General features: G+C 45.3%; 1 protein-coding gene across 2 annotated transcripts; it reads left to right on the top strand.

Moving 5' to 3' along the window:
- The first annotated feature begins 7,039 nt into the window (after window positions 1–7,039).
- On the top strand, window positions 7,040–55,298 carry ACER3 (alkaline ceramidase 3). Of its 2 annotated transcripts, none has more exons than XM_033145999.1 (11): window positions 7,040–7,306; window positions 23,399–23,509; window positions 27,165–27,217; window positions 28,079–28,131; window positions 31,102–31,183; window positions 33,751–33,786; window positions 38,679–38,737; window positions 39,811–39,912; window positions 48,549–48,653; window positions 50,408–50,453; window positions 50,576–50,736. In XM_033145999.1, exons 1-11 carry the CDS (start codon window positions 7,204–7,206, stop codon window positions 50,621–50,623), a joined length of 798 nt encoding a protein of 265 aa, XP_033001890.1. In that variant the 5' UTR covers window positions 7,040–7,203; the 3' UTR covers window positions 50,624–50,736. The 2 variants fall into 2 exon arrangements, with proteins under 2 accessions (XP_033001890.1, XP_033001889.1); XM_033145998.1 differs by lacking the exon at window positions 50,576–50,736 and adding an exon at window positions 55,141–55,298 and having other exon boundaries at window positions 7,042–7,306.
- Window positions 55,299–71,650: the final 16,352 nt, after the last annotated feature.

A 71,650-nucleotide genomic window follows, 5' to 3' on the forward strand; every position in this document is an offset into this window, starting at 1 on the left:
TTGTAAAGCTATGTGGGACATCTTTGTGAGAAGAAAATCCGGAGCAGAGTCCCTAAGGTGGTTGGATGGCGCCTTGTATGCCTCATTCTGGCAACTCCTGCAGCCAAGCTGGTGCCAAACGTATTGCTCTGCTTTCCTTTGGACCACATCAGCGAGATTGAGAGGAGGGGTCTTGTCGCCTGGGCAGCCCAGGACCTCATAGAATCCTAGAGTTGGAAGAGACCACAAGGGCCATCCAGTCCAACCCCCTGCCAAACAGGAAACACCATCAAAGCATTCCTGACAGATGGCTGTCAAGCCTCCGCTTAAAGACCTCCAAAGAAGGAGACTCCACCACACTCCTTGGTCTGTCAGGAAGTTCTTCCTAATGTTTAGGTGGAATCTTCTTTCTTGTAGTTTGAATCCATTGCCCCGTGTCCACTTCTCTGGAGCAGCAGAAAACAACCTTTCACCCTCCTCTATATGACATCCTTTGATATATTTGAACATGGCTATCATATCACCCCTTAACCTTCTCTTCTCCAGGCTAAACATACCCAGCTCCCTAAGCCGTTCCTCATAAGGCATCGTTTCCAGGCCTTGGACCATTTTGGTTGCCCTCTTCTGGACACGTTCCAGCTTGTCAGTATCCTTCTTGAACTGTGGTGCCCAGAACTGGACACAGTATTCCAGGTGAGGTCTGACCAGAGCGGAATACAGTGGTACTATTACTTCCCTTGATCTAGATGCTATACTCCTATTGATGCAGCCCAGAATTGCATTGGCTTTTTTAGCTGCTGCATCACACTGTTGACTCATGTCAAGTTTATGGTCTACCAAGACTCCTAGATCCTTTTCACATGTACTGCTCTCAAGCCAGGTGTCACCCATCCTGTATTTGTGCCTTTCATTTTTTTTGCCCAAGTGTAGTACTTTACATTTCTCCAGGCACACTGCCCAGGCTTGTGCCCCAGAGAGGTCACGTTGGTGCTGCTAATACTGCAAAAAGAATGTGAGGCGCAGCAGTTATGAGTTACCAGTCTCTGCAGCCACAGCAGGCTCTGTGATTCACCAGCAGTTTGATTTCGCCCCCGGAGACACACACATGAAGTCCGATTCCAAGGCTGCCCACTGATCCATTCAGCCCAGTCTTGTCTGTTTTGACTGTCAACAGATCTCGAGGGTCTCAGGAAGAAAAATATCTTTTTCATCCCTTGCCACCTGACCCTTTTTAACAAGAGACCAAACCTGGGATCCTCTGCTTTGCCTGAGCTCTACAACTGATCTGTGGCCTTAATAAAATCCTGGCTGCTGGCAATGGAGACCAGCCATAAGTTGCTTGACTAAAAGGCAACTTTGTATTATTAAAAAGGTCCACCAGAGGCTGTATTTCCTGCGTCAACTAAGGAAATTTAAATTGTCCCAGGAAGTGTTGATCCAATTCTACAGAGGCATCATTGAAACTGTTCTCTGTAATTCTATAACAGCTTGGAACGGTACAGCCTCCAAGAGACAAGAAAAGGCTCCAACGAGCTGTAAGAATTGCAGAAAGGGTAATTGGTGTTAGCTTGCCTTCAATAGAGACTATTTATGCTACCCGAGTTAGGAAGAGAGCAGAGAGAATTGTAGCAGATCCTTTACATCCCGGTCATCATCTGCTTGATTTACTTCCATCTGGACGTCGCTACAGGACTTCATATACAAAATCGGCCAGGCACAAGAGTAGTTTTTTCCCTTGTGCCATTAAATTGTTAAATTCATAGTTGTATAGCTTAAGGGGAGGTAAAATATGCGTGGGGTTTCTTTGCTTCTTTGTATTGTGAGAGGAACAGTATCTGTATGTTTACATCGCAATGAAGCCGAAACAAATTCCAAGTATGTTGGAAAATGTACTTGGCCAATAATAAATTATTCCTATTCCTATTCCTAAAAGCTATGGTACTGCCTGCTTTGTATTTCATCAAGAAACATCTCTGTTTCCTGTTTGAAAGACTGCCCTTTTTCAAACTAAAAAAAAAAATCACAGCCTACCTTTTCCTTTATCCAAACAGCCCTTTCCATTTCTGCAAAAGTGAAGGATAATGAGGTCTTTTATGGTACCGTATGAGAGATTTCACTCAAGAACTGTGCACTCTATTGAATTCCATGCCGGTTAACCGTTCAATAGTTCCATTTCCTCCTTTTCTTCTCACAGCGCAAGGAGATGTTGGGGTGGTTTTGTGCGTCCGTCTCCATTTCTCCTGCCAAGTCTCCTGTTGGGAAGTGAAGACAGCCTGTTTACTCATCTCTGGACAAGCGCTGCCTTTCCTTGACGGTCTGATTTGCATTGGCCCACTGCCCTCTACTGGCCTGTCCTTGAATAATAACAATACAACAACAACAACAAAAATAGAACCAGCTGGTACCTAGGAGCGTAAGGAGCTGCTTTCTATTATTTCAGAGCATTAGTACATTTAGCTCAATATTGTCAGCACGGACTGGTAGTGGCACTCCAGGGCTTCAGACAGGCTTCGCACCCACTGCCTGAAGGCACCTGGGCATGAAGTTTCCTTTAAGGGAGTTCCAAAGTTGGGACACACTGGAGAAGTCCTGGAGCTGTTGGAGGAAGTGGCACCACCACAAGAACACAGGTCGAGGTCCAGGGTCACTGAAACTTCTGTTTCAGTCAAAACAAAAACAAAACAAAAAATTCCAGTAGCACCTTAGAGACCAACTGAGTTTGTTCTTGGTATGAGCTTTCATGTGCATGCACACTGAAGAAGTGGTATCTGAACAGATACACTGAAACAGACACTGTTTCAGTGTATCTGAAGAAGTGTGCATGCACACGAAAGCTCATACCAAGAACAAACTTAGTTGGTCTCTCAAGGTGCTACTGGAAGGATTTTTTTATTTTTTATTTATTTTTGACAGGTCCAGGATGAGCAACATCGCTGCTCCACATAGTTTGACCAGAAATAAGGTGGTTTTCTATGGTATGGTCTCTTTTTCTCTTCTTCTGCCATCTCCTGTCTGGAAGGAAAAGTCCTGAAGAATGCAATACAGTAAATACCCAGCATAGCTGTTTTGGTTCCTCTAGGTGGCACCATCTTAACAATTTATAACCAGCAGCCCCATCCCTAGGGCTTAGGAGATGTAACCATTTCCATTAAAACCCATCCAAAACCATACAAGCTAACATCCCACAAGCAGAAATGTGCAAAAACTCCACAGAGAAATGACAATTAAAGCGTCCACATTTGCATTACTTTAAATGCTGGGGTAGGCAAAAGCCAGCGACGACAGAGGGGAGCGAAGCGGGAAACTCCCATAGAAATATTTGCTAGCCTTATCGGAACTGTCCTTGGCTTTCCCTCAAATTCCTCAGATGTTTCTCTCAAGTAGCACCCTACACAAACATTTCCGAAAGTTTCGCTTTCGGTGAAGGGTGCAAATAGCCAGCCTAAAGGTATCGCTCAACATTTCTGGGAAATATTACAGGTGGGTAGCCGTGTTGGTCTGCCATAGTCGAAACAAAATAGAAAATTCTTTTCAGTAGCACCTTAGAGACCAACTGAGTTTGTTCTTGGTATGAGCTTTCGTGTGCATGCACACGAAAGCTCATACCAAGAACAAACACAGTTGGTCTCTAAGGTGCTACTGAAAAGAATTTTCTATTTTATTTCTGGGAAATGCTCAAGTTTGTTTGGATGTGCGTTTGCAGCATGGAATCTAAAACTGTGCTACTCCAAAAGCTGCCAGTGCTCTTTGGTGCCCAGATTCCATGTGTGGGAAGAGGCCATTCTCAGCTGAACTGAGAAGCCACTGAAGGTCTGTTTGCCGGAACGGTAGCACTGGCTTCTTAACTTCAACCCACAAACTCGTCCTGCTCAGCGGGAGAGGACGGGACGCTAATCGACTTTATATTTATTGTTTGTTCTACGAATTGTGAAAGCAGGTGAACGTGTGGCTCTCTGGATATTGCTGGACTTTAGCTCCCACCAGCCCCACGTTGGACAAAAGATTGCTACATTGCTGAAGGTTGGGCTAGATGACCCTCGTGGTTAGAGATGTAAAATTTCCGGAAATTTTGAAGCTTGGGAAAAAACCCGTTTTTTCCCAGGTTTTTTCCAGGGGGAAATGGAAATTTTCAGAAAAATTGAAAAAAAATGCTACATTAGCACTTCTTTTTTCTTTTCCAGATTGAAAGTCATTCTGTTACTTTAGAAACATAAAATATAACTATGGATAATTTTAATGGGCATAAAATTATCACAATTAGCATATTAAAAGTATAGTGTATCCAAACAATTACCCTGTATTACAAACAGAATTTACTTTAAAAATATTTATTTGTATTTGTAACAGTTCTCCTGAACTGTTTACTAGTTTACATGGAACAACAACAAAAAAACCCCACAAAACAATTTTTAAAAATCCAGAAGTAACAATTATTCATATATCCTCTCCATAATATTTAAAAAAACATTCTCATAAAAAGAACTGAAGAAGGAAGTGGGACTAAGTTTCAATGAATGGGCATGAAATTTAATCAGAATCATTTTCTGAGTTGTAATTAAGTATATACTTTCAGGCCCTTTTTGTTGCTCTATATTTTCTTCCAGTGCTTTTGGGCCTAGTGAAGAGGAACAGAACCTTTGCATACCACACACTATGCAAAAACAAAACTGAAACCTTTTTCTTGTCTGATGACAACAGCACCTCCTAAAGGAAGAAATGTATCTTGTTCTTGCATTGGAGAGTTCAGTTTGTAACCTAGCACTTGCTTGTCCTCACAGAAATTAGAATAATCTGATATACCATGCATTTTTTTTTTAGAAATGATTTATAAAATATTTGAAACCCTTATCTTAAAATATTTTATTCATCATGTTAAAATAAAACATTCCACAATCTATTTTTTATTTTTTCAATTTTCCCAATTTTTCAGAAAAAAACAAAAAGGGCTTCAGGAAAAAAAGGGTTTTTTTCTGAATTTTTCCGGTTTTTCCTCGGCCTTCACATCTCTACTTGTGGTCTCTTCCAACTCTCCTATTCTATGATTCTATACACCTGTTCTGCATTTGTAAGAATTCAACTGTTTAGTGTGGGAACTACCGTATATTGCGGCGTATAAGACGACTGGGCGTATAAGACGACCCCCAACTTTTCCAGTTAAAATATAGAGTTTGAGATATACTCAACCACAGATTTTCCACCTGGCGTATAAGACAACCCCCGACTTTTGAGAAGATTTCCCTGGATTAAAAGGTAGTCTTATACGCCAGAATATACTGTACCTGCCTATTGAGATTAAGCCCTCCAGAGTGACTGAGGCAATCCAGTCAGATGGGCAGGGTATAAATATTATTATTATTATTATTATTATTATTAAGCAGGCGGTGCCTACTCCACACTTTCTGGTGCCTGCATCTCTTTTGCAGGCCACTTGTTGTTACTGTTTTACAACAAGCGGTGCAGAAGGAACGAACAAATGGATATGAAAGCAAGTAAATAAAATGAAACAGATTTGACGATAAAGGCATGACAAGAAATAAGCTACCCCAAGTTTGGGATAGGTAACTATTTTTTCTTATTTTTTTTTTAAAGAAGGGCAATCTGACCTTTGCTGCAAATAACAATTACTTTTATTTTAGTAGCAGGACGCCTACTAGTGGCACAGATTGCAACATCTGTGCATTTCTCCTTGGAAATGGACTGTATGGTCCATCGCTGTATCTGAAAAATTAGCCAAGAGATTACATATACTGAATAATGCAAATGATGTAGAAGATTTTGTTGAAATACGGCGTCATTTTACAAAGGACTTTACTGATAAACCTTAAGGACAGCTGCTACTGAAGTCACAGACTGGTCTTTGGCACACTTAAATAGACTGATCTATTCTGGAGCAGGGAAAGTTGGGGTGTTGTCCTTTCATTTTTCTTTTTTGTGTAATTATTGTATTATTGTATTATTATTATTATTATTATTATGTGTATACCACCCTATACCCACAGATCTAAGGGTCATTCAAGAACTACTAACAACATGCCATAGAAGAAATCTATTCTGTAGATCGTAATTGTTGTTACGTATTGGAAATCAATAAAACTATGCTTATAGAAAAAAGGCACTGCAAGTTCCAGCAGCGCCGTTTTCAAATGTTTTCCTCGCAATCCCCTACAGGCTGCAGTCTCCACCTCACCATAAGCAGGTAGGTGGCCACACAGGCCCTTGCCAGCCCCACTTCCCGAACTTTTGTTATCATTATCATTAGTTATTTCTCTAACTCCAGAGCCCCTTGTCAATTTGCAGGCGTAAACCCCCAGCTCTGCCTATTATTATTATAATCGTCACTATTATTATCATTATTAGTTCCTTCTCTGCCTCCAGAGCCCCCTCTCAATAAGCAGGCCCTCGCCCAGCCCCCCCTTCCCTCTGCTTCGCCTATTATTGTTGTTGTTGTTATTATTATTATTATTTCACTATTCTCATTCTCATTATTATAATTTCTTTCTCTGCCTCCTTAACCCCATGTCAATAAGCAAGGGGCCGGCCACATAGTCCCTCGCCTAGCCCGTCTTCCCCCTGCTCGGCCTATCATCATCATCATCATCAACAACACTATTATTATTATTATTAAAACAAAATTTAAAAAATCCTTCCAGTAGCACGGAAGGATTTTTTTATTTTTTATTTCGTTTTGACTATGGCAGACCAACACGGCTACCTACCTGTAACTATTATTATTATTATTATTATTAATTTCCTTCTGTGCCTCCAGAGCCCCCTGTCAATAAGCAGTCCCTCGCCCAGCCCCGCTTCTCCCGGCTCGGCCTCTCCTCCTCCTCCTCCTCCCCAGTCAGGAGGTCGGCGTGGCGAGGCCTCCGTGGCCATTGGCGGTGGCGGCGTAGGCGCGGAAGGCTCGGCGGAGTGCGTAGGCCTCAGCCCGTCTCCATGGCGACGCGGAGGCCGGGCCCCGCTGAGAGGAGGAGGAGGAGGAGCGGGCCTCCTTCTCCTCCTTGCGAGGCGGGCCTCTCTCGCCGCCGCCGCCGCCGCCTCTAGCTGGCGGGAGGGCGGGGCCAGCTCGGCGGACGGCCCATCCGGGGAGCGGCGGCCGCCCCTCTTTTTCTTTTTAACCCCGCCGCCTTCCTTCCCTCGAGCCCGCCGGCCGCCTCTCTCTCTCTCTCTCTCTCCCTCATCCCGCCTCGCCCGCCAACCAGGCCGGCGTCACGCAGCGCCATGGCTCCCGCCGGCGACCGCGAGGGCTACTGGGGGAAGCCCACCTCCACCCTGGACTGGTGCGAGGAGAACTACGTCGTCTCCCACTACATCGCCGAGTTCTGTGAGTCGACGCGGGTTCGGCGCGTTCAGACGTGCGCGACGGAGACGCTCCTCCGCGGCCTCCTTAACGCGCGGCGGGGTGGGGGGGGGGAGGTGATTGACGGATCCGCTTCTCTTCCCCGACATCCCCTCAAGGGTTGGGGGTCGGGGTGGGTGGGAGGCGTGATTTGGGAAGGTCGTGAGCATCGCCCCCCCCCCGTAACATAATTAGGATTATTATCATTCTGTCAACCGTAATTTTGGCCCCCGGGTCCCTAGGGACTAGAGGCGGTTTCCACATTAAAAAAAAACGGGGGGGGCGCTCTAAATGCGTAGCTGGGGCGGAAAACTATGGCTGCAAAAACCACCATACGCGGGGATTTTGTTTTAGTTTATTAAATTCTCACGCCGCCCCTCATCCGAAGGTCACACAGGGCGGTTTGCAATGTAAGAATGCAAATGTGAAATACCTAACGGGAAAAAAGAGGGAAGTAGAATTCAAACCATGTGCATGTATATTATATATGCACATATATAAAATCAGTTAAAACCGTACCAGTAATTACAATAAACCGGCAAGGCACCAGCCAATTATAATAATTTGTATGTATTTGCTGCATTTGCATCCTGCCCTTTCTCCCCCCCCCCTTCCAGGAAGTTCAAAGTGTTTCTCCTTCTCTTCATTGCAATTTGCATTGGGCAAGGCAATGATAAATAAATGAATCCCCGCAACAACCCTGCAAGGTAGGCTAGGCTGAGAGAGGGTGGCTGGCTCATGATCTCCCAGGGCTAAGGAGGGGTTTGAAGTCGCATCTCCCCCAGACCCTCTGACCTCCACACTGATTTAATAATAGGGTCACTCTGTGGCAGATAGCCGTGCATGCATTCATTTTGCATGGGGAAGTAGCAAAAAGGGCCCTTTGCAAATTATTCTTCCCCTTCCAATTAGGGTTATTATTAGGTTGGAGAGTGACTGCACAAAACACCTTGGTGCCTGATGGCTCTCCCACTGTGGGTATCATAATTATATACTTATCCCAGTGAGGTTAATGCGAGGCGCGATTATTCCTAATTGAAAAATTACAAACTGTCCTGTGATCCTTGGATGAAGGATCACAGGAATTGCCTCCCCCCCCCCCAGGACTCAAGGTGGCTTACAGATAAAATAAGAACAGCTAAAACGATAGGAAGAAACATTAAAAAACAATTGAACATTAATGGATAGCAGATACAGTACATTAAAAACCTATAGATTATTACGATAAAAGCAGCACGGCGCCAGCACTTTCATTAAAAGCAGTCAGTTCCCCAAAGTCTGTAGTAATAAGAAGGTATCTTCCACTTAGCTCACCCACACCTGGATGGAGTTTGGGGGGGGGGTGGAATAGGGATGCCTTTTTCCAGGTGTGAGGGACCTGTGGCTCTCCAGGTGTTGCTGAACTACGGTTGGCCACAGCGGCTGGGGCTGCTGGGGTTTTGGAGTCCAGCAGTGCCTGAGCACCATAAGTTCCCCACCCCAGCATTGTTGTTGTTGTTGTTCAGTCGTTCAGTCGTGTCCGACTCTTCGTGACCCCATGGACCAGAGCACGCCAGGCACGCCTATCCTTCACTGCCTCTCGCAGTTTGGCCAAACTCATGTTTGTAGCTTCGAGAACGCTGTCCAACCATCTCATCCTCTGTCGTCCCCTTCTCCTTGTGCCCTCCATCTTTCCCAACATCAGGGTCTTTTCTAGGGATTCTTCTCTTCTCATGAGGTGGCCAAAGTACTGGAGCCTCAACTTCAGGATCTGTCCTTCTAGTGAGTACTCAGGGCTGATTTCTTTGAGAATGGATAGGTTTGATCTTCTTGCAGTCCATGGGACTCTCAAGAGTCTCCCCAGCATTAGTAGCATCCTATTCAGATGTCCAAGGGGTATCTGAAGAAGTGTGCATGCACACGAAAGCTCATACCAAGAACAAACTTAGTTGGTCTCTAAGGTGCTACTGGAAGGATTTTTTTGATTTTTGATTTTATATTTTGTTTTGCATAATAGTTGCGACTGTTGGCTGCCCTGGCCTCTGGATGGATCCACTTAGGTTTTGAAGGGAATTTATGCAAAGTGTGGGATGGGAAAAAGCAAAATCGAGAAGGGAACCATACAGCCAGGACATGTTCATCAGGTTGAAGACTTGCACCCTGGGATTAAGTCGGATTAAGGAAATGCACTAACAAAGGCAGGGCTCTGGTATCGGGTACTCAGAGGTTTCCAACCTTCTTGAGTCCAAGGCTCCCTTGACCCAACTATATTCTTTCTGCAGCTCTCCTGTGGAGAAATTCCCTTTTGAGCCTCAGAAACCCAACTATGTTCTCCTCTCCCCTTTCCCTGGGGGTCCTCTAGGCAGCCACCGCCCTTGGTGTCTGAGCCCCCCCCCCAAGAGGTGCCTCCTCATGCCACCCCACAGGGGCCTGGGAAGAGGATGCCCCCAGACTCAGTGACCCGACGGAGACTGGCCAAAGGTGAACATGAGGCTAGCACCTTACTCACCTTGGGAGGCAGCAGTGGCGGCAGCAGGCACCGTGGGCTGACATGGTGGAAAGGCTCCCCTTTGGTGCTGGACACTCAGCTCCCAGGCAGGCATTGCACACAGCAAGCACAAGAAATTCCAACGTGATGCCTGCCTGCCTGCCTGGCGTCCCACTTGCCCATCCGTTCCCAACAGCAAGAGCTGGGCTCCCTCACCCACTTGCTTGCTTACCCTGAAGCTGCTTCGGCTCCTGGCAACCAGCATCCCCTGGCCAGCTTCTGCAAGAAACAACTGCACAAGACTTTGGGAGGCAGAGACGCGAGAGGGCATCAGAGGAGGGAAGGAAGGAAAGAGGGACAGAGACCAGAGTTGCCTGCGGTACTCCTGACCATCATTCAAGGCACCCCAGGGTGCCATGGCATATTGGTCAAAAACCACTGGCGTACTGAATCACACCCTGGTTGGATACTACAGCTTCTTCAAGGAGAAAGAGATGTGTTGAAAATACAGATGGCACAACTCTGATTTCATATTTAAGTACTGTAGCGTCTAACGTTTTAAGACATGCGTTTTAAGAATTGTATTCAGGGCCACATGTGGAAATTTCTTTACTGTGGAAGATAGGATTGGATGTATGGCAGCTGATTGTGTGAGCCCAAAACTGCCATTACCTGACATTGTGACATCAGATGATTGGGGAGATAAGAATCTGGAGCATTAGCCAGATTGGGATCAAGATCCTGTTCCTCATCCCTACTTTATAAGCACAATCTCCACCCATAGAGTTAACTGGCGTAGTACAAGTTTGGGGTCATGCAGTAAACCTTTTTTTTTTTTTTTTAACTTTGTCTCATGGTTGCCATTTACTGCTGTGTGTGTCTTGGTGGTAGGTGACCAGCAAAGTACTGTTTGCCCTCTGTCTCTTTATTACTAGTTTATTTTAAAATATATAACCTGCCCTTTCAGTTCACAGGGTGGCATATTATACCATAATACTGGATTGGTGAGCATTCGCTGATAGGGATCTTCCAAGAGGGAGTAGAAATTCACTGCCTCTCCTACATTAGAACTGTTTCACCATACAGGACCTCCCTTCACACATGTCCAACAAGTCATAATGCAATAAGCGTTTTGCTTATTGCAATTTACGGCACAGATGGAATTGTTTAAAACACTTAACATAGTCTCATTAATCCTCACAGCAACCCTCCAAGGTAGGCCAGCATTATAATTCCCATAGTGTGGAGGGTGGCATGTCTGTGGTCAGCTTCTGAGTTTGTGGCGTGGCTGAGGCCTCACCCCCTTACTGTACAATCCCATAGTTTTCAACTTTCCCCCTTTTTTAAGGGAAATTCCCTTATTCTGAATAGGCTATGCAATCCTGTTTGTCTACTCGGAAGTAAGCCCCATTGGGTTCTATAAGACTTATTCCTGGGTACGTTTGTACAGGATTGCTGCCATGCACTCTTGTGCTGCACCACTTTGACCCCAAAGGGGTCCATGGACAAAAATGCACTATTTGTTCTGGTCAAACAAGCAGTCAATATTTATAAGAATTATGTACTCTTCTTATAATAAGTTACTAGCTGTATTCTCATCATGACTTGTAGCCTAGTTAATGCCGGTAAAGTATCAAACCCTTTGATTGCTAAAGTGGAAGTCACAGCTGAAATCCAATGTGTGCAATATATAACTATAAATTATGTAAAAATCTTGCCTGCCTTTTCTGATTGGTTGTAGTCTAATAAGTAAATTAGTATAATGTAGCAATGGGGTTAAATGCCAGCCTTTATATAAGAAATACAGTGGTACCTCCGGTTGCGGATGGGATCCGTTCCGGAGGTCCAGCCAGATCCCGGGGTTTTCGCAACCGGAGAGACCACTTCTGCGTGCACAGTAAAGTACTTCTACGCATGCGCACACAGCAAAAAACCCGGGGAAATACTTGCGGGTTCGCCACACACATCCCAAGGTTTTTGTAAGCGGAGGGATACACTACCACTGTACTTGGACTATTTAATAAGTTGCATTTGTACCATCTTTTGAAAACAATTAGGGTCCGGGATGTAAATGAATACCAGGTGGCATTGATTAAAGTTTAGAACAGCTGAATATTGGTGCAAATCCCTAGGGAAGCTTTTGTGCAGTTTTGCCATTGTGGAAAGTACAGTAGCTTGAGCAGGATATCCATTGTGTTGCTAGACTCTTGCAGGTGAGCGGCTTCCCCCACAGTCCTGGAAACCACACCACAAGTTTTGGTCTGAATTGCCAGATCATTACTTCCACCATGCCCATTGCCCAACTATGGCCAACAGCCAAGGGAAAGCGTAGCCTGAACCAGCTGTCGCTCTTCATGAACAGTAAGGATTCTTGCATTCCCTCAGACTAGGTCATTGAGTCCCAGACTTTTTTTCCCCATGGACCGCTTGAAAATTGGTGAGAGTTTTGGCAGACCACTTGCCTCTTGTGGCAGTTGCAATGCGCTGTGCTAGATCGTTTTTGTTGATTCTTTTGTTTCTTAAATATTGTATTTTATTGTAGAATTCGTGGAATTCAAATTGCAATACAGTAGAATGCAATATAATAAAATAAGTAATAAAATACAGTTAAAAAATAAATATGAATGTGCCATCTTCAACTACCAACCCACAGACACACCGTGAAGCAATGAAACTTCAGACCACTGGGTAGGTGGGAGAGAGAGAGAAAGGCTGGAGGAGGAGATTTGCAGAACAGATGCTTGGAAAATCCAAGAAACCTTTAGTGAGGCCGCATCATCATAGCTTTAGCTAGAACCCCACACTACATACTGCAGAGGCGGCATTTGATATGGTGTGCTAGTAAAAAGAGTAGGAATGTGGTTGCTGTAACCGCAGCTGTTGCATGCTGGCACGTGCCTGAATTCAGACCCTTTGTGACTGGGGAAATTTTGACCCCTGCCCTCCGCTCTACTCGACAGAGTGTTATTGTTCTGGTGATTCTAAGCCGACATGCCAATCTGCTGGTAAAATGACAGCGTTGGGTCTTTGTGACTCAGCCACACAAGTCTGTCCTACAGTAATCTGGGTTGATGTCACTTGGTATTTACAGAGATCTGAGCAGGTACGTGTACAATAAGCGTTGAGCAATTCAAGCATCCCAAGTCTGAAGAGTTAAGTGTGTTAGAGATGTCATCAGGTGCAAGTAGAACAATTACACCCAATAATTCTTATAAGGACTCAAACGTGAAATGGTTGATCTAATAAAAATACGCATTTACGCAACCTGTCATTAAAATCAGCCTCGTTTAGAGGCCTTGAAATTGGCCAGTGTAACAGCAGTCCCTAAAAAGATACTCAGGGGGGCCAAATTGATGAAATTGGCACATCTGTTAACATCTGTCCTGGGTAGGCATTATTTAAACTTGAGATATTCAACATACAGAACAGGGTTTCTGAACCTCTCCTGAGCCACATCCGTCACTTGCCTTGCTTCACATTTTCCTCAGGTGTTTTGCCTGACTGAAACATTTTACAGGGTCAGACTAGGACCTGTGAGACCAGGGTTCAAATCTCCCACTCAGCCACCAGTAAACTTAGTGGGTGACCCTGGACCAGTCACAGTCTTCCAGTCTAACCCACCTGACAGGTTTGTTGTGAGGATAAAATGGGGAGGAGGAGAGCCAGAAATGCTACTTTGAATTCCTTAGAGGATAAGTGGGTTTAAATACAACAATAAATACTGTGATAATGTCTCTTGCTTGCCTGAGTGGAGGGAGGTGTGTGTTGAAACTTCTGATTTTTGTGTGGCTGGAATGTAGCCCACTGTACAAAGCCCATTTCTCTACCCATTTCCCCCCTTTGGCTGGCCCCATGCACCACTGGTATACGTGACCCTGCATAATATTCCCAGCCCCTGATAGAGAAGAAGAAGCCTTGCCGAGGAAGGATCAGCATGGCTTCTGCAGAGGGAAGCCTTGCCTTTCCAAGCTTTTAGGACTAATTGAGCATGTCATCAAATGTGTAGATGAAGCAATTCATTAGACATGGAATTTCAGAGCATTCTGACAGAGTCTGTCACCAAAGCCTTCTGAGTAAGCTTGTAAATCATGGGATAAAAGGACAGGCCTTTTCTTGTAAGTAATGGGTTAACCAACAGGAAGCGGAGGGTATGCATAAACAGGCAGTTTTTACAATGGAAGGAAGTAGAGAGCAAGGTTTCCCCAAGGATTACATTGAGACCATTTATTTGGTATCAAGTTGGGAATGAGTGGCAAGGTAGCAAGGTTTGGTTTCAGGATGGGGAAACTCAAGCTGACTGGACATCTCCAAAGCATCTCTCCAAACTGGGTGAATGGGACAAGCTGATAACAAACAGGGTTCAATGTAAGAGACTTCAGAAGTGATGTGCATAGCAGCAAAGAAAGCTAATTACACACACACACACACACACACACACACACACACACAGTGTGAACTGGTTGTCATTACCCAGGAAATAATTTTTTGGGGCTTCTTGTTGATAGTTCACTGCTCCACAAACAGCAACTTCAGCGAAAGGAATTGCTAAGAAAGGGGTTGAAAATAAACTGCCGGTATAATTCTGCCTCTGTGATCTAGCTGCATTTGGAATGTTTTATGTACAGTACAGTAGTTACGGTTGCCTCTTCTCGCTTAGGGTGATACAGAGCTGGAAAAGATGCAGAAAAGGGATAACCAAAGGATTTTGAACCGTGTCCTCAAGAGGAAAAGCTAAACTTAGCATTTGGGGCTTTGAGTTTAGAGGGGGGAAATGACAGATATGGGGACGTGACAGACTGCATGGTGTAGGAAAAAGTCTCTTGGGATCATCGAGTGAAATTGCTGGTTGAACAAAAGAAGATTCTTCACGCGGTGCATAATTAACTTACGGAATTGCTGCTGTGGGATGTTGTGCTAGGTGTTAGGTGCGACAGCTTTAGAAAAGGGGATTCATATAGAATGGATCCATCATTTGCCATCAGCCATGGCATTTAATTAACCTCTGGCTATTGTTGTGGGAGGGTGGAGAATTTTGCATTCATGCCCTGGTTTGCTTCTAAGATTCTCTCTCTCTCTCTCCACTGTACCTTTGGTTCCGCTTCATCTTGGAAGAAATTTCTCCCCCCCACACACACACTATTATCAGCAGGACTGCAGTTCTTTGTTTTAATTCCTCTTGCTTTCAGCAATCCACCATACGAAGCGTTAGTCAGGAAGCATTATGTTCTGTGTCCAACTGATATAGTGGGAGAACCTTGAATGGGCAAAAACTCCGTCACCCGTGCTGGAATCTGTCCAAGGTACAACGCAGGAGTCATCCACGGTTAAGATCGTGCCCTTGTGGTTTTCAGCCTGCGGCCTTTTCTGAACCCAAGGTTAGAACTCTGGGTGCTGTCAGAAGGAAGAAGTACTGTCCAGTTAGTTATTGTTTAGTATCTGGGAAGGTACACGAATATCATTCAGAATAATTCCTAAAAATAGTTCTAGCTCATGGGATCTTCAACACCATGCAAACATAGTTTACGGCCCAGTGTTAAAAACTAGCATTGCAAGAATGTTCCTAATTCTTGGGCAGTAACATCATATGTTTGAATATCAGTACTTCAGATTCCAGAGTACTAACTTCAAGGTTATGTTGCCTTTTTGCTTTCCCCCCTCCTTATTTCCTTTCCAGCTTCATTAAATTAAATTTTCAATTTTGCTACATCTATTATTTTTGTTTCATACACTCATTCACCCGTTGCTTTATTAATTACTATTCTGCTTTGATTTTTCTTCCATTCCCTGTTTAAGAAAGCAAGAAAGCCCTTGTATCATCACATCAAAGGTCCAGCTAGTCAGCTTGGAAGACCTTTGACAAGCCATGAGGGCAGTAACCCTCTCCTCCTGTTTGCCTCCCAGCAACTGGCATTTGGTGGCGTACTGCCTCTGAAACTTTGTGTGCTTTTATATTTATTTTAGATCTTTATAACCAGCAGTTCTGAGGGAGGCTTACAGGATATGAAACAAACAAGTTATACTAAACAACAGTGAAATGGATACTACAATAGCATCTGATGCAGAGTGCAGATTATCTTCTGGCAGCAAATCCAGTAAATTAAATACATATCGGGAGCACATGTGTGGAGTCTAGGCATCCCATAGCATTTCCTGCTAAAATATCAGCTTATTTGGTGTCCAATGCCATTTCCATTCATATTTTAGCAGATTAAACACTTCAGTTAGTTTCAACCAATCTGCTTTTGAAAATTCTTATCTGCAGCTAAAAGCATGGTTGCCATATCCTGATTCTGAGGGCGATATGTCAGTTCCCCTAACACAGCTATGGGTCACACAGCCACCGTAGGAGTGTCTGCCGCTCACAATTGCAAGCTTCCGTGCCTTGGGATCCTTTTGCCTCTTGTCTTCTCAGACAGGGAGCCTTAGCTGAGTGGTAGAGAACATACTCGGTATCGTGAAGGTCCCAGGTTCAATAGCTGGGGTCTCCATTTAGAAGGATCTTAGGTTTGGGAAACAACTGCCTGCCCAGGATTTTCAGTAACACACATGCAGGGGAAAGGGAACGATGGCAAGAATATGAGGGAGATTGCCATCTCCTCTCCTCTCCCCTCCCACCCCACCCAAACCACAAGAAATCAGCTGTTGGCTTACCGGTATTTTGGAGGCGTCATTGCAATGTTGTCTTTTTTTTTTAATTAAGAGGAAGCAGCACTTTCTGTTTCTCCTGCTGCTGCTTGTGGTGTTGGTTGCGATCAGGCCACCCAGTGAGGGGGTGAGTTGCTGTTAATTTCATCTTTATACCACTTTATATTTTAAAATCTCAAAGCGGTTTACAGCACGTTAAAACAGCAAAGCAAGCCGTTCAGAGTAATACAAATTCAAGCTTCAAGGAAAATATCAGATCCTTCTCTAAATGATATTTTGCTTTCCCCATATGTATTTGCCTACTTAATTTGTAGAGCTGCCTCATGGCAGAAGGACTCTGGGAAACCCGTGTGGTGTAGTGGTTAGAGTGTCGGACTAGGAACTGGAAGGTCCGGGTTCAAATACCCACTCGGTCATGAAGCTCACTGGGTGACCCTGGAGTCAGTCGCAGCCTCTTAACCTCCATCACAGGGTCGTTGTAGGAATTAACTGAGAGGTGTGTGTGTGAACCATGTACTCCTTGGAGAAAAAAGGTGGGATATGAATCCAGTAAATAAGCTCTTCTGCTGACCTGCTTAAGAAAGCTGGAGGGGTCAGCCAGAGGGAGATGTCATTCGCCAAATTGGTATTGTTAATATTCCAGAATGAGCTCCTCCTCCTCTCAGCGTCGTCATTGTTGTTGTTGTTCAGTCATTCAGTCATGTCCGACTCTTCGTGACCCCATGGACCAGAGCACGCCTATCCTTCACTGCCTCCCGCAGTTTGGCCAAACTCATGTTAGTAGCTTCGAGAACACTGTCCAACCATCTCGTCCTCTGTCATCCCCCTTCTCCTTGTGCCCTCCATCTTTCCCAACATCAGGGTCTTTTCCAGGGAGTCTTCTCTTCTCATAAGGTGGCCAAAGTACTGGAGCCTCAACTTCAGGATCTGTCCTTCTAGTGAGCACTCAGGGCCAATTTCCTTGAGAATGGATAGGTTTGATCTTCTTGCAGTCCATGGGACTCTCAAGAGTCTCCTCCAGCACCATAATTCAAAAGCATCAATTCTTCGGCGATCAGCCTTCTTGATGGTCCAGCTCTCACTTCCGTACATTACTACTGGGAAAACCATAGCTTTAACTATACGGACCTTTGTCGGCAAGGTGATGTCTTTGCTTTTTAAGATGCTGTCTAGGTTTGTCATTGCTTTTCTCCCAAGAAGCGTCGTCATTACCAGTTACCATACAGGAATACGTGCACCCCATTCCTCATTCACAAAATGTAGCGCAGATTTCCTAAGGCAGTGAGCATTTTTTCTCAGTGCCATTTAAACAATCCAGGAACCACCGCCACCATTCATAAATTCATGTGGCTGTGCAGGTTTTAAAATGGTTCTCTGCACTATTTCACTAAGGTCAAAGGTGGAAATCTTAAAATTAGAATAAGGAAAAGGGAGGAGGAAAAGGAGAAGGGAAGGTGAGACGGCGCCAGCTATGGATATGGGATACTTTTCCTGGCTTCTGGGCGCTAGTGAAGGGAACTGAAGGGAGACAGCATGTTCGAAAGAGTGTGCTCACCCAAGGAATAGTGGCACATGGGTGGCTTGGAGTAAAGAGCTGCTTGTCTTCTCTACCCACCTTAGAAATCTTAGGTGGTGAATTGGCAGCACCTGCAATGTGAGATTCCTGCCCCCAGCTGTTTGGATGGGGTAAGTCCAAAGTCTGGAAGCCGCTTATTGAACAAAATGAAATTGCATAAAGCTGTATAAATGCTTGCATGCTTTCGAACATAGCAAAAGCTTCCTTCTGAACTTTGCTGGTTGTTCCGCCAAAATATTTGGATGACTCTTTGTCTAGCCGCCAATTTCCCTGATGCATAGATGTTGGGTTGCTGCAACATATCATGTGACGTGCTTATCCCCTCTTGTGTAACAGCATCCACTTTGGGCAGGCAGTTTTAGAATGTGTTTTTATTATGTACCATGCAGGACAAGTGAGCAGCTTAGGAAGAAAGCTAGTTAATTCAAATGGCTATGGAAATCCTGATTATTATTTTTCTTGTACAGTAATAGAATGTTTGCATGGTGGTGCTTTATTTAGAACTCGGTGCATCTTTTGCAAATATGTGACAAATGATACTGCGCCACAACCGGTTATTCTTTCCATGCACCATTTAAAAATCATGTTAAGGAAGCTTAACGGTGGTTTGGTGTGATGCCTGGATCGTTGAACCATAGTGGTGGCCGAGCAATTCACCTCCAGAAGTTGTTATCCCGGAGTCCTTTGTAGGGGATTCCAAGATGCCCAGAAAGCTTTTCTGAGTTGTAGCCATTGGAGCAGTCGGCAGGCACCATGAAGGAAGGTCTCCAGCAAGACCTCCTTGCTGCTGTCATCTTGTCAAACCAGGCTGCGGAGACTCGGAGCCACTTCAGAAAAGGCCCGTTCTTGTTTTGCCACCCTCTGTATTCTCATGGAGGGGGTAGATGAGGAAGGGCCTCTGATGATTAGTGTAGAGTCCAAGAGAGGCCGTCCTTGGTGCATTGCTGTTCTGAGCTGTTATGGCTTTTTAGGGGAAAACCAGTACTTTGAATTGGGCCCGGAAACTAATGGACAGTAAGGGCAGCCAGGCCAGGTTCGGTGTAATGCAGTCAAACCTTGGTTGTCGAGCCTAATCCGTTCCGGAAGCCCGTTCGGCTACCAAAACGTTCAGCAACTGAATCACGGCTTCCAATTGGTTGCAGGAACTTCCTGCAGTCAGTGGAAGCCGTGTCGGACATTCGGCTTCCAAAAAATGTTTGAAAACCGGAACATTTACTTGTGGGGTTTTCAGTGTTCGGGAGCTGAAATGTTCCGAAACGGAGACATTCGGGATCTGAGGTTTGACTGTATTCTCAAACTGACTTGCCTCCAGTGAGCAACCTGGTGGCTGATTTGTGAATTCCTTTTAGACCCCCATGCAAGGATTTCCCCAACCCTCCTTCTGGTGCAGATTTTGTGGATATCCAGGGCACTTTAGCAAGGAGACGACCCCTTTACATGACTAGACTGCTGCTTGTGAAGTGTTGGATCTCAACCAGTATTTTTATCCACATTTAAATATATAAAAATATCAGCATCATATTTTAAATATCAGTTATCATTAGTAGCTGAAGCAGAGGTATGCTGCCTTAAAACCAAGCTAGACAAGCAAAGGTAAAAGTTCGTTGTTTGTAGCCAGGATTTCTTCAGTCTCTGGTTTAGTTGCTGAAACACTCCCTGTCTAATCTGTCAGCTTCCATTAAGCTGTGCAGAATTGGTTTGCAATACTTCTCTGCCCTTAATAGCACACGCCTGATAACATTGTTTTCAAGAGTGAGAATTCTTCCAGGAACAATGTGGCCATGCCTTGACTCTTTTTCCGGTGTTAATGGGGGAATGGCATTTTTATGAGGAGAAGCCACCTGTGGGCTATTGTCAGGTTGTGTTCTTGGGTCCGAAAGGTTCCTCTTGAGTTTTCAGAGTTTTTATGGCAGCGTGAGCCATGGCAGTCGTCAACGACTAATGGATGCAGCTAGGCTGGCAATGGAAAACTGGTACCCTCGAAAGCATTAACATGTACAGTGAGTGTCTGTGTAACAGCATCTTACAGGTGCAGGAAATGGGGGGAAGTTAATGTATCTCACGAAAGCAGTCAAAGGCAACTTCAGATGATTCAGTTTCCGGCACAAAGGTCAGTTTCCACGTAGGAAATGTGTCATTTGCAGACTTCTATGTGTGTGGCAGGGTCCTTTTCACCAAAAGTCATAGAAGTTATAGAGTTGGAAGGGACCCCAACGTACACCGATACAGGTATTTCCCGTTCTGGCAGAAAACATTCTCAAGCCATGCTTTGAACCAGGCATGGGCTGCATGTTGGCAACCGGATCGTGCTCCCCACAAGATCTGCTTTAAACCATTGGCCTTCAACTCACGTCTCAGGAGTCAGGACCAATTGGGTGTTTGCACCAACCGCAGCACTGCAATTTGGACTCGGGGAGAAAACGTGAGAAGGGTGTTCCATTATGTACAGGTGGTTCCCAGGTGTGGAAAGCTTTAGAGTGTGTCACTTGAAATGATGCTTGCAGACCATGTAGGGATAGTTCTCTGCTAAATGTTCTGTTGGACATTTAGGCAACCATTTGAAACTATTCTCCCTCTCCTTTTGAGCAGGAAAGTCTGACTGGTGCCCAGGAGCACTTTGCAGATTTCCCTGCACAGAAGGTGGAACTTATCAGCAAATCCTGCTCTTGGATATAGTCCAGTTAAATGGCCTCCCCACTTCACAAGAAAGCAGTGCATCTTTAAGAACATTTTAAAATATCTTATTTATTTATTTATTTAAATTTTTATTTATACCCTGCCCTTCCCGGTTCAGAAACCCGGGCTCAGGGCGGCTAACAACAAATTTAAAACACTTAATTGTAATACAACATAAAAGCAGCATAAAATACAGTATAAAAGCACGAATAACAATAAAATTCAAAGTTCAAAAATCAATTTGGGGGAAATCCATCCAATAAATATATAGTCACCAGGGCTAGCTGGCTAAATTAGTCTTACTTGGGCCAGCAAGGAAGCCAGGGGAGAATTAGCTGTGGGGTCCCAGAGCAGGTAATCTTCATAAAAAGGGGAGGGGGGAAGAGAAGGGAAATAAAAGATCAAGCTACCATATTTTTCGCCCCATAAGACACACCTGAACATAAGACGCACCTAGTTTTTAGAGGAGGAAAGGGGGAAAGCCCTGTTTTTTTGATGATCAGCTGAAAGTGGTGCAGCTTTTTTTTGCAAAGGGAAAAGCCCTGCTTTTTTGAGGATCAGCTGAAAGTGGTGCACCTTTTTTTTCGCAAAGGGAAAAGCCCTTTTTTGAGGATCAGCTGAAAGTGGTGCAGCTTTTTTTGCAAAGGGAAAAGCCCTGGTTTTTTAAGGAAATGTCTGTGTGTCTTATGGAGCGAATGCATGGTCCCTGGAGCCGAATTGCCTAGGGGCCAAAAGCAGATCCGGCTCTTTTTGATACAGACATGAACTTTTGAGCTCTGCACTGTACATAGTTTGCACAATAAAATTACTAAAGAGCCAGGAAATTGTAGTTTGTGATGGCGCTGAGGACTCTTTATTTGAGATACCCTTCCTGAATAATAATAATAATAATAATAATAATTTTATTTATACCCCGCCCTTCCCAGCCAGAGAACCGGGCTCAGGGCGGCTAACATCAATTAAAATCACAACAAAAACATAAAAACGATCAATTTAAAATAACAGATTAAAATACAAATTTAAAATTCAATTAAAACTGCAGGTCTCAATTTCAAAATAACCCACCAATAAAAGATGAAGCATAAATATTAAACAGAAACCAACCCAAAGGCCAGGTGGAACAGCTCCGTCTTGCAGGCCCTGCGGAAAGATGCCAAATCCCGCAGGGCCCTGGTCTCCCGTGATAGGCTGTTCCACCAAGTCGGGGCCAATATTGAGAAGGCCCTGGCCCTAGTTGAGGCCAACCTAACGTCTTTGTTGCTCGGGACCTCCAAAAGATTATCACTTGAGGACCTTAAGGTCCTACATGGGACATACCAGGAGAGGCGGTCCCTTAAACACGTCCAAGCTTTCATTGGAAAGAGAGAGAGAGAGATTATTTCTACAAAACAATTCGAAAACTATGGTGTGGCTGTGCCTTCAGTGCTCTGGTGCTCCTGAGGAATAATTGTATATGGGTTGAAATGCAAGTGTTCTCCCCGCCACCCACCCACCCTTCTGCCCCTTATTTACCCGTGCCTGCCTGAAAGGTGAACTATAGCTTCCTTTTGAACTTCTTTTCTTTGGGGCAGTTAGTTGCATGGTGCAAAAGTACCCAAGACAATGGAGCATTATGTAAGGACCCAAGGCAAGTCAAAGAAGCACGCCACTCCACCATGGAATTTTCCTTTGATTCATGCCTGTGTTGTTGGCATTTAGTAGCACATGGAGAAAGAGAGTTTCTTTCATCCAGCCAGCCAGCCTCACACTTTAGGGCTTACTTGCGGAATGTCCTTTAAGCTACTAAAATACCTTTACCTTGATTCTGCTACCTCCAGACAGTTTCATAGTGCCTTCCTCCCCTCCACCTTGAAAGAATCAGCGAGGAAACGTTTACTGCCCAGATTATACATGAAAAATGTTTATTACTACTGGGAGTGGGGAAACAAACACTTATTAAGCCACCTGAAAGTGTGCCTTGGTATTGGGCATTTTTTTTCCAGCCTTTAGCCTTGGTGATAATTCTCCTCTGGTCTGCATCTATCAGGGATTCTTTAGCTGCGATTCCTGCATTTCAAGCAGTTGGACTAGAAGGCCCTTGAGGGCCCTTTCAACTCTATGATTCTGTGGTTAAGAACACTTTAAAAAGATGTGAATTGCTGTTTGGATGTAGCTTAGAGGTCTGTGCCTTGCAAAATCTCTTTAGAGATCCTCTTTAATTTCAAGCATATCAAGGTGGCGATGGTGGAGTCTGTTACCTGACCCTAACGTCAGGTAACCTGTCTGCTGCCACTGAACATGGTTTTTAGAAATAATTCCTACCGGTAGAAGCTACTGTGAGATCTTTATCAATAAAACTGCTATCTTTTTCAAATGCCACTGACACGATTGTGAGGAGCAGCAATCTCTCCACTTATTTTAAAGGGAAAATGTTACACTACAAAGAAGAGTTCTTCTTACATATCATCTCCTTTGCTGTACCGTAGAAACTCGAGAGAGAGTTCTTAATAGCCGTTTTGAATATTTCACCAGTACCAACTTGTGTGAAAAATAAAGTTTTTTCTTTTTAAAAAGAGCAGAGAAGCTTGGGATAACCTCAGTTATTATTTTCTTCTCGGTATTGTTGGAAGTCTTTTTCTTTTCTTTCTGCTGCATAGATTTTAAATCATCTAAAGTTTGCTCATTAGTCACTGCTAATCCCTTTTCGCTTTGCTTTTTTGTTTTTCTCATGCAGGGAACACCGTTAGTAATTTGATTTTCATTCTACCTCCAATCTATGGTGCAATTCAGAGTCACAGAGATGGCCTCGAAACCCGATATATAATAGCTTATTTGTGTGTCGCAGGTAAGTGGGGCAGCTTGTACTCTATATCCTGATGGTGTGGGGAGTCAGGTGACTTTTCGAGTGACAAGTGGTGTGACAAGTTTTATCCTTGGTTTCCCCAGATTATGTCCCTATGACAAAGGGAAACCAAGATGCATTTCTTGGAGCCTGTTTGCTGTTTTTGAAATGGCCTACTGTGACCATGTCCCTGACTTTCCTCAAGCAAGAATCCCTGTAACTGTGAGGCATTGTTAAGTACCCTTCTGCTGGGAACAGCTTGAAAAGAGTCTTTGGCATTGAATCACTTGTTAAGAAACACAAGTGGATAGAAAACCACACCTTGAATAGTTGCTGCTGCTGAAGGAGAATCCCTGAGAGCGTTCGCACAATTAAGTCCAAGTGAGGGTATGCACAGGTGTTGAATGTCGACTCCTCTCTAGAGAAACAAACTAGGAAACTGCAAAATTAAAAATAATAAAATTCCTTCCAGTAGCACCTTAGAGACCAACTAAGTTTGTTCTTGGTATGCGCTTTCGTAAGGTGCTACTTGAAGGAATTTTTTAATTTTGTTTTGACTATGGCAGACCAACACGGCTACCTACCTGTAATAGGAAACTGCAATTAACCATGGCTTCCCATTCTATAGGAACCGGAACTATGATTAGTGGCTTTCAAACAAGCCAGGATTTAAAGTTTGTTTCAAGGATCAGAGAAGCTTTTTTTTAAAAAAAAATCCATAAGAGATGGCAGTGGTACTTCTGGATGCGAACGGGATCCGTTCCGAAGTCCCGTTCGCATCCTGAGCGCCGCGTCTGCGCATGCTCGCAACGCGAGTCAGTGCTTCTGCACATGCGCATGACGTCATTTGATGCGTCTGCACATGTGCAAACCGCCAAACCCGGAAGTAACCCATTCCGGTACTTCTGGGTTTGGTGGGTTCATAACCCGTGACAAACGCAACACGCAGCGTTCATAACACGAGGTACGACTGTATTCTTCAGGCCAGGTCTAATTATTCTTCCGCACGAATGTGACTTTATTTTTTAGAGCACAAGAGGCGGGGGAGTAAATTGTTGAATTGCAAAGGTAGCTGGTGTGTGCCAACATTTGCCCAAAAAAGGAGAATTAAAATGAGCCTACCCTGCAGTGTGGAGAAGCATGCTTAAAGTACGGCCATCACATTAAGGAGTCAACAGTTTTTCGCTGGACTTTGTAACCAAGCGAAAAATTAAGAGTTGCCAACCTTTCCTGCACTGGAGCAGGAGAGGTTGTGAGGGCTGCCTTGACTGCACAGCGTTGTATCTAATGCTGTGCGAGCGTTGTCCCACTTGCACAATGGGACTTCCCTTTCCTGTCCCTGCTTGCCCCCCCGAAATCTGCTCCAGAGGGTTCCCCCGCAGATTTAGAAGATGCACGGCGGGGTGTGGGCTGCATAGGAGGAATGATGGAAGTTCTGTTACACCAGTGGAACGGCAGCATTGGGTACACCCTAGGGCAGGCATAGGCAAACTCGGCCCTCTAGATGTTTTGGGACCACAACTCCCATCATCCCTAGCTAACAGGACCAGCGGTCAGGGATGATGGGAATTGTAGTCCCAAAACATCTGGAAGGCTGAGTTTGCCTATGTCTGCCATAGGGCCTTCCTCCCAGCTTTGGAGCTTGAGATGGGGAAGGGGACTGCCATGCAATTTCTGGGGTGATCCCTGACTCCAGAGCTGGGAGGAAGGATGGTCACCCAACAGACGGCTCATTTGCTGTTACTTACCTATAATATTTTTTTGTACCGCCTTCCATAAAACTTCACATACAACAAATAAAGTAGTAAGCAGCAGCATACTAGCCAGGGCAAATTGAGAATTCCATTTAAAACCAACTGGTATTTAGTAGAAAAATTAACCAATAAGCTGAAAATGACACGGGGACAAATAGAAGAAGATGCCTTCACCCCGGTATGGCTCCCCTTTATCACACACACAGCCCAACAAGACAATGACAAAAAATCTACCAACAGCATACAAATCAATATGGCTAACCTGATCCAAAACACCCACCCACCCCACTCACACATGAAAATAAAGCTCACCACAGCCAACCACAAATGAACAACCACACCCTAGGCCAACCCCAACCTCTCTCACCACCAAAGGAGCACAAGCGAACAGCAGAGAACCTGCACAAGCAACGCTGACATCAAACCCTACATATATTAAGTAAAATAGAAACATCGTCACCCCACCCTACCCCACCCATCTTCCCCCCACTGCCCACCTCTTCCCCCCTTTTTCTTCCTAACGTCTCAACAAATGAAACTGATTTGTAAAAATGATACATGGAAAAAATACAAGAGACATTGCACATACTTTTGCAAATCAAGAAATTTTTAATAAAAATACTTTTTTAAAAAAAAACCAACTGGTATTAACTGCCAGCAAAGACCTGGGAAAATTAACACTTTTTTTTCAAGTGGTGAGAGCACACCTGTGTTGGCCCTAGACTTAATTTTTTTTTGGGGGGGGGGAATTGCACAGAGTAGGTGCCGCAGCAAAAAAATGCCCGTGCCCGGATCACCTTGAACTGGGTCTCTGCGTGCTGCTAAATAAGCCGGAGAGCCTCATTAGTTGATCTTGCCAAGTGGGTCAGTCCATATGGGAGAAGGTGCTCCCTCGGCTCGCCAAGTCCCAACTTGCTTGAGTTAGTATTGAAAACTTTAGGCTCGGTCCGATGGCTTTGACAAAGCATAATTGTTGGAGTCTCATTTTGTTCATTCCCCCACCCCGTTTGTGCCTTTACACCTCATTCTTCCTCCAAAGAGCTTGGGCTAGAAATAGGTTTTCTTGCCAGGCAGCTTGCAAGACCAGGCAAGCTTTGCATCAGTAGCAGAGCTGCACCTTGTATCCTCCTCCTGTCACCCTCCCTGCATACGCTGCTCTCGGCAAGAACCTAACATCCTGGACTACACAGAGAGCCAGTGTGTTCCCAGACTGCTGGACTTCTTCAACCCATTTATCGGTCAGCGGTTTAGTTTCTGAAAAGTCCTTGGGCGAATAATTTCATAGGACCTGCTGGAGAGCAAAGAAACCGAGGGAAATGCCAGCGCTTTCGCAAGTGTTTAATAATGAAATCTCAATTAACTCATCGGGTGAAACAGCCCCACCTCCTGAACAGCCGTTTTAGGTTTGCTGCCTTTTCTCACTCATGAATACAGAGTTGGTTTGGGTACAAGGAAGACCTTGGTTTGTCTAGCCCAGTGTTTCCCAAACTTGGGTCTCCAGCTGTTTTTTGGACCACAGTTCCCATCATCCCTGACCACTGGTCCTGCTAGCTAAGGATGATGGGATTTGTAGTCCAAAAACCGTGGGAGACCCAAGTTTGGGGAACACTGGGCCAGCCCAATATTTTGATAGGCTCCGATCTTGCTGCCCAATTTCCTCCTTTCACTTTAGGAGCTTGTAGGTCCACATTTGGTTGCAGGAAAAAGGGAGTGTTTGGAGTTGTGTGTGTTCCAGTCAGAAATTCATTTGACTGCCGTGGAAAGGCCCTGAAATGAACTCTGGCAGATCTCTTAGCATTGGTTCCAACTGTGATCAATTCTTGTTGAAGGTCAATGTTACAGTAGCCAAGTATTTTGCCAACAGCATGCCTTCCTTCCCTAACGCTTTCTTCCTTGGATTTCAGCCGTAGGTTTGGGCTCGTGGTGCTTTCACATGACCCTAAAGTATGAAATGCAGGTTAGTACTGCTTTAAAATGTCCACACGCCTTTTATGGGTGTTTTTTCTTCAAAGAACTCTTTACGGGGTGGTTGGAGCAGTTGTAAGTTTTTACTACAGGCAGATCTAAGTAAGCCAATACCCCGTCTGCAGAATAATAGCTGTACCAAATGGTTAAGATGTACTTTCTACAAAGTGCATTCAGAAATCTTGGAAATAAGACAGAAGCCTTTTTTAAAACAAACGAACTTGACTGACCTAGAATAAATAAATATGAAGAGCCAGTCTGTGAACATGTTACTTGGGGAAGAGGGGTGGTCTGTAGAAATAGACTAGCTTGGCTGCAAATATGTTTCAGGTCCTGTGTAGCATAGTGACTAAGAGAAATATCCCTAGGTGCTCTTAGGCAAGCATTGCCCAAATGAAGTTGATAACAGGATGCCCGGCTGCTATACTGGGGAGTCTATATCATTGCACAGCTTAGTATCTCCTCTGATAATGGCTCTTGTATTTTTATTATTATTATATGATGGTCAGAGTTTATCCAGCCAGCCAGCTTGGCTCTAGCATGTACATTAATTTCTCTCTTGGAATATAGCAGTTTCCTCCTGTTGGCTTCTTGCTGACCTCTTAACTGCTGGTTAATTGACCACTGTTGTCTGCCATCATGGAGTATTGCCTCTTACTAGACCTGGTGGTGCCTTTACAGTCCCGTGCAGGGAGACAATCCCGTTCCAGGCTGTCTCTGACCTTGATCACTTCACAAAACATTGTGTGTCGCTCTTGACTCAATGCTGCCGTTAAAAATTGCAACCTTATATCACGTCCTCCCCGAATCTTCCATGGATGAAATTGTAAATACTTTTCTGCTTTTTTTGTAGCTGTTGGATGAGCTGCCCATGATCTACAGTTGTTGCATGTTTGTCTACTGCCTGTAAGTATTTGTCTTGCTAAAACCTAATGCCACTTGCCTCTACTTTGTAGGTTCTTTATCTTGCAAACATGGCGGGAAAAACCCGGTGTTAAAATGACCACTGGGCCACAGAGCACTGAACCTGCAGTGCTCACGCCAGACTGCAAGCCATTTCCTCTTACCACCCATTTTTATTATAGCTCCTGGGAAATTTTAGGATCCCCCCTAGCAACATTTGCAAGATAACTGATGGACACGGGGGGGGGGGGGGCGCATGCAGCCCTTTTCCTGTTCACTGATTCTCCCCTGCAGTGTGTGTGTGTGTGCCCTCCACCTTTTAAAACCTTTCTGGAAGCACCCCTGGCAGAGGTGAAAGGGGGAGAATATTTGGGGATGCACGAGTTCCAAGCATCCCTCCTTTGCTGATTCTTCTTCCCGTGGAGGATAGTGTCTACTAGTCCTAACGGTTACGTAAAACCTCTTTGTTATGTGGTTGTCTGTCTCAAGAGTCCCTACTGCCAGGGAACCATTGACACGGGAGGAATGTTTTTTTCATCAGCTGGTTGTAGGCTTCCAAGAGGCATCTGGTTGGCCACTGTGCTAAACAGCTCGCTTGGCTAGATGGGCCTTTGATCTGATTTCACTGCACTCTTGCCGTCCACATTGCAGAGGCAAATGCAGGCTTGAAAACGCACAGCATTTCAGGATATTTCAGTCTTGTTTTCAGCAGGACCTAGGAACTTGTATGAAGGAAAAGAAAGCAGCCATTTTCCAGGAGTTTAGCAAGAGGCCCAAGTATGCATGAAATGCAGCCTGTGTGTGTGTTGCGCAGTTTTGCAGACTGCGCCATTGGTTCAGAGTTCAGTTTCCCCCAAAAATCTCTGCTTCCCCTTTTCGTAAAGCAACAAATTTCTAACCCTTGTGTTCGCAGTGGTTGCACTTGAAAGTGACTAGCACCGGCTGTGAAATCCTGGAAGCCATAATGGCTGAACAGATGTTTAGATTGTGGTGCTGATAATGCCAAGATTGCAGATTCCTTTCGGTATCTGAAGGTGGCTATCAAAATCTCTCGGTCTCTTCTTTATCAGGGAAAACATCCCTCCACCATTCCTCATAAGGCTTGGTTTACAGACCTTTGATCATCTTGGCCGCTCTCCCTGGGAATTTCAGGTGCTGAATCTTGCAAGGCACTATAGTTTCTGCTTTCATAATAGCCCTGTAGACTTGCAGAGTCTGAGCATCGCTTAGAACAGAATAACAAAATCCCCATCCTGGAGCAAAACCTGCTGCCCGCAGAGCCTACACAAAGCTTTTGCTTGGCTGCACACCCTGCACAAAGAGCAATTGTAACCTGGCGGTGCTACATAATTTTCATGGCAGTAGGCAACTAAACAGTCCTGCCCAGCTTAATAGCAATGTCTTTCTCCACTTCATTTTGTACTCGCTGTTCTTTTCCACCACCTCCTCTCACAGGTAAGTTCAAAACACCTGTACCTGCCTTGGTGTCTTCCTCCAAACAATAATGTTTTTCCGTCACCCCATGATGAATTATGTTTATGGTGACATACTATTTTTTTAGAGAGGAAAGGGACACTGTGGAATAGTTAACTTAGGATCAGTGCAGGCAGTCCACTTCCAAACTGCCACTGTTTGGCGAGTAGGGTTTAGTTGTGCACTGGCAGATGAAGGTTGCACCGTGAAAGTGGACTTGGCACTCTTTTGCAACAAACCTGCTTACAGAACGAACAAACAGAACTTTTGTGGAGACAAGATTTGACGGGGAAATGCCCTGGAAAGTGTGGAATAAAGGCACTGACGTGTAACTTCAGTGCAAAGAAATCGTAATGAATGCTCAAGAAACAGGCTGTCTGGAAGAGCCACAATTGCTTTTTTGCAGTCGCCCAACAAAGCTTTGGTTCCTATGCTTGTCCATGCATTTATTTTGTCCCACTGTTCTGTGAAACAGGTCTGGGAGGTTTTTGATAATGCAAAAACCAACCCCTGCTTCCCAGAACAGAATTTGCACTGAGTGCATATTGCAGAAGCTGCAGGCTCTCTTTCAAATCATCTTCAGCGGGGAAAAACATTTTCTTTAAAGGACTACCGTATTTTTTGCTCCATAAGACACACTTTTTTCCTCCTAAAAAGTAAGGGGAAATATCTGTGCGTCTTATGGAGCGAATGGTTGTCCCTGGAGCTGAATTGCCCAGGGGCCAAAAGAGGATCATGTTTTTTATTTTACAAAGAGAAAAGGGGGTGTTGAAAGGACCCCGCTCAGCAGCTGATCAGCAAGAGATCGGGAGAGAGATAAGAGTCCCCAGCTCCCTTTCAGCCCCGCCCTCCTTTGTTGAATGTGCTGCAGAGGGAGGTTGTTTGTTTCCCCAGCCACATGTGACTGGCTGATTAGATTATCTGCCTGGAAACTGTAGAAAAGGCTCCCTTTACTTTAGAAGCTGCAGAAATGTGAGTTGAACCCCATAAAAACGGGGCTTTTCTTCTTTGCTTTTCCCCCTTTGCAAAAGGAGCTTTGCTTTTTCCCCTTTGCAAAAAAAGCTGCAAAACTTTTAGCTGATCCTCAAAAAAACACAGCTTTTCCGGTTGTAAAAAAAGCTGCAAAACTTTCAGCTGATCCTCAAAAAACCAGGGCTTTTAGAGGAGGAAAACCAGATTATTTTTTTCTTGTTTCCTCCTCTAAAAACGAGGTGCGCCCTATGGTCCAGTGCGCCCTATGGAGCGAAAAATACGGTATTCATTTTTTCCCCCTGCCTTGCATTAGTATTTAAATATTAGTGGTGAGAGAGAGAGAGAGAGACTCCAAAGTGGGTTTGGGCCAGTTCTTACATGTTCCGCCAAGCAAGTGTGGTGAGCTTCTCCCAGTTTCCAGTCACCAGCAAAAGAAACTCAACCTGTTTGCCAGCCTTAAAGGACCTTGTAATAATGTCTTTTGTCACTGCTGCCTCTCATCACTGTTCATCTTTGTGTCTGTTTCAGGTATGAATGTTTCAAGTACAAGAAAACCATCAATTATCCCCTCCTGTTTATACTAATTGGCTACAGCATTGGCGTCAGCATAGTAAGCAGTACAGTTTTGTGGTTTCTTTTTTTAGAAGACTTCTCCTCCTTTGCCCCTGCCCTTTGCAAATAGCATCTGTGAATATACTACAACAGGCATGCCCAACAGGTAGTTCGTGATCTACCAGTAGATCACTGGACGCCTGTGGTAGATCACTGGTAGATCACTGGCTCCCCCCATAGAAGCCCAACAACTTTGGCTCGCCTAAAAAAAAGCTCAACATTTTCTCCCTGCACCCCAAAAAAGGGGCTTTCGTCCTCCCTAAAAAAGAGCTCAACAATTATTTTTCACCTGAAACCCCCCAAACAGGGCTTTCATTCCTAGCTCAACAACTTTGACCTGAACCCCCAAAAAGGGGGTAGATCACTGCCAGTTTTTAACTCTGTGAGTAGATCGCAGTCACTTGGGAGTTGACCACCCCTGTACTACAATAATCCTCTCCTGCGGCCAGTTGCAGATGATTCTGCAGCTATGAATAGCCCAGGGCACTTCTCCTGGCACTGGGGAAAATAGCGGGGGGGGGGGGGAGAGAGAGAGAGGCAGGACAAGGTGCTGCCAATCTGGTTTTTGAGTGATTTGCTGCACCCTTTTGTAGTTCAGTGTCAGAGCGCTTGCATCAATAATAATTTTATTATTTGTACCCCACCCATCTGACTGGGTTGCCCCAGCCACCCCGGGCACCTTTCAACACCTGTAAAAACATAATGAAACATTAAAAAGCTTCCCTAAAAAGGGCTGCCTTCAGATGTTTCTAAAGGTTATATGGTTACTCATGTCATTGAAATCTGGTGGGAGGGTGTTCCACAGGATGGGTGCCACTACTGAGAAGGCCCTCTGCCTGGTTCCCTGTACCTTCAGTTCTCACAGTGAGGGAACCAACCACCAGAAGGCCCTCAGAGCTGGACCTCAGTGTCCGGGCTGAACGATGGGGGTGGAGACGCTCCTTCAGGTATACAGGGCAATGGCGAACACAGTGGTACCTTGTTTCTCAAACTTAATCCGTTCCAAAACTAAAGCATTCCAAAACCAAGGTGCACTTTCCCATAGAAAGTAATGCAAAATGGATTAATCCGTTCCAGACTTTTTAAAACCACCCTAAAACAGCAATTTAACATGAATTTTACTATCTAACGGGACTATTGATCAATAAAATTGTAAGGATTGTAGGCAGTTGCTCATGAGGAAACAGGCAGGACTCCAACCTTTCCTTTGGTAGTTTTATTGTGCATATTATGTACAGTGCAGAGCTTAAGAGTTCATGTCTGTATCAACCGACGGCAGAATCCGGGAATGGCCCCTTCCGGTTCTGACCCCAACAAAAGAGTTTTGGTATACGAAATCCCCGCCTCCCCTCTTTGCGTTTCACCCCTCTACGCATTTGGGGCAACGGAAATGGCGTGTCTCCCTGCTCGCCCTCTGAACGAGGGGAGTGCAGGATCTCTCCAACATCCCCAGAGCCTCGGCTCTCCAGCCCCTGGCCGTCCTGCCCCTCCCCACTGGAGACGGTGCTGCTGCCTCCACTGGAAGAGGAAATGCTACTCAACAGGTGGGGCTGAGGCTCGCTGTAGCATCCCAAGAGCCCTTCCACCACCCCGCGCTGAGCCTGGGACAGTTCCCTGACAAAAATGAAAGCAATAATCAATGTACCCTACTATAAAATAAATAAGACAGTATTGTAGATGATAAAAATTAAAATTGCATTTCTTTTCCTTCCCTGCACTGATGATAGTCGTTGTTTGGATGGGGGGCTTTTATCCATTTCCACAGTCACACAATCAATGAATCACTGGCTGAATTGGGTTCCACATAGTCACAAAAACAAATTAACCAAAAAAGCCTCAAAAACACAAAATAAATAGCAAAAACATAAGCGCCAAATACCTTGGTCTCAAACTTAATCCATTCTGGAAGTCCATTTGATTTCCGAAATGTTCGAAAACCAAGACGCAGCTTCTGATTGGTGCAGGCGCCCTGGAAACAATAGCCAACCGCCGCATGGGCCATTCGGCTTCCAAAAAACGTTTTAAAACCGGAACACTTACTTCCAGTTTTCAGTGTTTGGGAATCAAGGCGTTTGAAAACCAAGGTACCACTGTATACATGGCAAACAGAGAATTCCTGCAGAGCTGCTATAGATGCATTCAGAACTGTAGAACATACAGAGCTACTTTATTCTGAGTCAGGCTGCTAGCCTATCTAGCCAGTGCTGAAGGGCGGCAGCTCAAACAGAAGCCTTTCCTTGTCCCTGAGAGCATTCTAACTGGAGGATCCAGGGACCATATACAAAGCATTTGCTGTACCCTGCAACCCTCCCCACGCTCTTTGCATGCTGCAAGCTGTCTCAGGTATCCCTGCGGCCATTTGTAGCCTGGGACCTCCTAGCCCTTCCCCAGTAGTCACTTAGAACGAGAGCATTGGGCTAAAATGCCAGCCAAAACCACAGTCTGACCCAGGAGTGCCACCACACCTGGGCATCCTCCTGTTCTCATGCCACAGGTTGGTCACCTGCGGTACACACGAGTAAGAGCAGCTTTATGCATATATTTCTTTGTGTTTCCTTTCTGCAGGTATACCTAAATTGGAAACAGCCGGTGTTTCATCAGGTAAACAGTTGCTCATTTGTCGGTTTAAACAGAGGGGATGCAATCGCTCGTCATTTCTCGGGCACGTCTGGTGGGAAATCATTGTTTCTTGGCACTGAGTCATTTGCCATACAACCCGTTCTCTCAGTGATGCTCGGGCACTGCATTGCAAACCAATATCTGTTGGGTGCAAGATCAGAACTAGAGATGTAATATTCAAGCGTGGAGCAATCATTTTCTTTTCCTTGTGCTTGAAACTGTAGTCAGGCATCTTACCGCATGATGAGTAGAACTTAAGAGGTGTAGTGGTTAAAAGCGGTAGACTTGTAATCTGGGGAACCGGGTTCGTGTCTCCACTCCTCCACATGCAGCTGCTGGGTGTCCTTGGGCTAGTCACACTTCTCTGAAGTCTCTCAGCCCCACTCACCTCACAGAGTGTTTGTTGTCGGGGAGGAAGGGAACGGAGATTGTTAGCTGCTTTGAGATTCCTCAGGGTAGTGATAAAGCGGGATATCAAATCCAAACTCTTCTTCTTCTTCTTCTTCTGCTGCTGCTGCTGCTGCTGCTGTGACTTCCCAGACCCATCGCATCCCAGGGACCACTACTTGATCATCCCTTTGCAAAGAAATCAAGTTCTGGAGTGTGCAACTGCCAACTTAGTTGTATCTATGGGTGACTAAAATTTGGTGATCGGCATACAGCAAGCAGACCCGTTATGTGGCTAAATCTATGGGAGAAGCTCACCCCCATCAAGAAAATATCTCACTGTTGCTTCTCTTCCTTTTACATCCTCCAAACCTCTTGGAGCCTCTCCCTTCCACCCCCCGCCAGTTTCCACTGCTGTGTAGCCCCACCAAAGGCATGTGTTCATGCTAAATTTGTTGCACCTGGTGTTTCAACCTGGTGTTGGTAGTTCTGCAGAGAGGAAGGAGAAAGATACATAGTTCCCAACATTTTAAGGCCTTTAGATCAGGGGTTGGCAAGGTTTAACGGCCGTGGGCTGGATCACTCCCACGGAGATTGTCCGTGGGCCGGACTGGCGCACTGTGACACCGGAAATCGTGTCTGTGCATGCCCAGACGCCAGAAATTGTGCCTGTGCAGAAGCGATTTTGGGCGTCTGGACATGCGCAGACGTGATTTCCAGTATCTGTGCGTGTGCAGACACAATTTCTGGCGCCGCTTGGCGACTCCCTGTGCTGCACCGGTTTAGCGCAGCGCGCAGGGGACTCGCCGAGTGGGCCATTCAGTTCAGGGGTGGCTTGTGGGCCGGTAAAACGGTCTTCGTGGGCCACATCCGGCCCATGGGCCGCACATTGCCGACCCCTGCTTTAGATAGATGTCTGTGAAGAATGGTTTTGATACCAGACTGAAGATGTGCAATCCTGACTAGGGAGAGGACTGCAATGAAAACTGTGCAGTTTGTTGTTGTTGTCGTTCAGTCGTGTCTGACTCTTCGTGACCCATGGACCAGAGCACGCCAGGCACCCCTATCCTCCACTGCCTCCCGCAGTTTGGTCAGACTCATATTGGTAGCTTCGAGAACACTGTCCAACCATCTCATCCTCTGTCGTCTCCTTCTCCTTGTGGCCTCCATCTTTCCCAACATCAGGGTCTTTTATCTTGGAGCCTCAACTTCAGGATCTGTCCTTCCAGTGAGCACTCAGGGCTGATTTCTTTAAGGATGGATATGTTTGATCTTCTTGCAGTCCATGGGACTCTCAAGAGTCTCCTCCAGCACCAGAATTCAAAAGCATCAATTCTTCGGCGATCAGTCTTCTTTATGGCCCAGCTCTCACTTCCATACATCACTACTGGGAAAACCATAGCTTTAACTATATGGACCTTTGCTGGCAAGGTGATGTCTCTGCTTTTTAAGATGCTGTCTAGGTTTGTCATTGCTTTCCTCCCAAGAAGCAGGCGTCTTTTAATTTCATGACTGCTGTCACCATCTGCAGTGATCACGGAGCCCAAGTTTACTTCTGGGTAAACATGCATAGGATTGTCCTGTGAGAAAAATATTTAGATTTCCGAGGCGGCTGCATCAAATTTCTAAATGCCCAGGCAGCCAGTTGGGTGGGACTCTTCACTATCTCTGCTGCAAGAGACAAAGAACTCGGCCATCTATCCTCCTCTCCCCCAGCAACTGTCTAACATTTCTGAATGGATATGGGGGGTTTTGGGGACGGGGAAGAGCTATCTTTCGAAGTTAACATTATGTTTGTGTTGGGTAAAATCACACCTGTGTAGACAAGCTGCCGAGAATTCAGATGTGCCAAATTAGAGACTGTAGGTCGGGCTGAGACATTTGCCTAATTGGGAGCAATGTTCACCCCTGCCCTCTGGCGATGTGTTTTTAATAGCAGAAGCTTTGTTCCAAGCATGATATAAATAACGTACCTTGGCAAGAGATCAGAAAGCACTCCTCGCTTTTTGCAATTAAACACAGGCTGGCATGACTGCTCATGAGTAAGCAGCCAGAACTCCGCTGTTTCCTTTTATGATTTTATTGTGCAAACTATGTAAAGTGCAGAGCTAAAAAAGTTCATGTCTGTATCAAACGGCATCAGAATCCGGGAATGGCCCCTTCCGGTTCTGACCCCAACAAAAGAGTTTTGGAATACGAAAACCCTGCCTCCCATCCTTTCGTTTCACCCCACGCCGTCTTTGGGGCGATGGAAGTAGCGCTCCCCCTGTCGCACCCTCGGGAGGGTTGGGTCTCTCGTGCATCCCCAGAGCCGCGACTCCCCTTCCCCTAAGAACCATGCCCCTCCTCGCTGGATGCCTCGCCACTCCCCTCGCTGCTGGAAGAGGTGCTACTGGCAAGGTGGGACTGGGGCTCTCTGTAGCATCCGGAGAGCCCTTCCACCACCCTGCGCTGCGTCGGTTGACAGTTCCCTGACAACTGCATTCCAAGTGTGTCTGGAGTCTCTCATTATGCTGTGTTCTTTTGGATTTCCCGTATTTAGATGCATAATTTCTGCATTTTAGAATTGCAGAAACTAGATGCATGAACGTACGTCGACACAGCATGTCTTCCAAATGGATCAGTACGCAATACAATCTGCTCCCTGTCTTTTGATAGAATCTGCTCTCTTGCTGCTGTCTCACCAGCTCCTGCTGGTTCTTCTCCCTCCTCTTCCTAGTTTGACAATCCCTTTTCATGTGATAAATGTCACAGTGAGCACACTGGCAGATTATACGTTCTGACTATATTAGAGAACCAACCAGCAAGATACTTCCCTTTTGGTAATTGATATTCACGGGGTAATTTGCACGTTTCCCTTGGTTTAGTGTTCTGGAACGTAGTGTATTTTTTAGGAGAAGAGTTTTTTTCAGCTGTGGAAGATACTGGAAGCAAAGAAATCTAGTAAAAGAGTGAGGTTGACACCGCAAACGTTGAAGGGACAGTTGTAGAGGGGAGCTACAGATACTGGCAGTATACCTGTGAATCGTGAGGGTCAGGGTCTCTCGATGTGTTAGTCACTTGGGTCAATAAATGGGAGGGGAGGGCATTTCAAGTCAGATGACCGTTGCAAGCCTACTTTCCTATGTACCTTGGCTGGAGACCAAGTAGCATGGAGGGAGGGAGGGGATAGAAGCTTGGGGAAGAAATCCTGGGCGTATTTGTGGTGGTGTTCAGAACCACAGGTCCAAAGGAGGGCCTGAGTGAGTGGTTTGATGCAGGAATACCAAAAAAGGATGCCAAAAATGCCAGAATCAAAGAATTGTAGAGTTGGAAGGGGATCCCGGCGGTCATCTAGTCCAACCCCCTGCAATGCAGCAATCTTTTCCCCAACATGGGGTTCGAACCCACGACCCTGAGATTAAGTGTCTCATGCTCTACCGACTGAGCTATCCAATAATAATAGTAATAATAGTAATAATAATTTATTATTTATACCCCACCCATCTGGCTGGGTTTCCCCAGCCACTCTGGGCGGCTTCCAGCAAAATATTAAAATACAATCATTCATCAAATATTAAAAGCTTCCCCAAACAGGGCTGCCTTCTAGAGCTTTAGTTAAGAAAGGTGGAGAGGCCTGGTGCCTTTGCACACACAGGGAGAACACGGCAGCAGCAGGATGTTATCATGGTTTGTCCGCACCCAGGCAAATGTGTATACTATACTTATAGGCAAGACAGCATATGGCAGTCTGGCCAGAACCTCCAATCAACGCACCTGACCCACAAGGGCGTAGGTGGCAACTATCCAAGATTTACAGATAACTCCCCTCTCTGTGCCAAGAGCCCAGCACAGATAAACACAACATCCAAGCAAGCCAGTTAGCATTGATCAGAACAAGTCAGTGCAAATATACATGAGCTCATCATTGCAACAACTACCAATTAATTAAGTGTGGGGTTATCTTGACTACCAAGACGGTGCTTGCAGGCCTCCCGGAACAGTTCCCCTTTTGTTCAGCGCAGAGTGGGAGGCACAGAAACCGAATTGAACAAAAGCGAAGATGCGGAATGACAGTCTGAACGTCAGCTTTAGCGGCAAATGGGGGGGTTAAGGAGGAAAGCAAGGGGGGAATTGTGATTGATTTTGCAGGAATCATTGGGTCACACTGTCAACTAACATATTACAAAATACATGAGCTTTTAAAAGCAAAAATTGTCAGGTGCGTGAACTGGAATAACATGGCCTCGGGAGGCATTGCGCGGGGGGGGGGGATCTAAGTCAGTTTATTTCTGTTTTTCTTTTTCCCTCTTGTAAATCTGACTTGTCCCTCCCGCGCCTGGGCATGCATTTTCTTAAAGCAACGGAAGGCTAAATTTTAGCTTTGCATATGTTTGCCAAAGTGCAACACCTTTCCTGCAGGGAAGCATAGTATTCTATTCATTTACTGGCAGAGGGGAGAGACACTGAGAAAACTAAACCTTCTTTCCTTCTGCTCTGTCCTACAGGTTATGTATGGGACGCTGGTGGCTGTTCTGGTACTGCGATCTGTATATATAGTCTTATGGTAAGGAACGGGTTAACTTTGAAATGCTTGTACGTGATCATTTGTGGGAGGGGAGTTATTGGGGTTCTGGTTTTTTTTGTTGTTGTTGTTATGTCTTTGTGTTCTCATTTTTTTTATTTTTAGCCAACAAACAAGCCTGAGTCAAAAATAGCATGCAGCCTTCAAGCTAGGCTTGTTCAGTCAGGACATAGCAGAGTTGCAGAGGAATCCAGAACTGCAGGCTAATTCATAGAATCATAGAATTGTGAAATTGGAAGGGGCTCCAGGGATCATCTAGTCCCTCTGCAATGCAGAGAGGGGCCCCATTCTGGCTGGCGTCCACCTGGCAACATAATGACCTCGAACTAAAACCAGAATGGACAGTCGGAATAAACAGGAGTGGGCCAGCTCCTCTATGAGGAAAGGGTTCATAATTCGCGGGTTTTTAGTTTCGAGACAAAGTGAGTGGAGGAGGGGACATGATGGAGGTGTGCAGACTTACCCACAGCTTGGAGAAGGTGGGTAGCGAGAGATTTTTCCCCCCCCCAACCCCTGTCCTGATACCTCGAACCCGGGGACACCCAACCGAGCCAAACGTTGGAAAGTTTCGGGACAGACGAAAGGAAGGGCTTCTTCACATAGTTGAACTGTGGAGTTTGATCCCACAAGAAGCTGTGATGGCTACCAATTTGGATCGATTTAAAAGAGAATTAGGCCAGTCCGTGGTTGGATAAAAGCGTCGGTGGCTTCTAGCCGCAATAGCTGCGTTTCACCTCCGCTGTTGGAGGCGGTGCATCTTCTGAATACCAGTCGGAGAGCAGCAATTGGGGAGAGGGCTGTTGCTCTCAGGTTGGCCAGTGTGAGAGCACAGGAAGCTCCCCTTAGCCTGAGTCAGACCATTGGTCTGACTTTCTCAGCGTTGCCAACACGACTGGCGGTGGCTCTCCAAGATTTCCGCCGTGCCTGGAGGGGCCAGGGATTGAACATGGGAACTAGATGGGCCTTTGGTCTTGATCCAGCAGGGCTCTTCTCCTGTTGTTAAATCTGCTTTAAGGTATTTTTTAATAAAAAAAATCTCATTTGCTTCTCTCTAGGGTATACCCGTGGCTGAGGGGCCTAGGCTATACGTCCCTGACAGTATTTTTGCTAGGGTTTTTCCTTTGGAACGTAGACAACATTTTCTGCGATAAACTGAGGTAAGTGAACTGCGGCGTGTGGTTCTTCTCATTCACTGACTTTGCAGTTAGGGGGTGGGATTTTAACTCCCAAAACCCCATCGTTTTTAATACAGTCGTACCTCGGGTTACATCCTCTTCGGGTTATGTTTTTTTCAGGTTACGGTACTCCGGTAACCCAGAAGTGTTTTTCGCCCAATGCGCAGAAGCAGTCTGCGCATGTGCAAAACGCGAAATTGCGCTTTTGCGCATGCACGATATCGCCATTCGGGTTACGTACTTTGCGGGTTACGAACGGCACCCCGGAACCAATTAAGTACGTAACCCGAGGTACCACTGTACTGTTTTTAAATATTGTAACCCGCCCTGAGACCATGGGGTGAAGGGCTGGTAACAAATCATCAACGATAAGAATGGCTGTAGCTGGCATCTGTCTGTCTTGAGATACAGTGGAGTGCGCCTCCGGGGGTGAAGCCAAAGAGCTGGGGCGCAAGCCTGGGCAGTTTGTCTGGAGGTCCTGGGCTGTCAGATGAGACCCGCCTCTCGGTGCCCCGGAACGTAACCCCCACGTAAGTGGGGAGTTGCCTGTACAACATGCAGTACTAAATCACCCAGCATGCCCCTTGGCGATGCGGCACCCTTGTACATTCTGTTCTAAATTGTAGCTCCTAAATCGTAGCTTCAGTCTCTCAGTCTGTCCAGAACTGTACTCTTGTAGCCGTAGTGTTTGAAGGTAGACCACACAATTGGGGAACGATAGGGTGTCTGGAGGCAGCTGGAGGATGAATGGCAGCTAACAGATTGAGGTTGAATCCTGACAAGACGGAAGTTCTGTTTTTGGGAGACGGGGTGGGTGGGTGTGGGGGATTCCCTGGTCCTGAATGGGGTAACTGTGCCCCTGAAGGACCAGGTGCGCAGCCTGGGAGTCATTTTGGACTCACAGCTGTCCATGGAGGCGCAGGTTAATTCTGTGTCCAGGGCGGCTGTCTACCAGCTCCATCTGGTACGCAGGCTGAGACCCTACCTGCCCGTGGACTATCTCGCCAGAGTGGTTAATGCTCTGGTTATCTCCCGCTTTGATTACTGCAATGCGCTCTACGTGGGGCTACCTTTGAAGGTGTCCCGGAAACTACAACTAATCCAGAATGCGGCAGCTAGACTGGTGACTGGGAGCCGCCGCCGGGACCACATAACACCGGTCCTGAGAGATCTACATTGGCTCCCAGTACATTTCCGAGCACAATTCAAAGTGTTGGTGTTGACCTTTAAAGCCCTAAATGGCCTCGGTCCTGTATACCTGAAGGAGCGTCTCCACCCCCATTGTTCAGCCCGGGCACTAAGATCCAGTGCCGAGGGCCTTCTGGCGGTTCCCTCATTGCAACAGGTGAGGTTACAGGGAACCAGACAGAGGGCCTTTTCGGTAGTGGCGCCCTCCCTGTGGAACACCCTTACATCTGATGTCAAGGAAATAAGCAGCTATCCTATTTTTAGGAGACATCTGAAGGCAGCCCTGTTTAGGGACGTTTTTTAATACCTAACGCTGTATTGTTTTAACAATCGTTTGGGAGCCACCCAGAGTGGCTGGGGAAGCTCAGCCAGATGGGCGGGGTACAAATAAATTATTATTATTATTATTATTATTATTATTATTATTATTATTATTATTATTATTATTTATCTGTCAGACTGTAGTTGGCGTTGACAAACAGTATTGGAAGGTTCTGGGTCAGGAGGTTGTGGCGAGAACATGGTTTGCCCCCACCACCCCGAGTTCTAAGGTTGGAGGGGAAAGCTGGGTTTAGGAGGGCAACTGTGTGTGGCCAACGTCCCCTTACAGCTGCAGCATTTAGCTTCCATGGTAGGGAATTGCAGAGACTTGAAAGTTACCTGAGCGGACTTCCGGTGGAGCTGCGGCCATCGTGAGGAGCGCGGAGAAACCCCTCTGGGGATCCCGAGCGTGTTTAGGAGAAAAGGGGGTCAGGCAAAGGCTGTGCAGACCCAACTACTTCAAGGGGGGTTACCTTGAAGTTCAGTGCAACCGGCGGTGTCATTTGCTGTGCTCCCAAAGCCAGGGTTTTTTGGAAAAAAGGACTTTGGAGAAGGGAGCGGTGGGCAGACACAAGACGGGACATCGTACCCTCCTAAAGACGCGAAGCCTCGAGCTCCAGATGAAAGCAGCCCGCTTCCGAAACAAAGTAAGATCGAAGAAATAAAGATAACGGGAGCCAGGGAAATCCAAGGCTACTCGCAATTATAATTTGGCAATTAAAGATTCTAAGATCGGGACAATTGTAAGAGGCGCAAAGAGGGAGTCCGTCTCTACATTAGCGAAAAAATGGCGCTTGAGAAAACTGCGCAAGACGAACTAAAAACAACGTTCCTGTGAAAGTGAGTAAAGAATTTCTTATAAAATAAACCCCCGGAGAGCCACTACGGAAACCGGGGGGTTTGGAGAACTGAATTGACTGTAGCTTTTGAACTGTAAGCAATATAGAAGCTGCGGAGATCTCGGGGGGGATAGAGGAGAGGAGAAAAAAGAGTTTTCCATCACGCCTAACTTTTTAACTGATATCGTGTCCGTAACAAAGGCTGGGAACGAGGGGGTAAAAAGGCTCCGATGGTGAGATGGTGACAAGGAGCGGGTCATCTTTTACGAGCTGAGAAAGTGCCCCCTGAAATAGCGCATTGGGGTTTAATCGGTCCGTGATTTGGCTGCCAGAAAAGAGATCCCCCCCCCGTGTAAAAGAACCAGACGGAAGAGCGGAGGGCACAGCAGGGAGGCATCGGCCTCGCGGATTACAAACGTCGGCTGAAACTTAAAAGAAGGACCGGTGGATTTGTGGACTGGTGGATTTGTGGACTTGTGGAATGTAAAGCTGACTGTGTCTTTCGGGCGGCCCCAAAGATCGATCGAAATCAGGGACAGAAGGAGACGGAAAGAAGGAAACGGAGGCTGATAAAAGTTAAGAACTAAGGAGCCGCGGGAGTAGAGGGACGCTTTGTGGGGAGGGGGGATTTCTCTTCGCAGGTTAGATCGTCGTTCCCTTGCTTATTATAGCTATAAACGAACTTCAACGGGTAAAAATCCTCGGACTTTTAAGTTTGGACTGTGACTCTGACTTTGGTGGGCGAAAACCTCAGATTTAGAGACGGTAAATTGGCTACATAATAGCGTGAAAGGGAAGCTGGTGGAAACAAAGAAAACGAAAGTAGCTGAGGGTCTGGGAGAACAAAGAAAGCGAAAGTAGCGAGTGAAGGACATTGAAGCTGGTAGTGTGGGAGGGCTTTCCCTATTGCATACTATAGAGAAGCGCCATCTAGAGGGGGAAAAATTGGCTGTAATAATATATATAAAGGAGGAATTGGGTTAAGTGAGAGCCCCCTGGTGGAAAAATAAGTGCAGAAATAGTAAATATAAAACAACAGGATGAAAGGGCATAAAGGGAGTGCAACCCCAATTGAAAGAAGGGCTTCGAAACAAGAGGAGGGGAAAGACTGGGAAGGTTTATTAACAGAGATTAAGAAGGAAATAAGGCAAAGTGAACAAAACATTGAGAAAAGGTTGGAGGATTTAAGAGAGTCAATGGATCAAAAGTTTGATAAAGTGGTAGGAGAATTAACAGAACAAGTAAAAGACTTAACAACGAAGTCCAAAACAATAGAAAGTACTGTTAAGAGAATTCAAAAAGAGGTAAAGCAATCGAAGAAAGAGACAGAGAAGGTAAAAGAGGAAGTAGTGGACTTGAATAAGGTACAGGAGGAGATGTTGGACAATTTAGCCCTGCTCGAACTTAGACAGAAACAACTGAATCTTAAATTTAGGGGAATTCCTATAGAGGCAAACGAGAATATTAGACAGAGGCTGGTGACAGAACTAGCAAGATGGTTGGATGTAAAACAAGAGAATCTAGAATATTCTATTCTAAATGCTTTTAGAATAGGAGTGAAGTCGGTGAAGGCTAGAGCAAAGAAATTACCAGGAGACTGCCTGGTGATGTTTAACTCAATGGACATAAGAAACGAAATACTAAGATTGAATCATTCACAGAAATTAGTAATTGGTGGAAGACAAATCACCATCTATAAAGAAATTCCAACGAGATTTTTACAAAAAAGGGACCCATATCGCCTACTAGCAGGAATTCTGAATAAGAAAGGAATAAATTTCAGATGGGAATTTCCGGAAGGAATGACTTTCTATTTTAAAAACAAGAGGTTTAAGATAAGAAACGAGCAGGAGCTGAAGAAATTTACGAGGAGATACCCGAAGGAGTTAGGACTAGAGGAAGACAAGAAGGAAAAGAAGAAAAGTAAGGACGAACTAGCAGCGTTGGAAGAAGGAGCAGTGGGAGGAGAAGAACAAGAAGAAGAGGAACAGGAAGAAGGAGAAGAAGGGGAAGAAAGCGACCAGGAGGAGGAGAAAGAAGAAGAAAAAGAAGAAGAAAGCGAGGAACAAGTTAAGGAAGACAGTTTGAATAGCTAGATAGATCCATAAGAAGAATCCTTTCAAAGATATGTCTTTAAGAATTGAATCATGGAATGTAAATGGTTTGAATAATAAGTATAAGAGAAATAAAGTAGAACATGTGTTGATTAAAAAAAATCTGGACATAGTATGTTTGCAAGAGACTCACATTTCGAAAAAACACAAAAGAATACTGATAAATAAGAGATTGGGCCTGGACTTTGTAACGGCTGATCAAAAGAAAAAACGGGGTGTAGTATTTTATATAAAACAGAAGCTGGAACCCAAGTTAATCTTTAAAGATGAGGAGGGAAGGGTGTTAATGGTCCAAATTACGTGGCAAGGAGGAAAAATCTTGCTGGTGGGAATATACGCACCAAATAATAAAAAATCAAAATTTTATAAGAAATTAGAAGATAGGTTGACGGAATATTTGGATCAAAAAGTTATTCTTATGGGAGATTTAAATGGTGTAGTGACCCCGGCATTGGACAGAACGGCAAGGAGATTAGGTTCCGCTGAAGGTAAATTACCAAGATCCTTTTTTACCCTAGTGGAAAACTTAAGTCTAAGAGACGTATGGAGAGAGAAGCACCCAAAAATAAAACAATTTACACACTATTCGGAGCCAAACCAGAGTTCAGGCAGAATAGATTATATATGGGTATCAAATGCTGTAATGCCAAGAATAATCAAGACGGAAATCCAACCAAGAATTTTATCTGACCACAATGCTATGTATTTGGAGCTAAAGGGAGAAAATGTTAGGAGAAGATGGAGAATGGATGAGAGTTTGTTCTATGACCAGAAGGTGGTGGATAAAGCAAAGAAAGCTTTAACAGATTACTATGAATTAAATGCAAATAAAGGAGTGGATTTGAATGTGGTGTGGGATGCCAGTAAGGCGGTTATGAGGGGCTTCTTGATATCACAAAACATTATTAGAAAGAAGGAGAGAGAAAAGAAAAAGAATGAAATTATGAAAACATTAGAAGATAAAGAGAAACAATTGGCAATGAAACCGAAAGATCAGGATCTAAAACAAGATATAAAGCTGCTACAAGTTCAATTTGATGCATTATTAAACCAAGAAATAGAATGGAAATTAAAATGGCTGAAACAAAAAAATTTCGAATATGCTAATAAGACAGGGAAATTATTAGCATGGCAGCTAAAAAGGAGACAAAATCAAAACATCATAAATAAAATGAAATGGAATGATAAATTGACTGAAAATCCAAAAGAAATTAAACAAGCGTTTCAAGAATTTTATGGTGATCTGTATAAGAGAGGGCAGGAGGATGAAGAGGAAATGGAGTTATATTTAGAAGATAATAAACCTAAGAAGATATCAAGAGAAGACCAGGAGCAATTAAATGCAGCAATAACGGAGGAAGAACTAAAAGCAGCAATTAAGAAATTAAAAATAGGAAAGGCTCCGGGCCCCGATGGCTTAACGGCTAAATATTACAAAGATCTAGCACCACAATTGATACCCACAATATTGGAAGTAATGAATAGGATTTTAACGAATGGACGAATTCCAGATTCATGGAGGGAAGCATTTATTACGGTAATCCCCAAACAAGATAATGATTTGACAAACGTTAAAAACTATCGACCGATTTCATTGCTAAATTTAGACTATAAACTATTTACAGACATTTTAGCAGAAAGATTGAAGAAAACTTTAAATAAGTTGATCCATGCTGACCAAACAGGCTTTTTACCAGGCCGTCAGATGAAAAACAACATAAGAACAATCGTGGATGTGATCGAGTATTTGGATTTAAGAATTGACAAAAAGGCGACCTTGATCTTCATTGACGCAGAAAAGGCATTCGATAATGTTTCATGGAAATTTATGTTAAAAATTTTAAGAAAAATGGAATTTGGAGAAAAGTTTATAAATGGAATTAAAGCCATTTATTCAGATCAAACAGCTAAATTAATCATAAATAGTGAATTATCGGATGATGTCAGGATAACAAAGGGGACAAGACAAGGCTGCCCCATTTCCCCTCTTATGTTTATTCTGGTTTTAGAGATATTGGCAAATAAAATAAGAGGAGAAAAAGGAATTAAAGGTATAAAGATTGGAAAAAGAGAACTAAAACTAAAGGCCTTTGCTGACGACCTGGTGATCACATTGGAAGAACCACAAAAAAGTATGGAAGAACTGTTGAAGGTGATAGAGGAGTTTGGGAGACTAGCCGGCTTTAAGATAAATAGAGGGAAAACTAAAATGCTGACAAAGAACCTGAGCAAGGAGGAGATTGAAGAGCTACAAAAATCATTTGGCATTATGGCAACCAAGAAGATCAAATATTTAGGAATTTGGCTCACTCCAAAAAATATAAATTTGTTCGGAGATAATTATGTTCCAACCTGGAGAGAAATTAAAAAAGATCTAGAAATTTGGAGTAGATTAAAGCTATCGTTCTGGGGAAGGATAGCAAGTATTAAAATGAACATTTTACCGAGAGCCCTATTTCTCTTTCAAATGCTACCAGTGGTTAAGGGGATAAGCCAATTTAAGGAATGGCAAAAAATAATATCTAAATTCATATGGCAAGGAAAACCACCCAGGATAAAGCATAAGTTATTGGTGGACAAAAGGGAAAGAGGTGGTTTTGGACTGCCGGATTTAAAAATTTACTATGAGGCGTCATGTCTGATTTGGGCCAGAGAATGGATGATATTAAAAAATAAGGAAATTTTGGATCTGGAGGGATTTAACAACAGATACGGGTGGCACTCATACCTCTGGAAGAACAAGGTTAAAGTCCATAAAGAATTTCTAAATCATGTATTTAGAAAACCATTATATGAGGTGTGGGAGAGGCATAAAAGTTTGCTGGAAAGGAAAACGCCTAGATGGCTATCCCCAACGGAAATTTTGACACTAAAGAAAACCAATACCGAAGATAATTGGCTAACGTATGAAGAATTGTTAGTAGAGACGGAGAAAGGTTGGGAAATAAGACCTTTTGAGCAGGTGGCAGAGAAATTAACAGGATGGATACAATATTTCCAAGTGCATAATTTGTTTAATGAAGAGAAAAGAAAGGGCAATTTCGATAAAAATAAATCTAAATTCCAGGCGGAAATATTGGAGGGAGGTGAGAAATTGTTATCTAAAATGTACAATTATCTGTTGGAGTGGTACACAAAAGACGAGGAGATAAAAGAAGTTATGGTTAAATGGGCTATTGATGTGGGGCATAACATTCAGATGGAAGCGTGGGAGAAATTATGGAATCATCATTTAAAATTTACTGCTTGTACGATATTAAAAGAAAACATCATGAAAATGATCTATCGCTGGTATTTAACCCCAGTGAAACTAGCAAAAATGTATAGGAAAAATAACAAGAAGTGTTGGAAGTGTGAAAAGAAAGACGGAGAGTTTTACCATATGTGGTGGGTTTGCGACAAAGTTAAAACATTCTGGGAGGCCATATATAATGAGATAAAAAAGATACTTCAGTATACATTTCCAAAAAGACCCGAAGCTTTCTTGCTAGGGATGGTGGGAGGCGAGATTAAAAAGAGAGATCAAAAATTTTTTCTTTACGCCACCACGGCAGCAAGAATCCTGCTAGCCCAGAATTGGAAAACGTCAAACCTACCAACGGTAGCAGAATGGAGAGGGAAGCTTGTGGAATACTTGGAAATGGCTAGATTAACAAGCAGAATAAGAAACCAAAGAGATCAGCAGATAAGTTTGGATTGGAGTAAATTCCTAGAATATTTAAAAGACAGTAGAAATTTGTAAGCACTTACAGGTGAGATAAAATTCTTGCAAAGCAACAGAATAATAAGAAAATTTCAGAATGAATATTAAGATTAGCTATAACCAAATAAAACTGAGAAAAGCGGACGAATGATGTACCTTGGAAAACTAATGTAGAAGCGGAGGGAAGTCAAAAACTCGGCGGAGTTTAAGAGACAATGCAAACCATGTAAAAAGACAAAACAGTATTTATTTTTGTTTTTCTTTTCTGTTATCTGTTTTTATGATGCAAAAACAATAAAAAATATTTAAAAAAAAAAAAAAGAAAGTTACCTGAGCAACTGGAGCAACAACTGCATGTCTTTGATCCTGCTGCTTCTGGTCTGACGGGGATATAAATTGAGCGGCTTAGAGGCCCAAGTTGTGACTCTGCCCTATTTTTCTCTCTCTCCACAGGGCTTTGCGGGAGAGGCTACCTCCGATTGTGAGCGTCGTGACGCAGTTTCACGCTTGGTGGCACATTTTAACAGGCCTCGGGTCCTACCTTCATATCTTGTTCAGGTGTGACGGCCTCCCCTTCTCGTTCGTGGGCTCTGGGTGGGGAAACTCCTGCCCCATGTGCTTCCAACTTCATAGCCGTAAAGCATTCCCCTTCCTTCCAGAAGATTAAGACGCGCGACTTCTTTTTCCGCGAAAAGTTCTGTTAATAAGATCAGGAGCTGTGTCCTGGGCTGTATGCATTGAAGAGGGGCAGCAGCGGGTGACAGGTGGCAAGGGGGTTGGCAGGGAGGAACTGCAGCAACTGGTGCAGCGCCGGCCCTGTCATTAGGTAGAGTGGGGCAGCCGCCTCAGGCAGCTGACATGGAACTCTTCTGAAAGGACAACAGAATAAATAACAGTTTATTCTTATTTTATTTTTCAGTGCCAGGAAGGGGGAGAGAAGGCACTTGTGGGTAGGGCAGGTGTGGGCAACATCTGGTTTTCAACTTCTTGATATACCACCAGCTAAACATCGCGATCTACTGATATATCACAGTGTCTGCAATAAGGATGGAGCTATGTAGAGGCATTTGCTGGCTTCATGGTTTTTCCCGCATTGTGATTTTTGCTTGGCCCGCCTGCACACACATCATGATTTGTGATACATTGCCAGGTCAAAAAATGAAACCGATGACGCGCTATGGACTCGAAACTGGTTTTGGGCGATATATCACCCAGCCCTACTTGTGGGGTTAACTCATCCAGGTGCCACAATAATTTGACTATGCAGCTGGACTTGTGGGGGCCAAGGAGACAATTGGCTCGGGCAGCAAAATGCCTGTAGCTGGCTCTGGCTACAGCTTTGCCCACCTGCCCTCTCCACCTGAGCTCTGAATCCCAGCTGCTGGGAATCGCAAGCCGGGAGAAGGTAGTTGCACTCAGGCCCTGCATGTTGACTTCTCATAGACATGTGGTTGGCCACCGGAAGAGCAGCGTGCTAGACAGGGTGGGCCTGTTCTGTTTTGAGTGGAAAAACCACAAAACAGTGTGGAACTTGGAAAACGGAGCCCAGCAGGCTTCTGCTTGCATACCTGCTTCTCCCGTGCTTGAGCAGAGTTTGCAGTCTTCTTTTGCGCAGCGTTTTGGTGTGCCTTGTGCCTCAGAGCCTGCCAGCAATAAAACTCACACATTCCAGCTTGTTTCTAATCTACAAGCTTTATTTACAAGCAGCAGAAATCACAAAAAACCTCCTGGAGAGAAGACTGGCATCTTGCGCATCTCTCTCGGTTGAAAACGAAAGCAAACTGAACAGAACAAAGGAAAGGACCCATCTGTAAACACACCCAGTGAGGCAGGGCGATCTCCAAGAGCTGTTTTAACCCTGTAAGCTCAGGATCCACTCACAGGGCCTTTGGCCTGGTCCAGCAGAGCCAGGCTCCTCTTAGTGACCCCCCACCTCAGTATCGCTGCACAAGAGTCCCAATTTCAGCAATCAGAAGCTCCATGGTTCCCCACCAGGTTCTCTGCCACCTCCTGCTCTCACAGTCCCAGGCACACAAAACAGGAGGCTGGTTGTTTTTGCCTTTGTAGAGTTGGAAAGTTACCCCGAGGGTCATCTAGTCCAACCCCCTGCGATGCAGGAATCTTTTGCCCAACGTGGGGCTCGAACTCACAACCCTGAGATTTAAGAGTCTTCTGCTCTGCCGACTGAGCTGTCCAGCAGCTCCGGTGTTCAGTTGAGTTGGCGCCATGTTCTGTCATCTCAACTAAGCTGATATACCCAAGCGCTTGTTTTAATCTTCATTTCCTTCTCTCCACCCACCTCTCCTCTTTAGCTTATATTCAAGGACACTTTACCTGAAGTACAGGCCAAAGGTCAAGGTAAGGAATTCTACAGCAATTTGCGGTTTGTGCAGGTGACGGGGCTTGATAGGACAGAAGCATATAAGAGTGGTAGTGATGAATTTTCTTTTCTTTTTTGATTTAATTTTTTTTTACTGTAGGGAAAAACAAAAGATACGACATACATAAAATCTGCAGTGTCAATTTAACATTGAGAAAGAAGATAAAAGGGCACACGCATCCTGAGCTATATTATTCAAAAACATAATGAACCACTGTCATTCCGCCCCCACCAATAAATTTTATTGAGTTATAAAACCTGCTTGAGTCCTTTTGTAGTGAGTTAATTTTGTCACCTGCAAGGACCTCTTGAGAAACGAAGGGATCCATAAGCGTTTTCCAGTTAGCTACTTGTGCCCACCTGCAGCTGTAAGGAGATTTATTGCATCTTCCAAATGCGATTCATCGACCAGGCGATCGAGGTAGCGCCAGCAAAACCACTTCGGGGTCTCGAGGCGTTAAGCAGCCAGGCGTTTTAAGTGATCGTAGCTGAAGCAGTTCTGCAGAAATTTTGGATTAATGGACGCAACCAAATTGCATAGAAGGAAGGTGCAGTCATTGAGGCAGAATTGATCTCTCTCCCTCCCCTCTCTTTTTCTCTGATCCTGAGAATTTTTTTTTAATTGCCCTGGAATTCTTTTGCCAGCCACTGGAGTTCCCAAACTGTGGTCTGTGGACCACAGGCTTCGTTCAGGCAGACCAAAACGAGTCTGTGAAGAATGCATACAATTTGAGTTCTGTTGGAATTCAGATTGTCGTACAATAAAATACAATATAGGAGATGAAAGAATCAATAAAAATACAGCGTGTGACAACAGGCGCAAAAAAATAATAATTCAATGATCTGCCAAGACCAGCCATTTGCAAGTGGTCCATAGAGGGGGATTTTCAGAACTACCAGGGTAAACAATACCGGGCTGGATGGATAAATGATCTGTTTTAAGGCTGCCTCCTTTGTTCCCGCAGCATTTCCTACATCCCTGGATACGGCGCTCATTTTTTCCCTCGGTATAAAGGAAGCAAAGTTTTCATTGACGAATCAATGAGAACAGTAACTGCAAAACTTTTCAGTCGGTTTAAAAACGTGTACCCATAGTTGATTTTAACTACCTTTAAAATTCACCTTAACGTCTTGCAAAACCTTCAGTGACAGGTGGCCCTTTCGCAGAGAGCACCCTCCCTGCTCCCCCTTCACAAGAGGGGAGCACTCTGGCGTTAGATGTGTGTGTCAGCATAGAACAAGGAGCAATCTTTTGACTTAGGAACGATTCGTTTTCTTAGTAAGCGTATCTAATCAATGCCCAGTTACTTGAATAGCACCTCTGTTTTTGCGTGTGTGTATTTATCCCAAACTCTAAACCAGATGTGGGACTCCCAGCTCCCTTGGTTCTGTTCACCGGAGCCATTAGCAACGGCTGGTGGATATCGGGAGTCCAAGAGCACCTCAAATTTACCATGATGTAAATGATTCTGAGGTCTCTCAGAAGCTGCTGCTTGCATTTCAGTGCCCCCACTGGGCAGCAGCAAATCGGCTTCCCTTGAAACAAAAATTCCAGTTTCGGAGATGCAGTTTTGTTGGAACCATGATGGGGGCGGGGAGAACATGTTAAACTCCAACCCCTACACTGCTCTTGCTTCCTATTTACATAAAAAACAAAACCCCAAGCACGTTACTTGCATTCACATGATTAACTTGATGCCTCGCTTGCCTTGAGGGTTTCTCTCGGGGCCTAAGGCACAAGCCTCTTTAAAAAACCCATCAGAGATATCAAAACAAAATAAATAAATAAAAATTATTTCCAGTAGCACCTTAGAGACCAACTAAGTTTGTTCTTGGTGTGAGCTTTCGTGTGCATGCACATTTCTTGGTTGTTTTGAGCATTGTTCTGAAACATTGTTCTGAACTACCAGAACGTCGTGTCCCGCAACAGTAATGAAACAGCTTGCACCCTTTTTTTCGTGTGTGGAGACAACAAGGGCACACTCCGGGTGATAATATTGCTAAATCTCAATGAGGTGGGTGTAGCTTTCTCCCGTCCCTATTGTTGGGACGTGCCTAATTGTCTTGAAAATCTTCCACTGAAGATTGCAGCGCTGAACTAACACACAAGGCAGGCATCCAAGTGGGAACCGCTCCAAATGGCACCTACTTTAAAATAGCAAAGGTTTGCCCAGTGCCACAGTTGGAAAAGCTTCCAAGAGACACAGCCCAGCTGCTAAGAACTTGCTTCACTTTCACAAAATGCTCAGTGCTTCACAGGGCATACAGAGGGAGGGAGAGCTTAGCTTTGGAAGTCCTTGCCAAGTCATTCGCTTGGAAAGACGGAGGGGTCAATGGGAGTGGGGCAGTGTCTCCAGCATGCAGCACTGCAGCATTTTAAAGCTTCATGTCACTGGGAGGAGATAAAGGATTGTCTTGCTTTCTTGCTTTGCTGTTTTGTTTAGGCTGTTAAGGAATTTTCTATTTAGTGATTTAACTGGTTTGCATTTAGATGGGTGATGACCGTTGTTACTGTTTCCTTGTATTATCCTTGATGTTGTAACCCACTCTGGCCTTGTGAAATGCATAAAAATGAAAATACAATAAAGTAAATGTCATTTTTGAAGATGCCTTTTGATCGAATAACTGCACCACCTTTCATATATACCTGTACCGTATTTTTCGCTCCATAAGACACACTTTTTCCCTCCTAAAAAGTAAGGGAGAAACTCTGTGCGCCTTATGGAGCGAACGGTGGTAGCTGGAGCTGAATTGCCCATGGGCCAAAAGCAGATAGTGCTTTTTCTTTTTACAAAGAGAAAAGGGGGCGTTGAAAGGACCTGCTCAGCAGCCTCTTTGCTTTTCCCCCTTTGCAAAAGGAGCTTTGCTTTTCCCCCTTTGCAAAAAAAGCTGCAAAACTTTTAGCTGATCCTCAAAAAAACCCAGGGCTTTTCCCTTTGCAAAAAAAGCTGCAAAACTTTTAGCTGATTCTAAAGGGGGGGGGGGCTTTTCCCTTTGCAAAAAAAAGCTGGAAACTTTTAGCTGATCCTCAAAAAAACAGGGCTTTTAGAGGAGGAAAACCAGAAAAATATTTTTTTCTTCTTCTTTCCTCCTCTAAAAACGAGGTGCGCCCTAAGGTCCAGTGCGCCCTATGGAGCGAAAAATGCGGCAGGTACTCTTAAAGAAAGCATAAGACGGTATAAAATACTAAGTAAACGTAAGAATTAAAAACAGACTTTAAAAGCAGCACACAAAGAAGCATAGAGTTGTAGAGTTGGAAGGGACTCCCAACGGTCATCTGGTCCAACCCCCTGCAATGCAGGAATAACGTAGTAACATCAAAATGCAGAGAAATTCATTAGTGTGAAAAACAGATGTACATATGAAAATTACGTGTCTGGGTAGGGTTGCCTAAACGAAACTGCTTTTTGTAGGCATCAAAAGCAGTGCCATGGAGTTGCCTGCACTAATATTTAAAACCCAGGAGCCCATGCACCCCCAGCTGGCAAATGGGGCCACAGGGTGCCGCCCTCCACAGTCCCTGGGGCAGTTGGAGCAGAGTATTATTCAGTTTCTGGCAGAGAGGAGGGAGGCAAACTTCCTTCAGCAACTGCACTCCTCCTCGGGCTGACGGCTGGGGCCAGGCCAGTCTCTCCTCTTGCCTTAACAAAGGTGCCTTTGTTGTGATGAAACAAAATAGAAAATTCTTTCCAGTAGCACCTTAGAGACCAACTGAGTTTGTTCTTGGTATGAGCTTTCGTGTGCATGCACACGAAAGCTCATACCAAGAACAAACACAGTTGGTCTCTAAGGTGCTACTGGAAAGAATTTTCTATTTTGTTTCGACTGGCAGACCAACACGGCTACCCACCTGTAACTTTGTTCTGATGGCAAGAGTCCCCTCCAATGGCTTTCTCCCAGTGCCGCAGTACTAGGGTTCGGGATCCCGGGATTGCAGCAATGAGAACACTTCTCTGCACATAACAGCCGCTCTCGTGTCTATCCCGACGCAGACTCCAGGCCACGTGAATCGCCTCTTATAATGTGAAGGTTAACGTTGTCTTTCCCAAGCCGGCTAAAATTCCTGGTTGCTTGTGCACTGAGTCCAGGGGACGCCACGGCTCAGTGGGAGAGCATCTGTCTTGTGCATGCGTATGCATTCAGAAGGTCCCAGGTTCAGTCCTTGCGGGCATCTCTAGGTAGGCTTGGGCGAGACTCCCTGCCTGAAACCCTGGAGAGCTGCTGTCAGTGTTGACTATACTGAGCTAAATGGACCAAAAGGTTCGACTCAGTATCAGAGTATCAGGCATGTACAGTATGACAGCTCTTCATCTTTTTTTTGCCTATTAAACCAATAAACGTTTATCAGAAGAATCACCCAGATGCTCTTGTGTATAAACGCTGCGTAAACTGGATTTACTATTTACTAATCATGTTCATTCCCCTGGCTCCTGCGTCTTTAACAGCAGCTTGGTCCGTGGACATTAGCAAGTGACAATCTGCTTGCTTGCATGCCGTGAAAACCCACTGGCCTCTACAGATCAAGCTGCTTTCAAATGGACAGGAGCAAAAAACCGGAACGTTTTGTCTGATCAGTTGGCAATCTCCAGGGAGGTTATGTGTGTTGTGTTTCTATGTTTCGGCCCAGCAGTCTTAAGAACCCCTTTTCTCCCTTCCTTTCAATAGTTTCTCTTTGGGATTTGGCCTGTTCTCTTAGTAGAATCGACCAATAAGCAAGAATCTGCGAAGAAGCAATGACGAGGACATTTGACCAACGCTGAAGAGACAACTTACCCCGGATGCATCAGGAGAGTCTACAATAAACCACTTGGACTGGCGTGTTGGATGTTCTTGCAAAGGAATATCCCCCTTCCCTTCCCTCTGGAGCTGCAGAGAATCTGTAGAAGTGAGAGCCAGCCTATCTACAGATGCCACGATTAGAGGTTTTTCTGTGCTTGAGGTGTCAAAACGAGGGTGTGGGATTTCTGTGTACCATATTTTTGGAGCTGCTGGGCTGGCAGATGGTGCTGCTCACAGAAAGCAAGTGTGTTTTCTGTTCTTGACGGTGGGTTACGGAGGTTTTCGTTTGGCTGGCCAGAATTTTCATTTGTGGGTGAAAACCTAATGCGCCTGAGCATCATTGGAGCCAGACAGGGAACGGACAGGCCATCTATTTGATTTTTATAGGGGTCTCTGTGTTCTCAGGCGCACTCTGTATGTCTGCTGGTAACATCCTAACAGTCCAGGGCTTTACTCTGGCTTTCCAAAAACTGGTTTCTTTAGCAATTTGCACATGGTAAGGGGAGCTGGGGAAGGAGTGTTATTCTCTTAGCTGAGCGATATGTCCTGTTTGTATTTTTTTACAGACAGTGGGATTTTAATTTGATGGGGGGGTGGCTTTCCGCGTGTAAAAGGTTTGTAAAATTTGCTGTTAGTCAGTGATACTCGCACCATAGTCAAAACAAAATTGAAAATTCTTTCCAGTAGCACCTTAGAGACCAACTGAGTTTGTTCCTGGTATGAGCTTTCGTGTGCATGCACACTTCTTCAGATACTCGCACCATAAACAGAAGTCCAGTTGTCCACCCCAGTGGTTACTTGCGGAACCAATAAAACAGTATTAGTTAGAGAGGTGTGACCCAGGATCCCTTATGGAACAGTAGAGGATGCTGGGACATATTTCTCCGATCACTGTGCAGCTGCAAAATGTTTTGAGCCAGAGTAGGAGAATCATCCCTCCGAAAACCACTTCCCCTCCATGGGATAATTGTAGGCCAAAGGAACAAACCTGCCTTAGCTCTCGCCCTCCGACCAATTGGAGATGTGAACTGTGAAGCTGGACTTTCATTGCAGTCCTAAATAGTTGCCTGGAGGTAACCAGTTGCCAGTTCTCATTCCCAAACAAATTTTAATTCATGCCTGCCTGCCTTCCTGAGTACAAAATCCATCCACAACTGTTCAGATGCACACGTGTCGTCTTTTGAGTCTCTTATCTCTCAGCCTAACCTACCTCACAGGGTTGTTTTGAGAATATTGGGTGTGGCACCCTGAGCTCCTTGGAGGATGGACAGAATAAAAACGTAATAAGAGAGTTAGGATTGCGCCTTCCTAAAACGAAGAAAAGAAAAGGGTCAGTTGGCCATCTGCCCCTTTCTTGGCTATTGCTTCAGAGGTTCTTAAAAAGAAACATGTGCCCAATTCTACAATTATGCTACCTGAAAACTGATAGGGTGTGCATGTGTTTTGCAGTTTGGTAGGCATCCCTGAATGTTGAGCAGGAATTTTGCCTTGGGTGCTTCTTAACACTGCGAGGAGCTAAAAATTGGGCTGTTCGGCTTCTGTCAATTTCTGCCAGATAGTGAAGGAAATGTGGTTTTGTTGCATTGCTTTTCTTCCACGCATGCTTTGAGCTTCTGTGTGCTTTGGCTAAAGTCAGCAGCCTCTCTTGAGCTAATGAGGCAGCTCAGTTTAAGAAGCCCCTGAATGGCACTGGTACCCAAAACCTCCACACCCCTTAAGAAAAAGACTTAAGAAAAGACTATTCCTAACCAGGATGCCCATCACAAGCACCCATGTCATTATTTTCTCTGCTTTTGCTTCTCTTCATTTGGAATATTTGCTGCCTTCCTGAGTTTTCCAGCCACTTAAAAGTGGAAGAATCACAAAAGTGCATTTCTCCACCCCCTCCTTGTGCTCATGCAATAAGAGTTCCCATGCGGTCGAGGTTAGGGGTCGCTGCTTCTTAGATTGAACTCCCCGTGCATAAGCCGTTCACTGCTGTCTCCCCCTCAGCCCTGCAAGCTGGCTGACAGGCAGGTGCTACAACCGCCTGTCACAACACCTGGTGCCAATTATGACATCAGATGATTGACAGGTGCATGGTCCCAGCTGACTGACAGCGTTGGCCTGTGGGGTGTGGGGGAAATGGGGGTCAGAGGCCAAAAAGGTTGCCCACCCCTGCTCTGCTGCAAAGGACTGCATTCACATTTTCCCTATGTGAATTCTGAGGAAGGGCATTGCTTCATATTTGAAATTTGCCAGGCCGCCAGGCGCATTTTACACCTGGCTATCGGCCTCTAGTGACCCAAGTACAGATGCCCACATGCCACAATGGTGCTTGATGTCTCCACCATCTGGAGGTGCATGCCTGGGGATTCTTGGATCTGGACTGTTTTCACGCGCTAGCAACACACCCTGTAGAATCCTACCCGCTATTTTATATCTGCAGAATCAGAACGAATTTCGGGAAACAAAAGTCGCATTGAAAAATACGAATTTTTTTTTTTGAGCCACCTGTCCCCCCAAAATGGCAACTAGGCATTCCGTTTTGGTGCCTAGCTTATGCCCCTGAGTTTCCAGCACTGCTCACGGTTGACTTCCCTTTGGCTTTCTTTTGGCTGTCATGTGAATTGGCCAGCCTGCGAATCGTGTTTGTTATCTCGTGCCTGTATTCCGTTACCGATCAGTGGTGTGCAATGTGGCCTCGTGAGCCTCAAGTCTCCAGGCTGGCGGTTGCCAGTGGCATTTGCCTCTCTTGAACCCAGGCCCCAAAACCCGTCTCCCACCCTGTCCCCGCACATTGCTTGTAGGGGCATAGGAACCTGCCTTGTGCTGAGCCTAGATTGCGGAGTCCCTATCTAGCTCAGTATTGTCTACACTGACTGGTAGCTGCTCTCCAGTATTCAGGCAAGGTCTGTTTCTCAGTCCTACCTGGAGATGCTGATGCTGTCCCCCACCCCCCAGTTCTAGGTATCTTGGAAATCATAAATAGTAATAATAATTATAGCCAAGATCATGAAGGCTAGCAGCTTCCTTTGGGAGTACCAATTCCGCACCAAATAGCGGGTGAATGAAGAAAGAAGGCGCCCAAGGTGAAGAGTCTTCCAGGTCGCATTTTTCTGTCGTGCGGCTGCCCACCCGTCCTCCTCTTGCATTTTGATATGGGATGGGAAGACCCAAGGGGCTGCGTTGCCTGCCCATCCAGACTTCTGCGTCCTGCGGTTTCCCTCTCAACCTTACGCGTGTTTGGCATGTTTCTGAGAGCGAGGCGAAATCGCGGACTCCCGATTCGGAGCTCTTTTGTAGCAGCGTGATAAGTGATTATGCGGTAAACAATAAGAAATCCCAGCGTCTCTCTCTCTCTTTGCTGTGCAGAGAAGCAAGGCTGGCTCAGCTGCAGCTGCATTGAGAGCACCCAATGTTTGCCCATGCTGTGGGTGGGGTGGGCAAAGGCACTTGGGTGCGGGCCCAGCACAGAGGCAGAGGCGCGTGGGTGCCACTCAGAGCTCTCTGCAGAGAAATTCCATGACTTGCCTACCGCCCACCAAGACAGTGCCGTGACTGCTGGCGCCTGGAATGCCTCGCTCTGGTATACAAAGCGTTAATTCCATGGATATGCCCTGGAGCGGGCAGGTGCCGTGGGCAAACTCCTGCATGGTTCACATCTCTGGCCCTGCCTCCTTCCCAGCCAACCTTCGTTGGAGGGCAGGAAGTGGGACTCCATTTGGATGTGATTGGAGTGACTGGATTCAGCTGCTCCCGATTTATTTATTTTTAAAAGCCCATCAAAGAAATACTCTTGGTTTTATGGGAGTCGTTGCTAGGGGCCAATCCTCTTTCAGGAGATGTGCTCAGATCCTACCAGAGTGGCTGAGGCTAAGTGGCTCTTAAAGTAAGCCTTTTAGGGGTGTAAAATTTGCAGCTCCGCTAGCTAAGGAAAGAGGCCTGTTTAAAGTGAGTCGCCTTATCACACCTGCTCCTCTGCAGAGGTGATAATGCCCTGTTTGCATCTCTGTTTTAGAGAGGAACATGCTCTAAACCCTTCAGCCATCCTGGAGGTGGGACTGGTCACCAGCGACTCCACAGAGGACCTGCTTGAAAGCACCCCTTTCTGTAGCAAAAAATCTGGCACCCGCTTCTTCACTTTATGTAGTCGAAAAGAGCAATGCTTGGTCCAAACGTATTCTAAAAAACCACCGCTGGGAGAAAAGAATGTAATGTTTTCAGACCGGGGGTAGCCAGCAGGGAGCAGCACTCCGCGTGACGTTTGACTCCTAACACAGCCGCAGTGGTCGGGGGTCCATGTCTACAGGGGCTCCACGTTGGCTACCCCTGCTTCAGACTCTGTGCCTCTGAACTGCCATTCTTAGCGCCTGGAGTGAACCTGTGCAATACTGAAAGTTGTGTGTGAATGCTTGGGAGCTTGTCCCTTATTGGGGGGGGGGGGCAGACTGCCTTCTCCCAGAAGGCGTATAAATGGCACGGATAAAACAAAAGCGGAATTAATTTGTGGTGTCCCTTGAAAATCCGCCCCTCCTGTTCTTTTGTGTGTTGAAACTGTGCTTTTTGGGGGTGGGGGGGGAGTTAAAGCCTTATTCTGAGTCTTGTTGATGCTCTTCCCTGCCACGCAGCGGTGGCTGCTGTTTGCTGCAGCAAGAAAGAGACGCACAACCTTAGGAAGCCTGTAAACGCCGTGTGCACTTTGCCCCTGAGATGCTGCCAGCTAAAATGTGGAGCCCAGAAATTAAAGGTTGTATTTACTACGATAGTATCTCCCCAAGTGGAGGGGAAAATAAAATAAAATCAGCTCCCTGTGACCTGCAGCCAGGAGATGAGGAGCTGCATTCTCCACCCCAATTGGAATGTATCTTGAGACCATATCCAATATGGAGCCAAAGGATGGTGCTGGACCCATAATGGGGGGAAACGACTCAAATCCACGAGGAATAATGTCTTTGCCCCTAAGCTGGCCTCTTTCTTCCTCCTCCTCCTCTGCTGTTTCTCCTTGAAACAGGCACCCCCAAACTCGGCCCTCCAGCTCTTTTGGGACTGCAACTCCCATCACCCCTAGCTAACAGGACCAGTGGTCAGGGATGATGGGAATTGTAGTCCCGAAACAGCTGGAGGGCCGAGTTTGGGGGTGCCTTGCCTTAAAACAACCTAGCTTAGCTCTCTCTAGCTGTGTACGGTCTCACCTGTGAAGGATCGGAACCTTCTCCCCAGGTGACCCAACAGCGGGAACTTGCAGAACTCTGCATTGTTTCAGTGCCACAAACCGTTGAAATGGTTTTACGTGGAGGAAAGTGGGACGGCGAACGTTGCCAGTTTATTTGCAAACCTGGGTTAGCTGCCCAGTCTAGTCATTAAAAACAAAAAGGAACATTCCCCATATCTCGAGACTTGTTTGTGGTATAATGTTCAATTTGGCAATGACAGTAGATGTTGTTGCAGGGGTATTTTTTGGGTGATCCGCTGCTTCCAAAGACCAGGTGTTGTGTCACAATATCTGACGGCATCTCTGTGAGGTGCACAGATTGTATTCTGCTTTTTTTAAAAAAAGAAAAAAGTTCCCTTTTCTCCGTCATAATTGCAATGTGGATCATCTGACGGATTGACGAAGGAACGTGGGGTACCGCCAAATACTGAATCTGAGCATCTGATCTGATGAGCGGCTGAATGTACAGCAAGCCATTGAAGATTGGGACAATGTTGGTATTTGAATACCGAACAGTATTAAATAAAAGCCCTCCCTCCCTCCTTAACTTCCAAGCGGTGGTGTGCACAGACCAGACATGCGTGGAATGCAGAAACCTTCCTCAAATGATCTTTAGGCGAGGTAGCAAACCTGCTTCTGCTCTGCACCACTTCAGGCTTCTGTTTTGAAGAATTGATTTATCTGCAAAGAACCATTTCATCTATGCAACCTCCTCACCTGAAGGCCGAAGGGGTTCAGTGCAGGCTCACCTAAACCGCCTTCTCTCCTAATTGTGCTGAGCAAATCCCTGGCTCCTGAGCTTTTGCCAGTTTTCGCTTCCTTGGCTCAACTTTCCTTTCCACACCTCCAACTCTGCTCCTTGGTATCTCTGCCCGTTTATCTGTCCCGTTGCTCCAGGGGTGGGGAACCTTGGGTTTCGGGGAGCCGGTCCTCTGTACCTGGCTCTCTGGATTCCCCCCCAGGCCATACTCTTAATCCTGCCCTGCCCTGCCCCACCGTTTGGGTGTTTTTGCCTGGCTGAAATATGTCCTTGAATTCTTGAGACTAATGCCTCTTGTGCTCCAAAGAGAAAGTTGGGTGAGCCATGTGTAGCAGCTACTCTGCTTGTACAGTGCTCTTCCCACTTTTGACCCCAGAAGGTCTGGAAAGAAATGTGACCCTTAGAATGGAAAACGCTCCCCACCCCTCTGTACAGTGGTGCCTCGGGTTACATACGCTTCAGGTTACATACTCTGCTAACCCAGAAATAACGCTTCAGGTTAAGAACTTTGCTTCAGGATAAGAACAGAAATCTTGCTCTGGTGGTGCAGCAGCAGTGGGAGGTCCCATTAGCTAAAGTGGTGCTTCAGGTTAAGAACAGTTTCAGGTTAAGAATGGACCTCTGGAACGAATTCAGTATGTAACCAGAGGTACCACTGTTATTACGCTTTCTGTATTTATCACTGCTTATCCCTCTGTGCCGTTAACGCTTTCCCATGTGCAAAGTACACTTTCTTCTGCTTTGCTTCCGTGCTAAAGAACCAGCATCCAGATTTCCCAGGGCGTGGTGAGGGGGGTGGCGATCCGTTTTTGGTTTTTCTCCTGGTTTGACTCCTTTACCCAGAAGCCCCTCTCAGTTTCCTGGTCTTGCCCGTTAAATTGGCATCTCTTTGGAGTATTCCTCAGACCTCCCTGTTTCCGACACCCTCTAAGACGAGTATTGCTTCTTTCTTGTCGTGTCAAATGAATGTGTGATTATTGGACACACTTTTTAATGCACTGATTTTAAGATGCCGCTTAATCTTATTTTATTTTTGTTTAAAATGGAAATGGAACTGGGCTGTCGAAAGGGATAGGGGGGATATCTTATGTAAAGTGACCAAACTTGGTTTCCACACCTTTTTTTCTCTTTTGGTTTTTGCTGTTGTTCCAGACCTGTGGGATTATTTTGTAAAGAAACATTTTCCTTTACAGACGAACTTAACTGTGGTTGTATCACGAAACAGCAGATAACTGTATATAAAAGCCATTGTGATGAATACTCTTCAAGCATTTTGATATACTATATTGAAATCTTTCTATGGGACTCATTTCTCAACAGATAAGCTTATAATATATAATGCTATTTTGCAATAAAAGTGGCTTTTTCAGATTTAAATGACGTATTTAATCAATTTACCCTTTCAGCATTAATTATGACTTTCTAGCTAATAATTATTAAAGGATTTTTGATTTAATTAAGGACTCCGTTGTTCGTTCTTTTCCTCCTCGCTCGTTTTTTTGTTTTAGGTTTGCCTTCGTGAGTTTTAAGGTTCCTTTTCTTGCACTTGTTGAACAAATTCCGGGTAAGTAAAAGTAGAGGTCTATATACAAATACACACAAAATCTAATGTTGGTGGTGCCCATAGAGATCTTAAGAAAATCTATTAAATAAAAATTGAGTTGAACCTTTATAGCAGAAAAGACAGTAATATACAAAAATCCAGGAAACGAAACTCCAGATATAGAACGTTGATGCATCGACATAAACCAATAAACTGTACATACATCAAAATAATATATCCACAACATGTGAGGAACTATGCAATAAACTGTATATAAAGAAAACCTCTGTATGGTGCATGAAACACGCCTATATTTAGACATATTCCTTAGACAGCTAAAATGCCTGCTTAATATGTTCTTAACATCCATCAATCCAATTTTCTAGGTAGTTTAAAAACCAAACACGTTTCAGCTGCTCTTTCTTCGGTTAAATAAATTGGAGTTCTTGTTAGTAAATGCACCAATTAAAAAACAGACCAAGAACTCAGGCCAATATAAATTTCAATAGTGAGAGTAATCCCTACTCACAAGTCAAATCTGAATTGCAACAAGACTACATATAGTTATACAGAAATTGTAAACTCAAAAGTCACAAGGATATATGCAAAACAATAATCTGTTACAGCATTGGATATAAGAGTCTTTAAAGGTAAAGGGACCCCTGACCATTAGGTCCAGTCGTGTCCAACTCTGGGGTTGTGGCGCTCATCTCGCGTTACTGGCCGAGGGAGCCGGCGTACAGCTTCCGGGTCATGTGGCCAGCATGACTAAGCCGCTTCTGGTGAACCAGAGCAGCGCACGGAAACGCCGTTTACCTTCCCGCCGGAGCGGTACCTATTTATCTACTTGCACTTTGACGTGCTTTTGAAGTGCTAGGTGGGCAGGAGCAGGGACCGAGCAACGGGAGCTCACCCCATCGTGGGGATTCGAACCGCCGACCTTCTGATCAGCAAGCCCTAGGGCCTAGGCTCTGTGGTTTAACCCACAGCGCCACCCACGTATTTAAATTGAGTCAAATTCATGCTAGTCCATAATCAGAATATATTCATGTCGTGTTTGATGTAAAGATCTTAGTCTCAATCATTGATCAGAAGTCGGTCATAAATCAGAGGCCAGGACAGGGCCCCTTTTTGGTGTATTCACCTTCATCAACTAAGTCGACCTGAGTTCTTGCTCTTTCTTCAGGGTCTTAAAATAAAATCAAAATGTATGTATAATGAAAAAACCAATTGACTAATGAGAGCCAGCGTGGTGTAGTGGTTATGAGCAGTGGACTCATAATCTGGTGAACTGGGTTCGATTCCCCGCTCCTCCACATGCAGCTGCTGGGTGACCTTGGGCTAGTCACACTTCTCTGAAGTCTCTCAGCCCCACTCACCTCACAGAGTGTTTGTTGTGGGGGAGGAAGGGAAAGGAGATTGTTAGCCGCTTTGAGACTCCTTCGGGTGGTGATAAAGCGGGATATCAAATCCAATCTCTTCTTCTCTTCTTCTCTCCAGCTGCTTAAATTCAATTTGCCTACCAAATCACATCCAAAAAGATCCTTGGCTTGTGTCGAGGTCGGAAGCCAACATCTCCACTTAGCATAAGTTTGCAAAAAAATGTCAATCACCTGTTCTATGTAGTTTCTGTGTGTGTATGTCAGGCATAGGCAAACTCGGCCCTTCAGATGTTTTGGGACTACAACTCCCATCTCCCTAGCTAACAGGACCAGTGGTCAAGGATGATGGGAATTGTAGTCTCAAAACCTCTGGAGGGCCGAGTTTGCCTATGCCTGGTGTATGTACACTCATAGAAAAAGTTGTCAACATGGGCAGTTGAGCAGACAGCTCTGCTTCCCTTTTATACTGTTAAAGATTGGGGGGGGACTCCCCTAAACTCTAGTCATTTAGTTGTATCCAACTCTTCGTGACCCCATGGACCAGAGCACGCCAGGCACTCCTGTCTTCCACTGCCTCCTGCAGTTTGGTCAGACTCACATTGGTAGCTTCTCCACCTGGAGAAGGAACTGGCAAGCCCCTCCAGTATCCCTGCCAAGAAAACTCCATGGGCAGAGACAGCAGAAGACAATTAGCATGTGCTTAAATGTTAAGTTGCAGAGTTGGGAATTTCAAGTCACTTAACTGTTAGGTCAATGCTGCCACCTGCTGATAAACAATAAAAATACCATGCACATGGTAGCTTGCAGGTGGGGGTAGCGTTAGGGGAGGTGGTAGTAGTACCTCTGGTGGGGGGGGGACATGTTGGCTCCTTCTGGGGTAGATTGCCCACCTTTTGTGCCCACCCTGCACTCAGCTCTCACCTGCGGCTCCTAGAAGCAGCCACACCCCAGGAACGGCTTCAACTGGCCGGCTAAACCCGGTGAGGATAGCCGATAGGTCTCAAACCCTCAGTGAGTTAAGGACTATCCCTGCAGACAAAGACAGGCTCTGATGGATGGAGCGGATGAGACCAAGAGTGTGTCCAACAGTCAGGACGGCGGTTTCTGAACATGCTGTAAAGTGAAGTGAGAGCCAAGCTGGTGCTAAACGCAGGGGCGTAGCAAGGTAAATTGGTACCCGGGGGCAAAAAAAAAAAATTGTCAAACCCCCCCCCCCCACCGAGGCATGGGAAGGTCAGGTGGTACCCGGTGCGGAAAATTTCTTGTCAACCCCCCCATTGATTCCCCCCCTGCAAAAATGGTTTTATGTTATTTCATATTTTCTTAGAAAGGAATAATAACAAGTAGTAGTAGTAATAACAACAACAACAACAACAACAACAACAACAACAACTTTTCTTTATATCCCGCCCTCCCCGGCCGAAGTCGGGCTCAGGGTGGCTAACACCAGATACATAACATTGGTATAAAATCAAACAATAATTAAACGACCTCCTAAAAACATCTCAAAATCAAAGTCTAATTAGATGGCTTTCCACAGGGTTAGGTTCTCTGAACTGAAATTTCAGCCTTCATGACATAGGAAAAAAGCCAAGTGAACAGCTATTTTGGTGGAGGAGGGTCAAGATATTAACCGATATGCATGAAATTTAAAATACAGCTATATAATCCCTAGTATAGTAAGATAAGACCTTCTGAGCAAGCATTTTTTTTAAAAAAATGCAGTGGTTTGACTTGACCCCCAAAGGCACACTCCATTGCCTCTCAAGGTAGACAGATGAAAACAGCATACAGTATACAGGCCACCAGCTGGTCATGTTTTCCAGTGGCCAGTAGGGGGCACCAGATCTTCAGCAGTTAGTTGGATACAGGATTCCCCCCCCACACACACACACACACACTTTTCATCATGCGAAAGGCTGGACTGGATGAATCCCAAACCGGAATTAAGATTGCCGGAAGAAATATCAACAACCTCAGATACGCTGATGACACAACCTTGATGGCAGAAAGTGAGGAGGAATTAAAGAACCTTTTGATGAGGGTGAAAGAGGAAAGCGCAAAATAGGGTCTGAAGCTCAACATCAAAAAAACTAAGATCATGGCCACTGGTCCCATCACCTCCTGGCAAATAGAAGGGGAAGAAATGGAGGCAGTGAGAGATTTTACTTTCTTGGGCTTCATGATCACTGCAGATGGTGACAGCAGTCACGAAATTAGAACACGCCTGCTTCTTGGGAGAAAAGCAATGACAAACCTAGAGAGTATCTTAAAAAGCAGAGACATCACCTTGCCGACAAAGATCTGTATACCGGTAGTTAAAGCTATGGTTTTCCCAGTAGTAATGTATGGAAGTGAGAGCTGGACCATAAAGAAGGCAGATTGCCGAAGAATTGATGCTTTTGAATTATGGTGCTGGAGGAGACTCTTGAGAGTCCCATGGACTGCAAGAAGATCAAACCTAACCATTCTGACGGAAATCAGCCCTGAGTGCTCACTGGAAGGACAGATCCTGAAGCTGAGGCTCCAGTACTTTGGCCACCTCATGAGAAGAGAAGACTCCCTAGAAAAGACCCTGATGTTGGGAAAGATGGAGGGCACAAGGAGAAGGGGACGACAGAGGATGAGATGGTTGGACAGTGTTCTCGAAGCTACTAACATGAGTCTGACCAAACTGCGGGAGGCAGTGGAAGACAGGAGTGCCTGGCATGCTCTGGTCCATGGGGTCACGAAGAGTCGGACACGACTAAAAGACTAAACAACAACAACAAATTTGATTTGTGCGCATTTGGAGGGAGAATACTGAACTGAGAAGAGGGTTCTTAAGACTTTGAGGGGAAAGGTCATCTGCGCCCAAGAATTCGGGAATGATGAAATTAATCCAGCAGAGTGGATACTTCTTTCCTTTGATGGAGTCTAAGGATATCTTCTTTGAACCTTGAACCTATGCAGTCAGCGGTAAGCCACCATCAAGTGCAAAGGAGCTTATTCCCAGGAAACTGCAAATAACAGCCTTTATTCTTTTCTCTTTTTGCATATGCTATTTTGTACCGTGTTCATATATTGTTAGGCCAAGCAAAAAAAAAAAAACAGCCACCCCAAACCAAATAACAACGAGAAGCTGGACTTGCCAGATCTTCCTAAGAAAAGTTGATTGAGGGGCCTCCTTATTTACATCTGGTGATGCTGAGTCAGCTGGAAGGGCCCCAAGTGCTGAGTCAGCTTCACTCCTGCCCTCCCCTTCCTCTCGCCCCACCCCCGTGACACCCCCTTCTCCACAAGGATGCTTCAGACCTGGCATCGCTTGGCTAATTCGACAAGGCAGGAAGGGTTGAATGAATGGCCTTTTCTGCTTTGCAAAGCAGAAGGCAGCTGTGTCACATTTGCAGCCGAAGTGGGGTTTCCACCTGCAAGCTGCTAGGCTTGCATTGTCTCCCTTCTGCCTAACCTCCTGCCTGTGCCTGCTGTTCAGGCAGGTCCCATAGCTGCTTCCCTGCACAAGGGAGAAGCTTTACCTGTTGAGTTTCTGCCTGCTGTGTGGTCCAACTGTGCGGGCTGAGGCTGGATCGAACAGGCAGCAACTTAATACAATCGTCCCCACTACAATGAGGTGCTGATAATGCCAAGGTCTCGAATATAGAATAAATATTCACAAATGCACACATACCTAAATATATGAACCATGTGTCCAAAATAGTACGGGAGAGCAATCCTGAAGCCATTTCGACTCTCCCCATAACCCACAGCGCCACCCGCGTCCCTATTAAATTCTTACAACACCCATAAGTTTGGATGGCTGTAAAAGACGATTGGACAAATCCACGGCAGAGGAGAGGGCTACCGGTGGCCACTAGCCAGGGTTGTGATCCTCTACCTCCCCAATCGGAGGCTGCGATGCTTCGGATTCCCAGTTGCAGGAAACTGCCGGAGGGGAAAGATGCTCTTGTGCTCTGTGTTCTGCTTGCTGGTTCCGCATGTGTACCTGGTCAGCCTCTGCAAGAACAGGATCCTGGACTAGATGGGCCATTGGCCTGATCCAGCAGGCCGGTCTAATGTACTGATGTGGGAAAGACACCGTTTGCAGAAATGCTCCCCCTTCTTGAGAGCCAGTGTGGTGTAGTGGTTAAGAGTGGTAGACTCGTAATCTGGGGAACCGGGTTCGCGTCTGCGCTCCTCCACATGCAGCTGCTGGGTGACCTTGGGCTAGTCACACTTCTCTGAAGTCTCTCAGCCTCACTCACCTCACAGAGTGTTTGTTGTGGGGGAGGAAGAGAAAGGAGAATGTGAGCCGCTTTGAGACTCCTTCGGGTAGTGAAAAGCGGGATATCAAATCCAAACTCTTCTTCTTCTTCTTCTTCTTCTTCTTCTTCTTCTTCTTCTTCTTCTTCTTCTTCTTCTTCTTCTTCTTCTCTGTGAAGGGCAAGATGGGCAACTCTGGATTTCTTTTGCTGGATTTAACAGTTTGCTGGTTTCTTTATGACCGCGCCGCCGTGCTGTTATTTTAATTCCTTCCAACTCCGGTGCTCATTCCTGAATGAAATGCTCTTGGGTAAATGTGGTGTTCCAGGTTGGCTAGGATATGTCTCACAAACCGCTATTTTCCTCTTCCTGCACAGCTAGTAAGTGCATCCTCCCTGCATCTTCACCCAATCCGATGCACACTTACTTGGGAGCCAGCCGCATCACTTGACCTGCATTTATGCATAGTTTTAACTGATTTCATCGCCTTAATCCTACTGTATGTACACTGCCTGGAGACTCTGTATTAAACAGTCTATAAACATAATAATAATAATAATAATAATAATAATAATCATCATCATCATCATCATAGAATCCTAGAGTTGGAAGAGACCACAAGGGCCATCCAATCCAACCCCCTGCCAAGCAGGAAACACCATCAAAGCATTCCTGACAGGTGGCTGTCAAGCCTCCGCTTAAATACCTCCAAAGAAGGAGACTCCACCACACTCCTTGGCAGCAAATTCCACTGTTGAACAGCTCTCACTGTCAGGAAGTTCTTCCTAATGTTTAGGTGGAATCTTCTTTCTTGTAGTTTGAATCCATTGCCCCGTGTCCGTTTCTCTGGAGCAGCAGAAAACAACCTTTCTCCCTCCTCTATATGACATCCTTTTATATATTTGAACATGGCTATCACATCACCCCTTAACCTTCTCTTCTCCAGGCTAAACATACCCAGCTCCCTAAGCCGTTCCTCATAAGGCAATAATAATAATAATAATAATAATAATAATAATAATAATAATAATAATAATAATAATAATAATAATAATAATAATAATAATGGTACAGAAATGACAGGGGGCACATCTTTAAAGTAGTTACAATGTTACAAATATTATTCCTAAATGTATCCTTTCGACTTGACAGCTTAGGGAAGACACCTAGCTTTATTAATTCATATAAAATCAGTAGGTTGACAGATTCTCTTCATTCCAACACCATTTTGGCCTTAGAGGAAAGGACTCCTTTACCTATTTCTCCTGCCACAATCCCTCAAGCATGAGGACTTGTACAGTACACACAACCCACCCAGGGAAATGCCCAGGGGTGACAATTGCTGAGCGGTTAGTTTCCAAAAGCCCATCCCCAGACTTGCCCCACGTTATGGATGTGCAAAGGGAGTTCTATTGTCCTTTGATGGTGGGTACTTGAGAGGTGCCTGCACATGTTTTGCCTATGCTAATCTTGTACCAAGGATATGTCTGGACATGTTTGCCTATGCTAATCTTGTTAAACCCTGTCTAAAAAGGTAAAGGGACCCCTGACCATCAAGTCCAGTCATGCCCGACTCTGGGGTTGTGGCGCTCATCTCGCTCTATAGGCCGAGGGAGCCGGCGTTTCTCCGCAGACAGCTTCCAGGTCGTGTGGCCAGCATGACTAAGCCGCTTCTGGCGAACCAGAGCAGCGCACGGAAACGCCATTTACCTTCCCGCCGGAGCGGTCCCTATTTATTGTTATAAGAATTAGAACATTATCTACTTGCACTTTGACGTGCTTTCAAACTGCTAGGTGGGCAGGAGTAGGGACCAAACAACGGGAGCTCGCCCCGTCGCGGGGATTCGAACCGCCGACCTTCTGATCAGCAAGCCCTAGACTCTGTGGTTTAACCCACAGCGCCACCTGGGTCCCTAAACCCTGTCTACCCCTCCCCTTTTGTGACATGTCAGTGATGTAAAGATGATGTATCAATGACGCTGCACGAACTGTATTTTGGGTGATTGCAGGAAGTTTTAAAAGAGGATGTCGGCCCAGGCTCAGGGTTCTTACTCCTGTGGGGTCCTGTTACGCAACAATAAAGACCATTGTTTTGCTCCAAGTTACTTGGCTGGAACTTCCTTCTTCTACTGACCGCACGGACCCGCAGGGAACTTGCACCCCGGCGAGCTGGGCTGTTGAGTAGTCTCTCACCCCGGAATTTTTCCTTATCAATAATAACGCACATGAGTAGTAAACATGGGCATGGCTGGGCTGAAATGGTAGCACAAGCCCCTGCTATCCAGCACTTCCAAGCAGTTACCGGATATTCATGAGGTTGCCAACTTATTTACCAGATCCTGCTCCTCTGCCTTTAACAGCAGTTTTGTTACCTCATTTTAATCAGGCAGCGGTGCTTATTTCCTTTCCCTGCAAATACTTCCCTTGTTGATTTCTCCAGATCAAGGTGTTCTTAAAAGTACAGGTCAGATTGTCTCTTTTCTTCTGGTCAATTGTCAGCCTTTAACAAAGGGGTAGGAGAAAGTTTAATACCAAACCAGTTCAAAACTCCCTTTGAGGTCTGAAACAGGTTGAATATTAACCCTGCGCTCTTATCCCTTTGCTTCCTGCTTCCCCTCCCTTTCCCCCTTGGCTGGGATCTCCCCTTTTAGGTGAACCGGGTGGCGCTGTGGGTTAAACCACAGAGCCTAGGGCTTGCTGATCAGAAGGTCGGCGGTTCGAATCCCCACGACGGGGTGAGCTCCCGTTGCTCTGTCCCTGCTCCTGCCCACCTAGCAGTTTGAAAGCACCTCAAAGTGCAAGTAGATAAATAGGTACCGCTCCGGTGGGAAGGTAAATGGTGTTCCCGTGCGCTGCTCTGGTTCGCCAGAAGCGGCTTAGTCATGCTGGCCACATGACCCGGAAGCTGTACGCCGGTTCCCTCGGCCAGTAAAACGAGATGAGCGCCGCAACCCCAGAGTCGTCCGCGACTAGACCTAATGGTCAGGGGTCCCTTTACCTTTACCTTACTCAAACAAAGAAGGAAAGTATTAAACTGGCTGGGTTGTTATCAGATCCCCTACTATTATAGTGAAGAGGGTGGAGAAAGTGTTTTGCTCCTGCCGAAGGAATAGCTTTGCTGCAAGCCCACAAACGCACAGCGGCTCCTGCCTTAATTTACCTCTCTGTGTTGTGTGTCTTGTTGTGTGTTGTGTTAGAAGCCACAGCCTCAGCTCAAGGACATCTGCATGGCACTTCAGACAGATTATGAACCACACAGGCATAGAAAAAGTTCAGCT

The sequence above is a fragment of the Lacerta agilis genome, chromosome 4 (assembly GCF_009819535.1).
Source record: "Lacerta agilis isolate rLacAgi1 chromosome 4, rLacAgi1.pri, whole genome shotgun sequence".
In the NCBI taxonomy this organism is placed as follows: domain Eukaryota; kingdom Metazoa; phylum Chordata; class Lepidosauria; order Squamata; family Lacertidae; genus Lacerta; species Lacerta agilis.

What these genes read in the sequence shown, in the direction of transcription:
- ACER3 (XM_033145998.1), top strand. Translation starts at nt 7,204, where the DNA reads ATGGCTCCCGCCGGCGACCGCGAGGGCTACTGGGGGAAGCCCACCTCC. An exon ending in CCACTACATCGCCGAGTTCT is followed by an intron (nt 7,307 to 23,398) that starts GTGAGTCGACGC and finishes TTTCTCATGCAG; the next exon opens with GGAACACCGTTAGTAATTTG. An exon ending in ATTTTCTGCGATAAACTGAG is followed by an intron (nt 39,913 to 48,548) that starts GTAAGTGAACTG and finishes CTCTCTCCACAG; the next exon opens with GGCTTTGCGGGAGAGGCTAC.